This window comes from Lipophrys pholis (genome assembly GCF_963383615.2).
Source record: "Lipophrys pholis genome assembly, chromosome: 7".
NCBI classification, from domain to species: domain Eukaryota; kingdom Metazoa; phylum Chordata; class Actinopteri; order Blenniiformes; family Blenniidae; genus Lipophrys; species Lipophrys pholis.
In genome coordinates this window covers 2,676,315-2,729,120 of record NC_137638.1, presented here as the reverse complement: position 1 = coordinate 2,729,120, position 52,806 = coordinate 2,676,315, and the positions used below count along the sequence as shown (strand labels likewise).

The 52,806-nt window shown below is 43.7% G+C and overlaps 3 protein-coding genes across 4 annotated transcripts in view; all 3 read left to right on the top strand.

Moving 5' to 3' along the window:
• LOC308112638 (breakpoint cluster region protein-like) overlaps nt 1–811 on the top strand; it is a 48,473-nt gene extending 47,662 nt beyond the window's left edge. Inside the window, exons 22-23 of the mRNA XM_080468314.1 lie at nt 288–447; nt 530–811. Coding sequence (XP_080324440.1) covers nt 288–447; nt 530–619 — 250 coding nt within the window. The 3' untranslated portion in view covers nt 620–811. The remainder of the gene's footprint in view (nt 1–287; nt 448–529) is intronic.
• A 16,447-nt stretch (nt 812–17,258) lies between these two features.
• On the top strand, nt 17,259–32,451 carry specc1la (sperm antigen with calponin homology and coiled-coil domains 1-like a). Of its 2 annotated transcripts, XM_080468286.1 has the most exons (15): nt 17,259–17,403; nt 17,489–17,627; nt 18,517–20,165; nt 20,836–21,043; nt 21,156–21,229; nt 22,767–22,942; nt 24,180–24,343; nt 25,002–25,120; nt 26,198–26,288; nt 26,779–26,868; nt 26,959–27,118; nt 27,311–27,413; nt 29,427–29,543; nt 29,634–29,693; nt 31,888–32,451. In XM_080468286.1, exons 1-15 carry the CDS (start codon nt 17,290–17,292, stop codon nt 31,975–31,977), a joined length of 3,354 nt encoding a protein of 1,117 aa, XP_080324412.1. In that variant the 5' UTR covers nt 17,259–17,289; the 3' UTR covers nt 31,978–32,451. The 2 variants fall into 2 exon arrangements, with proteins under 2 accessions (XP_080324412.1, XP_080324411.1); XM_080468285.1 differs by lacking the exons at nt 17,259–17,403; nt 17,489–17,627 and having other exon boundaries at nt 18,523–20,165.
• Nucleotides 32,452–37,815: 5,364 nt separating this feature from the next.
• Nucleotides 37,816–51,812, top strand: LOC308111646 (adenosine receptor A2a-like). The gene is made up of 3 exons (XM_080466612.1): nt 37,816–38,126; nt 43,677–44,260; nt 48,911–51,812. The coding sequence occupies exons 2-3, from the start codon at nt 43,926–43,928 to the stop codon at nt 49,980–49,982; spliced, it is 1,407 nt and encodes a 468-aa protein (XP_080322738.1). The 5' UTR covers nt 37,816–38,126; nt 43,677–43,925; the 3' UTR covers nt 49,983–51,812.
• The last annotated feature ends 994 nt before the right edge of the window (nt 51,813–52,806 follow it).

Sequence of the window (52,806 nt, the reverse complement as noted above, 5' to 3'; positions counted from 1 at the left end):
TCTAAACTAATGATTTAAAATAAAAAATAAAAACACTCCCTGCAACAACTTCCAATTGGACACAGTCTGAATGAAAAGGAGCTTTAAAATTATCGTGACTTTCTCTTTTTTCAAACCTTTCTTGGATGTTCATTCAAATTATTGAATTATTAGACAAATTTGTGTCTATTGATGGAATTCCCTCTTGTGAAATATCTTGTCTTCAGGCTGTTTTTGTCGAAACGATCGAGTATCGAGACGTTTTCATTAAGAGTGATCGATGCTCCTCTCTCCTCCCGTTCCAACAGGGTGGCTGAAAACGAGAGCTTCAACAAGATGTCCTTGCACAACCTCGCCACCGTCTTTGGCCCCACTCTGCTCCGGCCCTCCGAGAAAGACAGCAAAATCTCCAGCAGCTCGCAGCCCATCTCCATGAACGACAGCTGGTCTCTGGAGGTCATGGCTCAGGTAAACACTGCCGGGGGAAACGTTTACGGCCGACGCTCAATCTTGCCTGCGCGGCTCTGATCGCTGATGTTTTCCCCCGCAGGTCCAGGTTCTTCTGTACTTCCTGCAGCTGGAGGGCATCCCCACACCCGACAGCAAGCGTCAAAGCCTTCTCTTCTCCACCGAAGTATAACTGGAACCTGGGTGGAGGGACCCTCGCTGGTTTGATCCGAGGATGCTCCGTTTGGCCACCAGGGGGAGCCAACAACCCACTGAAAGCTGGAAACAGCCCCTTCGACTAAAAGCCATCTCTGCGGGAGTCCTGTTTACACCCGGAAGCTCACCTGCTGTGTCAGTAATACACATCCCTTCATGATGTACGGGCAAAAAAAAAAAAAAGTATCATTCCCTTTTTTATTTAATTTAAACTTAAAGAAGCAATACCTTTGACATTTCCCTCTGTCACTGTGCACATTATCTCCACTTCCACAGAGGCAGACTCCTGCTGGACTTATTGTATGAATGGCTGCATGAATGGGATATATATTTTTCTTTTGTTCTTTTTTTCTGTTTTACTTGGTTTAAAGCTCATCTGTGCCAATGATGATCACCCCCCCCCCCCCCCCCCCCCTCCTGCGGATGACCAGTAGAACGTTTCAGTTGTCCCGATGTTTACACGTTTTGTTTTGTACAGAATTATGAGGACGAGACAGACAACTGTAGTTCACTCCCCACAACATGCAGGCATGTTGAAAGTAGCCGTCCGCCCCGTCGCAGACCCGCGGCCTCGTTCGGGTCACGTGTCGGTTTGAGCGTTTTTCAGAGGTGGTACAGATCAAAAGAAAGGAAATCCTTTCCTGTAATTCTTCCACCCATTGAATGTACACTGTGCTGTGTGTAATTTGGATTTCACACTTTTTTCTTTGTCCATATTTCATATTCCTTATGGTTTTTTTAAAAATAATAATAATAATTATTATTATTAGATTGTGTCCGGGCTGATTTATTCAGCTGCAGTTAATATATGTATTTATGTTGCTTTCTGCATTCCTTCTCTGTCGTCTCCTACCTTCGTGTAACGAAAACCCACACTGCTGTAGAGATGAGAGCACCTGGAGATAATCTGAAATACCAAATATTCCCTCCGCAGGGGCCTGGAAAGCGCAGCGATTCACTCGTATCCAAATATGCTGAGATATTAACAGGTTTATCATCCGCATGCCTGGTGTTGCTGTCGGAGCTCTGAGGAAACACGCCGCGCGGCTCTCGTTCAAAACTCTTCTGGGCGCCGACTCGCAAGAATAAGCAATAATGCTTAGAGATCCTTAGGATGACCAGGGCGTCGTGTATGTATGTATGATTTCTGTAAATAAACACTTGGTAACGTCACTCTGTGGTCGTCTTCTTCCTCGTCAGGATCGGTGAGATTTAAACTCTTTTTTTAAATTTGGAAAATGTGCTCAATTTAGCACACATACACATACACACACACACACACACACTTGCACTTATCCACATACAGCAGATATGTAAGACCAAATAAGTAGTGCCGGTCAGATCAGGGAAGATGAACCAGTGAGCAGCTGACGGCACTGAACGATGAAAATGCACTAAAATATGAGTGAAATTATTTTGTAGTAACATGAAGAGACGTCAGTACAAACACTCACTGTGGTATTTTATCATCTGCTTCTGAGCTCGTATTTGTTTTTGCACTACAGCCTTTTCTGTACATCGGTTGGCTTATGTTGAATTTGGATTTATTCATCTAAATACAGTCGTATTTGTATTTTTACTGGATTTTTTCTTCAGTATACAGTATGAATTGTATGAAACCAGGTGATAAATGTTAATGGATATTGTTAATGTTATTAATTTTTTACTGTAGGCTATATTTGTAATATGTTTTATGTGGGACTGCAGATGGAAAGTAACCACGGCTAAATCTGGTACAAAGCATCTTTTCTTTAAGATGAATGTTTTTTGTACATTGTCCCTGAAAAATAAATAAATAATACACATAGAGAATCAACCATTAAAAAACATTACATGTAAATCTTCACTACCACGTTTATCTAAAGTGAGGTTACAACCTGAAGCAGTCCAGTGGAGGTAAACAGAAAGACACTCGCACCTCAGGGCAAATTCCAATCAAACGCATGTTTTATAGAAAGGAGGAGGAGCCTGGAGGAGCCTGGAGGAGCCTGGAGGACATGCAAACCCCATCAAATATGGCCTCTAAGCTCAGAATCGGCGTTTGAACTCCTCTGGCAGGAGATTTAAGACAATCCAAACAAACACCGATTAAGAAGCAGTTTTTTTTTTTTATCTCCCCCCTGAAATAGACAACAAAAGCACATGAGCCTTTTCATGTGGAGATATCCACTCTGTTTCTGTTTTATTTTCATCCACTTTAATCATGAGTTGTTTTAATTGCACTAATTTTCCCTGCTGCGACAACTCTCGGGGTAATCCTTTCTTAGAAACTTTACACACACACACACACACACACACACACACACACACACACACACACACACACACACACACACACACACACACACACACACACACACACACACACACACACACACACAAAGAACCTTTCCTTCGTTTATGTTGTTTTCCAGAGAGAACAAAGCTTCATTGTTCTCTTGGTATTAATGACAATTTAAAAAAAAATAATTCATCCAACATGACAACGCTGTGTGGCCTAAACAAACAACAATAAAAATGCGCAAATAATTAAGGAGAGCGTAAGCTGCTGGTTATCAATCCCCGTCTTAAAGCCAGAAGGTTGTTGGTTCAAATCCGGGCCTTTCTGCGTGGAGTTTACGCGTCCTTCATCCTGGAATCGGAACAACAAAGACCTCTGAGTCTGGCTCAGCAGGTTTCCTCCTATTAAAAGGGATTTCTTTTTGCACATCTGGATATATTTTTTGGTTTGAATTGACTGTGTTCTGTTTGGTCCTATAGAAATAAAATATAGAACTGATTGGCTCCGGCATGCTGTGATCGCATGTTGGCTTTTTTCTCTGTAAAAGTGGCCGTGAATACGACTTTGTTGTATTCAGCGCTACATAAATAAAGTGGATGATAAAATGTTTCGAGATGGGAAACAGCTGAATAGTACTACAGTACTAATATGTACTAGGGGTATTACAGTACTAATATGTCTTTAAATGGGATTAACAAAAAACAAACCACTGGAGTTGTGTTTGTGTGTGAACAGGTGAGGTGGGGGGTGATTTTGTGTGTGGTTGTGTATGTGTATAATGGGGGGTGGTGGGGGGGGTCCAAATGTGTGCCCGGGGGGCCTGGAGTCCAACCCTCCGCCCATGGATGGCACAATAACCTGCCTCTAACTAATAAAGCTGGAACGTGTGAGAGGCTGAGCGGACTTCGGGACTAATTTGGGCATAGCAGCCGAGCGAACCTCGGGGGTATTTTAGCGGAGTCTGGAGGCGGCGGAGGAGCGGTCGAGTCCCCGCACGGAGGAGGCTGATGCTGAGGTGATGCAACCAGGGGAGGGGGCATAGGATCATCCGGCCGCTGCTGCCAGCACCGAGCGAGCTGACACCCGAAACCGATGCTCCCCTGCCGCCGTGTCCCAAGGGGCTGAGGGGCTGAGAGCCACCGCGGATGGACGGACCTCCACGGTGCCGCGGAGGACGCGCAGCAGCAGCAGGAGCAGCAGCAGCAGCCGAGGTTTGGACGTTTCCTCCGGGTTACCGCCGCTCCGCTGTCCGCCTGCCGGCGATGCTAACTCCGTTAGCTTCGTATAGCATTAGCCGCGTTAGCTCTCGCACCGCTTTCCACGGAGCTCGGATGAACTATGAAGCCCCGAACTAACGCGTGTTTTCACTGTAAAGTTACAGACACACGCCCCGGTTGGATTTGTTCACTCCGTTAGTTTTAATGAATCCTATAATTGTTGTTTTTAACGAGAGAGTAGGTTTTAGCTCAGCTGTCAAGCTAGCTGAAACACGGCGACGCTTCCTGTCCGGAGTTTCAAAGTAAGTCTCAAGAAATGACAGAACTCTGAATTAAAAACAGTTTTAAACTTATCTCTCAAAGGTATGTATAAGCAACATAGTTAGATGAGGGATAACGGTGTGAAATTGAGCGAACAAGAAACTAGTAGAGGGCTAATTATTAAATGGCTGAGTGGTATAAAAGTAATTTACACAAAACTAAACAGAAACTCAGAAAAATGCAAAAAAATGATCAACCATTTAAACGCACGTGACAGGGCCTGGAGCGACAGGGACCGTTTTAAATTGATGCAAATGCAATGCACACAATGTAAAAATGACCACCGAGATGCTAAACTATGTTATGAGTAGAAAATGCTTGTAAAATGATGCAATAATGTCCAAAAAAATCTAAAACCAACCTTAAATTATCAAAGTACAGGGTGATAACTGAACATATCAATAAAAATGCTTTAAAATGCAGAGAATGAGATATAAATGGACAAAACCCAGGGCCATCTCTACTCATTTTAATCACAATTAATGTTGTTTTGAGGTCTTTTCCACTATTAAAAAAACACTTTTGCTGATGGAAAACATTTGTATTCAAGAAACCTGTCTGTATAATCCAAGAATTGTGTGTAACACATCAAAATACTTTCTTATAAATATAATTTTCCTACAGGATCATTATGCTCAGAAATATTTATTCTACAAAAATATGTGTATGATCGTTTCAAGCACAAGTAGTTTTTGTTTTGTGGTAAATCAACAATTCAGCCGTTTTGAATCCTTCAGTTTTTGCCCTTTTGAAGCTGGTTTGCACGTGTTTTGTTGTTACATTTGGATTATTACAACCCCGATTGGAGTTGTTTATGCATGCATTTCTTTCAGTTTATGACTGGATGCAGTTCTGGTTGTTTCTCGGTTACCACTTTTCTGTCTTTTCAAACAAATTCTGAATCGAATTGACCATTTTCATAACGTTTGCGTTTGTATTGAAGACTTTGTCTCACATGTGTTTTATTCTACGTCTCTGAAGTCGTTTTTGATCTCCGGCACGATGTTTGTTTCATGTTTTTTGTCTCTTTGTTTGGTGACTTAGCAGCTGTTTTCATTCCGTCTGATTTCCTCTTGTCTATTTTAAGACTAATCTTCTTTTTTAGTCTCCTATAGATCGTTTTTGCATCTTTATGCAGTTGTTGTTGGTTATCTGTCATACTTGGGTTACTTTTTTATTCTTCCATCTCACTCTTTTGATTGTTTTACCAAATATCTTGATCTGATTTCAAGATTTCCACTGCTTTTTCGGTTATTTTCCATGCAGTCGCAGTCGTTTTTGTGTGCGAATCGGTCACGCGACACCATCGGCAGCTCCTCACGTTTTCTCCTTTTCATTGATCTCTCCAGGGTAGTTTATCTCGAAGGCCGACACGTCCGGCTGTGTGGTTTTATTTTGAAGCTTTGTTGCCACACAGGAGGTAAACTCATTGAAATTCTTCACATGCCTCACTCTCAAAGCTAACCAGTTTAGCCGGCGACTTGCTGGCTTGTAAAGTTGCTGTTTGGCGTCTCCCAGGAGAGGAGCGATCGGTCTCCGTCCCGTCGGAGGGCTTCCCTTTGTGTTCGGGGGGCTGAAGCAGCACCGGCTTGAGGGCCGAAGTCGTCCGCAGTTGCTGCGAATGGAGGCGCAGCCCGGAACAATGTAGATCCCCCCCGAGAAGAGTCTGCACTGATGGTGCAGCTGGACACTGTCCTCCGCTCACTTTGTCAGCTTCTCACTGCAGCTTCCCTTCTACTTTTTATTATAAGACACATTTAAAAAAATAAACAGTCCCCAGACAAACTTGAATTAGAAAACAAAACAAAACGCTGTCATCTTCATCTTCATCTTAAAGCTGGGGTCAGATATTGGTGATGTTGCTATTAAACTATCCTCAGAGCCATGCTGTCAGGCTGAGTGTGTAAAAACACCCACAATGCAACAGGAGAAGCGTTTTGGGATGTTTTATTGTATTTTGCACCAGAAGGTTCCATTAAAAACCCGGTTGTAGTCATTGTTCAAATTTGGAATGACATCGACATTTTCATCACGTAATACTCGGCGCCACAACAAACAGAAGCCTTCGAGTTTAATTTGAAGGTTACTATGGCCCTTATTTCACCGGTCCGGCCCCACTGGAGCTGTGAGATGTGCTCAATGTGCCCCCCCCCCATGTAGAACCAACGCAAATAAAATGGATTAAAATACACACAAGTGTTTTCACACAGACCCTCATGAATGTTAGTGTGTGCGTGTATACAAATATGGGATAAAAGAAGGAGGGAAAAAAAAAAAAGCCCCTGAGAAGTAAATTATACTAAAAACGGTGGATTGAAACGGAATAAAAATGAATTGGAGGGAGAATAGAAGTGGATTAACTGCGGCGCCTCGCCACCCTCGGCCGGATAAAGATGAGATGGATGGATAAATAGACATTTCTACGAGAAGATAGTCTCATGTAAATAGACAAACAATCAAGTGTATAATTATAAAATTGCAAGTTACAAGAGCAAGGCTAAGGAGGCGAGTTTAAAATGTTTAAACAGCGTCGCATGTTGTTTGTTCTTTCTTTATAAAAACTACTAAAAGTGAAGTGCAGGTTCACGAAGGACAAGCGAGGACGTTTCCGTTAATAACGTGGAATGAGGGGAATATTTCTCAGTCCCGTCTTTAAATTCGCTTTCCAGGGGATAACGTGTACAACATGTCATTGTTGGCTTTTGCTTTTGAGAGAAATATTTTGGAGGAAAAAGGGGAAACTTTGCCCAAAAAAGTGAAGGAAATACTTGTAGCTCATCTCACAAATGCATGGTCCAATATGGTAGCTTTTAAAATTGGAGTAAACCGGCGTATATTAGTTTTACCAGAGTAAATACAATTCTGTGTGGATGCTTTGAAGGTGCGAGTGTCTCATTTATATCACGTTTTCCCCCCCAAAAAAAGAAAGAGTTTGATGACTTTACCGCCTCGTGAGACAGATTTTGCAAAATAAAATTCAGGCTTTGACAGAGGCTGCTGTGTCTCCGGCTGACTGGTGCCTGCTTGTCCTTGTGCAAACAGTCACATCGCAGTAGCTTTTTTTTTTTTTTTTTTTTTTTAATGGGAGACGCCACCACAGGAAGCTGATGTTATGGCAAGGAAGTGCCTCCCCACAGTTAAAGCATGAATAAGGCAGGAGAGAGACGAGGGAAGCGGGTGGGGGTATTTACTAGACTGCTCCCTCCTCCTCCTCCTCCTCCTCCTGTCTTGCCCGGCTGTTTCTCCTCCTCACGCTTTTGTCCGGCCGCCTGCGAGCGGACACAGCGAGCGCTCTGTTTTCGGATCCGTGGCTTTCATTAACGCTGAAATCGAATCCCGTGGCCGTCCTCCTCCGAGGACTCGCACAAGTACCGAACCTCGCTGACGACACCCTCGTCAGAACGCTCGTTGCATATTTATATATTTTAACAGGCACATGTTTCCCTCAAATCCACTCAGGACAAAGCGGCACAACTCATTTGTTTGTCTAAATGGTCCTCGGTGCTGGAGGTTTGAAGTTTTGTGTTTGTATTTGATCTCTTCGACAACATTAGGCTTCTTGTTATGGGTTTATCTTCTAGTTTGACCGTTCTACAGTCGCTGGGGCCGTATTAGACTTTAACGTTTGTGTTTAGTCTACATGATGAAAAATATCTATATTTTCACAAAACCAAACAATTACTACTTCAAATGTCTACAGTCTCGGCATAAAGCTAATTTTAATAAAACCTTCTGGTGGAAAGTACAGTGAAATGTCCAACAAGCTTGACTTTGGTAGGAACCAGATACTCACTGGTTTTCTGAACCCTCCGGACCCCACATATGTAGTAAACCTATGTCCTTCCTTTTATTATGTTCAGCCTCAGGCCACGTTTACGTGTACCCGGGTTTGATGATATTTTCCCTTCTTTGTTTATAAAAAAAAAATAATAATAATAATAATAATTTACACAGACACGCATTAGCACCTGGTTCAGAGCTGCTAAGAGCATGCCAAGCCTGTAGGGGGCAGTGTAACGAGAAGCGTGAAGCCATGCTTAACCAATCAGATTCCTGAAAAAAAACAAAAAACACAGGCACGGTTCGTTTGTTCCAACCGATTTAAAGAAACGGAGCTCCCCCTAAATGTGGCGGTAGGATAAAACGGAAAATGTAAAAACAATTCTCATTATCAGACTTTGTCCGTTATCATCTCAGCAAACCGTGAACACGGGTCTCACACGTCGACGATGCTTCTGTTGCATATTGCGACGTAAATCTCCGCCTCCTTCCCTTTTTAGATGCAAACGGAGATGCAGAGTTTTTTCGAAACTGTGAGACAAATTTGTGAACAACATTTGAGGGAACTCGGCCTTTTGTGTACGTAGAACAAGTCTCCGATCTTTTCGTGAAAAATTGGTGCAAAAGTGTTTCTGGTTTTTTTTTTTTCTGTGTATTTCATCTCTATTACGTTCTTTCCATTTTAACTTATTTCACATTGTGTCGTTTCTTCGCCTCGTCCACGGTCATCACGACAGTGTTGCTTGTCTTTTTGCTGGTTTTGCACCTCCCCCGTTGGTTGTGGAGAATCTCTTCTCTTTTCCAGCCATTTTCTTTCGGTTTTAGTAGATTTGATCTTTTCGTCGTCTCTCGGTCATTTATGAGCTTTCAGTTTGGATCTTAACGTTGTGTTTTCGACTTGACATCTCAAGTTGGTGCTTTTGTTTTTCTGTTCACTTCCTTATGGTTTTTCTCTTTTTGATCTTCTCACCTTTTTGTGTTGTTTTTCTGACTTTTGACTCACTACTTACACTTTATTCCATCATTTCGTCTATTTTCTGTCCCTATCCTGCGTCTCCCACTGCCGTCGTTCACGTCCCTTTAAAGCAGTTTGCATGTGTTTTTGATGGGTTTCCTCTTTTCTCTCACCAGTTTTGTTTTTTTGTTGCTCATTTTTAGCTTCTGTTGTCGTCATCGTTGTTTTATGTTTAGACTCAGCCACGCCTCATTTCATTGTCATGTATAACATTTTTTATTCAGTGTGTTTTCACTTTACATGCTTTGTTTTGTTTTTTTCTTCCTGTGTCACATTTTGGTGGTTTCACGGCGCTGGCTGGTCGTTTCATGGTGGTTTTTCTCTTTTTCTGCTCATTTTGTCACATTTGTCCTCCTTAATCGTCTTTACGTCTTTCTCTGTTTTCCTTTATTTGTGTTGCTGTTTTGCATCTCTTGTAGATGTTTGAACATTTCGCACATCGTTGCTCTGTATATTTGTTGCTTTGTTGTTGTTTTGCCTGGCTTAATTTATGGCTTTATTTATGGATTTACTGGTTTTGTGTCTTTTTTATTTTGTTTTACACAACCTCACATTTTCATGTCCAGTTATACTGGTTTCACATTTTTATTGGAATTTTACTTCGTCATCTTTTCTTTGGCCTTTTGTTGGTTGTTTGGCAGTAGATTGTCGCAAAAGGAAACAAAACTGCTTAAAATAGTTTGATTTTTTTTTTGAGTGCCATTGCTTCACATGTCGTCACAGCGCGTCTTTAAAAGTCTCATAATCTTTCCACTCTTTTTCTCTTTGTGGTTATTTGCCATCTTTTTTATGGCTCTTTTACTGCCTTGTTGCCGTCACTTTACTCCTTCGTCGTAGTTTTATATAAACGTTCCTGATTAATTTATTTAGGGTTGTTTTTGTGTCTTGCAAGTGATGAGTTTTATGCTTGTTAATTTTAATGATCCTCTTGGTCATTTTCCAACTGTTTTGTCATTATTTTGCCTCCTGTTGGTCATTTTCCATTTATGTGCTTTAGTTTTGTGTCTCTCTGGTATTCTGAGATACTTTAGTTGCATCATCTGTGGTTGTTGTCTGCACTCTTTGTTGGTGGGTTTCTACTTCTATCATCTTTCATGTTTTCTGGTCTTTTTGTATCACTTTTTGACTAATTGGCATAATTTTGTTTGGTTGTTTTGCCTCTAAATTGTTTTGCATCTGCTGCTTTGTGGTCATTGTGTCATTCTATCCATTCAGCGGTTTGTGATTAAGCCTGCCGACCATGTGTCATGATTTGTTCATTTCATGTTGATTGTTGTTCGTGTCACTTTCTGTGTCTTTTTGCTGCAATTCTGTCTTTTTATGGTCATTCTAGATCTTATCATAGTCAAGTAGATAATCTAATTTGACACCAAGTCATTCAATTTGACTTTAGCGATAGTAGTTCATGTGTTTTTTGCCTTTTTGAATTACATCATTATCTCTTCTTGCAGCTTCACTCAGCCTACTCTAGTCCACAGTTTGTGGTTTGTAGTGAATCACCCGGCTAATGTTTAAGAAAATGTCTTCCAGATTCAGACAGGTTGGACTCTGTCCCCGTCTCCTCTGCGCCGTTCCGCCACACGTTCAAACACGAGCGCATCGTAACGTCATGAGCAGTCGGCCCGAGAATGTGAAGTCACTCAGGAGGGATGTTTGTTTTGTGTGTCACACAAACACTGTTGTTTGTAGTAAAGTAATGGATCACAGATGCTCCGGCTCACGGCAGCAGTGAGGGACAAACAGCAGGTCCTGGCTACGTGTGGAAAACTTAAGAAATTAAAAGTGTGTTTGTGTGAATGTATGAATTAGAGGCGTCCAAACAACATCCGTTTTTAATGAAATTCTGAGATCATAACTGAATGAGGCCTACATGTGATATGACACAGCATTGAAGGCGTTTCACGGACAAAATGAGACTAATTAAAGACATGAAATAAAGTAATACAAGACAGCAGGTGAGTGCAGAAAAATCCCCTTCTAGTTTTTTTTTTTTCTGTTTTAGATATAAATCAATGTCCAGTGGTTCCAATACAACTCACATGAGCTTTCTGAGCAACAGATAGTCGAGTCAAACCAGTGACGAGTGTGTTGTTTTTGGGGAGTGAAAGCAAAGCCTGCTGACTCTGCCCCATTTAGCAGCTCTGTCGGTCCCCAGCCGGCGCTCCCGGGTCTATTCAGACCCAATGAAAAGCGCTGCGCTCCCACTCGCAGCTCGACATCTGCTTTGACACACATACAGCTATTCGGAGAGCTGGCCGGTCGATGAGAGCACATGTCAGTACTCGGGGGGGGGGGGGGGGGGACGCCGCCCCGCGCTATCGAAACACATGTGTTTATGAATAATTGAATGCGCACAGATTTCTAACTGGGAACACATGCGGGACAATTGAATGTTGCACAAAGGCAGATTGATGGGATAATGGCTGTGATGAGTTGCACATTGTAAAGCCGGGACTTGGCTCCATTTTCCTAATTGGTGGTGTAATATTCGTGTGTATTCGCCTTCAAATAGTTGATCCTCCACCAGGATATTAAGGCGGCTCGCTTGGTGAAGTAACTGCAGTTGTGCTGCAACAGATTACGGGTCTCTTTGGTTTCTTTCTGCGCATAAGCTTTGTTTTTAGACTTCCAAGAACTACAATGCATTTAAATTTTTTTCCCCCTCATTTATTGCACCAACCATTATAATTTTGGAATATTAAGCCATTTATGTGAAGCTATAACTTTAATGAATGTGTGCAGTTGCTCCCCAAACAAGCAGACCCAGACTTTGTAACCTGCAGGTATCAATTTGTTCCCGAATGATCTTTGATGCTTTTCCATTGAAGTCTGAACACAAAACAAGCCTAAGTCTTATAAACAGACCAAACACAGGATGTGAGGGCGTCGGAGCGCTTGCTTGCAGCCGTTCTGTCTCCATTATACATATTTTAACAGATCATGGGTGTTGAAAGTAAAATTACCACCACAAAAAGCCCAGCAGTGTTTTGTTTAGTTTTTTTTAATCCCAAGTGTTCAGTCCATCCATCTTCTTTATCCAGTGTCAGGGTCACCAGTGTCAGGGTCACCAGTCTCAGCGAACACACAGAGGCATGCGACCCCACGTGAGGAAATCATGCAAACACTCCAGAAAACTGTTTGGATTCGGGTGTTTCTGTGGCGCTCACGACAAGCAAGGCCATCATCTTCCATGCATGATCGCTCTGTACCGAAAATCTGAAAAAAATCTTTTTCTTTTTATTGGAGCATTTTCACATCATGTATCATCCTGTAAAACTGTGTCAAATGTCCGATGACTCATTATGCATGTTGAGGGGCGTTCCTTCATTCTGCCTCGGATGTTTGGCTGGAATGTCTTGAAGGTGTGGTGCTTCTCTGCATGATTGACCGGTAATCTCAATCAAATCTACAACTTTCTCTCCTGCTCGTCCCACCAATCCATCTGCCGTAAAATGGAGGTTTAACAGACGAGTTCCTCACAGTTTAAGATTTATTGCTGAGAAACGTTGTTGGAGCAAAGAAACCCTCTACCAAAGGGAGGTCTCCTGACTTTTTGTGCGCACTTCACTTAACTTTCCATCCTTCATTCTGCTGCCTGAGCAGACGTCCTACAGCTTCTGTAATGGTTGCGGTGAAAGTTTCCCTCTTGTTTCAGCCAGTAAAAGCTTTCAGCTCATCCACAGAGAATCAAGCAGCTGACATTTATTTATCTGTGGCAACCCCCATAGGTGCAGTCTGGGATCTGGGTCAGGGCTCCGGGAGGGACTTTCTACGACTCTTGATATTCTCATGAGTGCAGAATTCTTTCGAAGGGCTGCTGGTGTGTTTCGGATCATCATTCTGCTGCGAAGAGCCGTTTCTGTCGCTTGAACGACTTTTGTTTTTGGCTCGTTTCTTTTCGGAAGTCATCCAGATTTCCTCGGTACACTTCAGACTTTCATGTTTTCATCAGTAAAAGCAAGTCAGCAGTGTTAGGAAAATTCTTTTTATTATTTTTTTTTTTATTGAACAGTAACGATCTGAACAGGAAAACCTTTTGGATTCAATTCTGATAAGCTGGCGACTTAAAAAAAAAACAATCTACCTTCGTAAAATGTTGAACTTATCAGAGCTGTTGTGCAAGCTGCTCTTCCGCGAGTGTGAGAATCTAGTGCCGTGATACTTGGGTACAAGAACAGGGAGAAATGGAGGCTCTCACTTTATGCTTTGATTTAATTTATTTGTGAGTAATTGCAGAAATGTAAATTGTGGACCCGAGGCAGCTGGGCAAAGCAGCTCTCACGAGTTCTGGCAGTGCTGTCGGGTGGAAAGTCCTGCAGCTCATCAGTAGATCGAAGCATGAAATGATCTAAAATCTCCTCGGCTGCTTTGTCGACTTTGATCAAACGGCGGTCCAAGTCCTCACAAACTGAACAGTCTCTCCACTCTTCCATTGCGCTGGAGGACACTGGCTTCCTCATGAAATGCAACTCTGTCTCTGATGGGGAACGATGGCTTTGGTTCACTGAGTCCAGTCCTTCTCTGACTCTCAGCATTCATGCTGGTACTGTTAATGTGCCACTAGTAGTCCACTTCCTTGATGCTCAGTCCACCTCACCTGAAGCTCTTTGAGCCTCCTGAATCAGCTCCTCTTTAATATTTGAATTTTACCAACACTTTGTCCCTCCGATCGACTTTTCGCAAATGTGCTTGAATCCAGCACTCGCTCGACAGTGAACCTTTGACCTCTCTTGTACTGCGGCTCGCTCTTCATGCCTCTGGACAACTGTCGAGTCGGCAGTCTTCTCTCACTTTGTGTCACAGTTAGAACACACTACTGCAAAGAGTCACAGGATTTATACTGCCTAAGAGGTGGCTTACTTAAACTAGACATTTGTCTGTCTGAAATAGATTCTTTATTCAGACGAGGGTAAAAGTTTACTCAGGTCAGGTCACAAGTGCTTCTCACCCCCGAACTTTATCCGTTTTCATGTTTGAGACAAGAACCTCCCTTTTTTGGGGGGGCTGGAAATTGTAGACTTCAAATGAAAGTAAGACTTTATTGAGATATTTCAATTCAAAAATTGTCACTTTCCAGCTAAACTGCTGATAAATATTGATCCGTGAAGCCGAGCTGCTGTCTTTCTCTGCCTGTTTCTTTTACTCATTTGGATTATTGCTCTACTCTTGAACTCCTCGCTGTTTTTTTTTTGTTGCCGTTCTCTCACCTCGCATCCAGACTGTTTGATCTTGTGTCCTCTGGTCCGTGAGGTGAAGCATGTCGGGTAATTCTGGTTGATCTCTGGAGCGAATGATGCTGCCGCTTCTTTTGAGGCTTTTTTCCATTGAAGCCACGTCTTTATTTATAGAGCAGCTCATCTTCCTATCCAAAAAAAAGTTGGTCGTTTGATGCCCAATCTCACCTTGTTCTTGTGTCTAAAGGCAATACGGTGAACTTTAAAGTGCTCCCAATGAAGTTTGACTGATAGGTGGGTACTTTATTAATCACGAGGGAAATTCAGGTTTTCTGCAACAACAGAATAAAAAGGACCTGAAACAGGCAGGGTAGTTGCCAGATTGACATTAACAAAAAATGGTTAATACACAAAACACTTCTAATTTTAAAATCTACAGAAATACTAAATGTATTAGAAGTCAATATTTACACATTTCAAGGCAGTAAGTGAACTACATAAGGTGGACAGACATTCCAGTCATGATGGATTGAACCAATTGCATTACAACCATAACTACTCAAGTAAATGTGCTTTTTTTAAAGGACTTTTACAATTTAGCATTTTTACTCAAAATGATGCTGATAATTGTACCATTTTCTGGTCTCATTATAAAGATAACATAATTGCTTTAACTGAGCACTTTTCCTGCTTTGCTGCCGTTTAGACTTGCAAAACACATTTTTTTACGTGACCCAAATACGAGCTCGTCTTTTTAGCTTCTTCATTTTTATGAAGTGATCTCATGAACTCCTTCAAATACTCATTTGGGACACTGTAGCCGCAGTGCATAAATAACACAACCTAATGTCTCGGCCTGGCCAAAAAACGTGGTGATAAGCATGTAGGCATGAGAAAACACATGTTCCTAAAATACGACCGTGACACAGAGCCTCCATACAAGGTCTGGTCAGCAGCGTTTTTATATGCTGCTGAGGAAAAACAAACTACCTGTTGGAAGTAGGACACTCAATGAGGAAATATGCTTCAGAACAGAATATGCTTTGGGGTGTTGTGTGAAAATGTAGTTTTGGCGAGTTCCAGTAAATAAAACACACCTCTGCACCACAGGAGCCTCCGAGCTGCTGAGTCCAGCCGTCCCAGACATATTATTTACAGAAAGATGCTTTCTTTCTCTTCTCCTGCAGCGCTTTGCCAACTGACAGATAGCTGACTTGTATTTTGTTTTTAAGAAAGCTTCCTAATTGTTGTTGTAAACATTTCAAGCTGTGCAAGATTATAAGACGCAAGAAAAACAGCTGAAATATATCAGGAAGTACAGTTGTGTGTTAGTGGCAGACTCTTTGGGCTTTTCAGTAAGCATGCAATGTAGTACAAGTTGACTCAAACCATCTAAATATTGATGATTGAGTATTTGTTCAGACTCAAAGAACGGCTTAGTCACATAATTATCAAAGTGTTTTGTGCTGCAGCTTCTTTTTCGATTTGAAGTCTGTTGTTTGAGTATATTCATTTCCTATCTAAACGGTAAACGCGGGAAGACAACGGCGCAGAGGACGATCTCTGCTGCGTTCAGTCACGTCGGCTCAATTTTTCCACCTGCAAGAAATCCAAGTGTTTGCTAAAGTACTTACTGGAGCCTCCAGCTGAGCTCCAAATCGCTGCTCTTATTCTATCGTGGCATCGAGTCAGATTCTGCTCAGACCGTAACTTATAAAGCGTTTTGTTTTGTAGTTACAGTAAGCCTCGACACGTCGCTCTCTGCCAAATGAACAGTTTTACTGGTGAAATTGCAACTCCATCAATAGCTCATAATGCTTCATTAGTTAGTTTTCTTGTGGGGCGGGAATATGTTTGTGTTAACTGTGAACTGTGTGAACTGGAGCTCGCCAAAGTATGTATGAATCTGTCCAGATTAAACGGTTATTGGGAATTTTCTTTTTTTTTTTCCCTGGCTTGTCGGGTCGTTTTAAACAAAGCTGTGATGATTGTAAGCTGCACAAGACTGGCACTAACTCACTCCTTGGCAGCTGGAGATGAAACGCGCAGACTAACGGACGCACATTTTTCTGCCTCTTAAAGTATGCCAACTTTCATTTTGATCTGGAATCTGGTTTTTCCTTTTTTGGTTCTGCCGTACATTTCCCCGAGATGATGGAGAGATGCCTTTTTTGCTGCCCCATCTTCCTTCGTCCTCGTTTTTTTGATGAGAAGTCCCACGTTTCACTCGCAGACCAACAGCAGCAGCAGCAGCCGCCTCCGCCGCCCTCACGACCTTCATCAGTGTCATCATTGCTGCAGCTGACAGACGCAGAGTGCCTGAGCTGAGCTGAGCTGAGCGAACCATCACAAACACATGAGAGCCATCTAGTGGAGGCATCCGCTGCCTTCTGGAAGCCTCCAGTGTTTACCCCGCATTCCTGTGCGTGGGGTGGTCTCCTGCAGCTGTCTGAACAGCCCCCGAACGCAACGGCAGCAAAGACAGAATAAGCGATAAGCGGTTTAAGCATGAACAAACCACATTTTTCACCTGTGATGTTTCCAGTAATTACTGCAGGGATTGAGAGGGGAAAAAAAAGAAGCAAAAGTGGAGCCAGTCTTCTCAAAACCTACTTTAGCGGGTTAAATTTAAACCTCAAGACGGAGCTCCTTCACGGTGCTCGGCTGTTTGATGTGGTCTCTGTGTTTTCTACCGTTTAGGGAATATCCTCTGTGGAAATAATTCCTCTTCCATGGAAAACTGGAGCTATCACTCTGCTGCACTGACGTACTTTACCTTTTCCCTCCCTCCCTTCTTCTTCTTTTTCTTCTTCTGTGAACAGATTGAGCTGTAAATGTATCGGCGTCAGAGGGCTCAGTATGAAGAAGTCGGCGCGGCCAGCGGTGAGTAAGGTGAGCGGAGATCGGGGGAAGTCGGAGGCCGCCGCCGGAAAACCCGCAACCAAAAGCGCCACCACGGCCCCTCTGTCGAAGGTGAAAATCAGCACAGCTAGGAACTCGTATATTTGGTTTTATTTTCCCATTGTTGGGCTAAAATGTTGACTTTTCGCTCTTTCAGGTGAAAAGTAACGATGACCTATTAGCAGCCATGGCCGGAGGGAATCCTGCATCAAGTAGCACCGTCACAAAAAGCAAAAGGACCGCCTCAATCGGCACTAATGCCAGCAACTTAGACAGCAAGCCAAAGACAACGTCGGGTAAATAAGGATGATCCAGTGTCGTCTCCTCTCGGCATGTTAATGTGATGAATTGGTGTTTCTGAAGAGAATCATAACGACCGAGGCCACTCGGGTCACGACTGGGTGTCTTTATGTGTTTTATTTGATTAAACGAGCTTCATAAAAAAGAAATTTTCTTCTTTTTTTTTCTTTTTCTTGGGGTTAGCTGAGTGAGGGTCATGGCTTTATTAAAATGAAACCTTTCAAGAATCCCAGTGACTCCTGAAGATCACTCAATTACTATTAATTTGATATCCAGGCCAAATGTTTCATAAATTAGGCCGTCATCTTCTAATTTTGTACTGCATTTGGCAAAGATCACTTTTTTTTCGATGCTTCTTCCCATAGACCGCCAAAAAATAAAGGCTCCCAAAGCCAGTGCTCACTCTAAATCTAAATGAATTGAATTTACTTTGGTAGACAGACATTCATGTAACTTTTGTGGGGTTTCCTCAGGTTTGGTACATATTTTGAGTTGTTGCTAAAAAAAAAACATGACATGACAGGGTTCTAGCGGTCGAAGGTCAAAGTCACTGTGACCTGACTTTGGTCGTAAAAACTATATCTTACCTTAGGAATGTCTGGTTTTCCACTGATGACGACTCGACGAAGTCAAAGGTCAAGTGGAGGGGGAATTTAAATTTGAATTGAGACCTGCCTTTGAGTCACGGGTGACCTAATGTGTTTTTTCTTGCCAGAGGTCAAATCAGTTTGATCGCACGAATGTCTCGCTTTTAAGAATTCTGAAAGTTTTTAATGGCATCGATTCTGAGTTCTGACAGACGAGGTCAAGTGTGAAAGTGCAGATTTTGAATTTGTAGTTCAGGATATAAAACTTAATTTTTAAAAATGTTTTTGTTCTCATCAGGTACTTCATCCAAGCGTACAACATCCTCAACTTCCAAGGAGCCAAATTCATCACGAGATCGTCTCCGGACGTCCAGGACCGCGGCTGCCAAGAAGCAGCAGGTATCGGGGACTGTAGCAGGAGACGCAGCCTCCGGAAAGCGCTCTCGGAGCCACATCCTCGCAGACACCGACAGCCGTATGAGCAAGTCCAAATCGGATGGTCAGATCAGCGATAAGGTGGCTCTGGAAGCAAAAGTTAAAGACCTGCTTGGTTTGGCGAAGAGCAAAGATGTGGAGATCCTCCACCTTCGCAGTGAGCTGCGAGACATGAGGGCCCAGCTCGGCATCGGAGGGAAGGAGACGCCGCCGCCGCAGCAGGAGGAGGAGGAGGAAGCCAGTGAGGAGGAGAAGCCGCAGGTTTCTGCCATCACGGCTGCCGACGTGGAGTCCACTCTGATTCTCCTGCAGGAGCAGAACCAGGCCATCAGAGAGGAACTCAACCTGCTGAAGAGCGAGAACCGCATGCTGAAGGACCGGCTCAACGCGCTGGGCTTCTCGCTGGAGCAGAGGCTGGACGCGTCCGACAAGCTGTTCAATTACGCCTCCCTGAGCCCCGACCTCGCGGCGGGCAGCGGGCACCACAGCGACGGCGGCGGCACGGGCACGCTCACCTCCTCGGTGGAAGGCTCCGCGCCCGGCTCGTTGGAGGATCTGCTCACGGGACACCAACATGGAGGATCGGCGGACAACCTCGACAGCGAGTCCAGCGAGGTCTATCAAGCCGTCACCTCCAGTGACGACGCTCTGGACGCTCCCTCTGGAGCTTCATCGTCGTCCGAGTCGGAGTGCGTGCCGAGCAGGGAGCGCTCGCGTAGAGGCAGCAGCGGTAACGCCAGCGAGGTGTCGGTGGCATGTCTGACGGAGCGCATCCACCAGATGGAGGAGAACCAGCACAGCACCGCCGAGGAGCTCCAGGCCACGCTGCAGGAGCTGGCCGACCTGCAGCAGATCACTCAGGAGCTGAACGGAGAGAACGAGCGGCTCGGCGAGGAGAAGGTCATCCTCATGGACTCATTGTGCCAGCAGAGCGACAAGCTGGAGCTGTACGGTCGCCAGATCGAGTATCTGCGCTCGCTGCTGGATGAGCATCACATCTCCTACGTCCTGGAGGAGGACATCAAGAGCGGCCGCTACATGGAGCTGGAGCAGCGCTACGCCGACCTGGCAGACAACGCGCGCTTCGAGAGGGAGCAGCTGCTGGGGGTGCAGCAACATCTGTCCAACACACTGAAGATGGCCGAGCAGGACAACGCCGAGGCCCAGGAGATGATCGGAGCGCTGAAGGAGAGGAACCACCAGATGGAGCGGATCATGGACTCGGAGAGACAAGATCGGAGCTCCATGGTAGCCGCGCTGGACGAGTACAAGGCGGCGGTGAGCAGCGACCAGGCGGAGCTGAACCGCTGCAGGACCCAGCTGGACCAGGAGAGGCAGCGGGTGGCCGAGCTGTACTCGCTGCACACGGCGGGGGACAAGAACGACATCTGCCAGCTGCTGGAAGCAGTCCGGCTGGGAAAGGAGGAGGCCGAGGCCAAAGCTGCGAAGATGCAGGAGAAGCTGGAGGAGGCGCGCAGTGATCTCAACCGCCTGCAGGACGCCTTCGGCAAGGTCAGTCACCGCCTCTAATCTGATCAGCCACAACATTAGAACCACTGACGGTTAAAGTGAATGATCATCTCTTCCCGCTGCAAATTAACGTTTTGTTCACAAAGGTCATGTGTTAGTCGCACAAAAAAAACCAAATGTGCATAAAGACTTGAATAAGTTTGACCCAAGTGGGTCAGAGTACCTCCAAAACTGCAGCTGTTCTGGGGTATTTCCAGTCTTCACTCGTCAGTATTTATCACAGTGGTCCAAGGAAGAGAAAGCAATGAATCAGCAACTTGGTCCTGAGCAGCCGAGGCTCATTGATGCACAGGAGGAGTGAAGTTTGAACTGTTTGGTCCGATTGATCAGAGCCACTATCGCTCACACTGCTGTAGAGAACTGAGAGGCCAAATTAAATAGCCTGACCTAAATGAAGCTTTAAATTAAAACTCCAGAGTTTCTGGGTCACTGAAATGACGGCAGCTTTTCTTGCCGCAGGATCAGTGACACACTTCGTCCGGCAAATGTCACTAATTCAGCGTGAGGAGGTCATACTTCACTAATGTGATCTTTTGAGAAATGCAGAGATAAGTTTAAGATATGAATCTGCCTGTGCTAAAGCTCTTGTATCCATTGCACCTCGGGATTGTCGGTGCTTATTTGAATTGTATGTCTCGCTGTGTGTGTGCAGCTGGACAGGGAATATCGGGGCTTCCAGGAGCAGGCGCAGCAGCAGATGGCGGATCAGGAGCGCATGCTGGAGAAGCGGCGCTTGGAGCTGCAGGAGAAGGAGACGGAGATCGCAGACATGAAGGAAACCATCTTCGAGCTGGAGGACGAGGTGGAGCAGCACCGGGCGCTCAAGCTCCACGACAACCTCATCATCACCGACCTGGAGAGTAAGTGGAAGCAACGTCGGTGTTGGTTCAGTGCATCTGGATCCACTCGGTGAGCATTTGCAGGCCCTGGCGTGAGACCTTGGTCTGATCTGACCTCTCCTTTCTGCTGCAGACTCTGTGAAGAAGCTGCAGGACCAGAAACACGACATGGAGAGAGAGATTAAGATTCTCCACCGCCGGCTCCGGGTAGGTGTACAGCAGGCGGCCACATTCTGGCGCTACAATGTGGTGAAATCCAGGGAAGTCTAGTCAGAGTCATGAAGTTAAAGACTTGTGAGATTGTAATTTACCTCAGTTTTATTTCAAGCCAATTACAAAACATTTGCATTCCAAAAATACGGCAAAAAACCCTCAAATACCACATGACCATTAATGTTGGTGAAGAAGAAACACACTTTTTAACAGACAGAATCATTTGGAAGGTTTCTGCTGCGCCTGTTGAGGTTCTGGAACAGTAAATAGTGATGCATCTCATTTGTATAGAATCTTTTTAAAGGCTCCCTTCCATGAAAGCAGAATAATTCATATGATTGTATGTTTAAGAGATGTGGTTCTTCTTTTTTCTTCCTCCAGACCTCAAATATAACGGTGATCCCTCATTCTCACTTTACGCATATGATGTGATGCTGGTTATGTTCCCTCAAACACTGAGGACATGTCAGGACAAACAGGGCAGCAGTTCCCAAACTCTGTTCCCTGTAGCCCTTCTTTAAACTAAACACGACAACAATGTGCTTCACTAGAAGAATCTTTGTCGCCTCCCAGATGTTAGATATCAGAAGTTTTGTGTTGAAGTTTGTTCTAAGAAATTGAGTTTATCAATCCTCATTAATGCTCTTATGTCAGTTTTTTTTAATCTATTTTTAGTTAGAGACATCCAGTTATTATTTACTGGTTTATTATTTTAGGAACAGAAAGATTTAGGGCAACAACATTCAGCAGAGGCAGAAAGCATCTCATGGCAAAACTATATAGACGTATACACCTTTCAGTACGTTCACCTGTGTGTGTGTGTATATAACAAAAAATTTGTAATAACAATGAATTAGAATTTAAATTATTTGGCAACTTGTCGAATAGCATCTTTGGTCTTACAATTGTTGAGCGGATCTGAAAATATACTTTAAAATATTACTTGTCTTATAGAAAACCGGGCGTTAAAGTTGACACAGGGGTAAGTCGTCTTGACCAGTTTTCCTCCAATGTGTCAAATTGGTTTCTGAATTTAAATGTGATTCTTTCCATTCTGTATATTTTGTAAATCAGGTCGTTTGAATTTATACAAATGGAGCAAAAATGAGTTTTTACAGGAGAAATACACCAAAAACCTGATCAGCAAAATGTCAGTGAGACAAACTAACAACTATCTAGTTCACATAGTGGAGCCTTTAGCAGCTCCAGATGTTTTCCTCTGGGCTTAATAGAGACTGAAAATAGAGCAAACAGGAGAGTAAATATTGAATTTACGTTCATCAAACCCAAACACGTCTCCTAATGAGCGCTGATGTTTCTCTGTGTCCCTTTTAATGTGTTTACTCGAGGCCGCGATGTAATTGTAAACAAATCAGTTGTGTTGTAGGCCTCCTCGTATCAATTGCGAAGGACAAGCTGCCCCCAAGTGGCGAAAACGATTAATCGGCACCGCTCTAATCAGCTTATTTACTCCACGGCCTCGAGCTCAGCTATCTGTTGTGTGTGTGTGTGTGTGTGTGTGTGTGTGTAGGAGGAGTCGATGGAGTGGCGTCAGTTCCAGGCAGATCTGCAGACGGCCGTTGTCATTGCTAATGATATCAAGTCGGAAGCGCAGGAGGAGATTGGAGACCTGCGGCGACGGCTGCAGGAAGCCCAGGAGAAGAATGAGAAGCTGAGCAAGGAGCTGGACGAGGTCAAGAGCCGCAAGTATGGAAATGTGCTCCAACTCCAGCGGTCACGCCGACATCGTCCCTCCTCCGTCCGTAAACAGACGTTTGATATGCTGATTGGATTGCCCCGCTCTGCAGATGCTCAGTATCACAGCTGAAGTAATTTGGCTGTGATGAATACCAGTCGAGGGGAATCCAGTTAACGGGCATAGAAACGCAACAATCAAAATACGTTATTTATAATTCAGCGTTTTTATGCGTCGATGCAGCGGTAATTCGCTGTTTCGCCCGGTTTCGATCCATAACAATAGAAAATGACGGCGCGGGAGCGAGTGAGTGTTTAGCTACAGAGCTGAGCAGAGGTTTTAGGCCGGTGAGGTGGAGGGAATAAAGCAACGGTGCTTTAACAATAACTGCACACAAGAAATATGGTAATCATGAATGTTTTACCTCCCATAAGCATGATTACTTCCCATTTTTCAAAAGACATTCATGTCTTCCACATGTTACTGAGGCTCCCGTCTGTTAAATTAACTCATTAAGTTGTTTACTCAGATATAAATCATCCATTCCACAGTGAAGAGCCGTAAGCAAAGAAAAGCTGTCTGACAAAATCTGGACAAAGTCTTCATTTGCAGAACATACATACTCATTTTGGCAGCTCATCCCACAAATGCATGTTCTTTACGAATATGAAATACTTAAAATGGAAGTAAAACTGCTATCAAACACAGATATTCATACTTTCTGTGTATAGATCAGTTTGTTTCTATCTCCTAATACAGATTCCAGTAATCCAGAAACTGGAATACTATATCTCCAGTTATCCGTTGTTGATCGACTGATTAACAACCAGACTTGTGCTCATTAGGACAATCATGCACTTTAAAATATATCTATATTTTTTTAAATGGCACTTTACCTGTGTCAGACTGCTGAGTAAGCACTTTGATATTTGCACATTATGGTAGGTTTTTAGGAAGAATTATTTTATCGTCTTTGTATTACCATATAGTTTGCATATGTTGTTATTGTTTTTATACGTTTGTAACCTTGTATGGTTTTATGTGGGACAACAACTTGTGCTAAATCTGAAATATTCACAGTAAGCTCATGAAGAGATGGCCTGTTCATTAATATGCACTGTCCCGTCCAAATAAACAAAATTTTAGAGTGATTTAGCAGTCCGCTCTTTTCAGTACATTTGCACACAGATTTTGAAGGAACTTACTGAATGAAGTGTGTTTTTTGTATTTTTTATTTTTTTTTTCCAGGCAGGAGGAGGAGAGAGGCAGAGTGTACAACTACATGAATGCCGTGGAGAGGGACCTGGCAGCTCTGCGACAGGGGATGGGCCTCAGCAGGAGGTCGTCCACCTCCTCGGAGCCCTCGCCCACCGTCAAGACGCTCATCAAGAGCTTCGACAGCGCCTCACAAGGTACCGCGCTTTCATTTTCTCCATTATTTTTTTCAAACAATTATGCTGCATAGGGTTCATTTTTATTTTAATCACAATATTGGAGGGTTACATTATCGTGGGTGAGATTTATTTGGACAGCAAGTGGAGATTTTTTTTCACCCACTTTATCACACGTGGATTTTTAGGACAAAATGTGCAATTTCAGACAATTCGAGTGAGTTTGACAACAACTGGGTCAAATCCTCATCATAACTGTAGCTCTTGTTGGGGCTTCCCAGTCGGCTGTGGTCGGTATCCATCAGAAAGTGGTTCAGTGGAAGAGGAGGAGGTGAACTGGCGACAGGGTGGTTGATGTGAAAGACGTCAGAGAGAACATAGACAGTGAAGACTGTCCTTGTGTGGACGGACGAGCAGCGACAGCTCAAACTTAGATTTTGCATATGAACCTGGAAACTGAGAGCATGCATACAAATGATCGGGTGGTCATAATCTAATGGCTTATAGCAGCATATATCTACCACAGTGATCATATGGTCTTTTGAAAATGCACAATTTAAATGAGCTTCTGTCGTCAGTTGAAACGCAGCTTCAGCGGAGCCTCGCGGTTCTGTAGATTCTCCTGTTGAGTTGGATTTCATGTTTCAGCTGAGTCACTGTTTGTGAACTGTCGACTCAGGTCCACCCTCGAACGGTGCCGCCGTGACTCCGACTGTCTCTGCCGCCCCACTTCCACGGACCCCCCTCAGCCCCAGTCCCATGAAGACGCCGCCAGCAGCCGCAGTCTCGCCGATACAGGTACCCCACACACACACACACACACACACACACACACACATTACAGTGATTCACATCCAGGAGTTCCCATTTACAGAAAAAAAACCAACAATGTGGCTCACGTCGAGACATTTATTAATTTTTTTGTTCGGCCCACTATTGATTTTAATTTTATCGACTCTTTTAAAGTCTTTATAAAAAGATATATAATATATTGGTCCAAATGAAAGACAGACTTTTCTTTCTGTGACGAGCACGAGAGCCACGATAACGAGAAGATCAGACTGAAAACTGTATAGAAAACTTCAGTTGTTGTGAAAACAAGATTGGCTCTGCGTAAATAATGGGCGTCGTCCCACGTTCAGACCAGTATTTCAGAACATAAACAGTTTACTTTCATCTTGCCTCTGAAACTTATTTATATCATTTATTAATAATAACATATCTTTCAGATTTATGGCATTAAATAACCCGGACGCTCAGTTTGTTTAATCTGATGCTTTTGGCCTACAGCTCTGGAAAAAGAGACGAAGCAACCCTGTAACAACAAAGACAAGTGGCTGCTGGAGATATGACGTATCTCTTTGTCTGTACAGTAATATTGTTATTAACTGGTGCAACGAGTTAAGTCTTCACCTTGAGTGTGTGATACCTGGGTTCAAATCCCGGTTGAGGAAGAGCATCCAGCATGCAAGTTGCAATGAGTTATAGAAAAGGAAACACACACTCACCGGATTTTAGATTCACCAATTAACCTTGCATGTATGTTGTTGGACTGTGGGAGCACACACACACACACACACACACACACACACACACACACACACACACACACACACACACACACACACACACACACACACACACACACACACACACACACGATAAACGTGCAGACTCCACACAGAAAGGCCCGGCCGGTATTTGAACCTTCTCGCTGTGAGGCGAGTGCGCGAACCACTGCTCCACCACGCGGGCCCCAATTTATGTGGTTTATTGCAATAATATACACCAGCATCCACACAGTTTGTCCTGAACAAGCTGTAAATCTGAGAGCACAAACATTTTCACATTCTCTGGCGTTTTTTCTTTTTTCAGAGACACTCCATCAGCGGCTCCATGTCGGCAGCCAAACCGCTCTCCTCCTTGAACGACAAGAGGCCCAGCTACGCGGACATCACCATGCCAGGTAAACACACTTCCTGTCTGAACGCTTTGTCCGCAGCAGAACTGGATCTCACGCAGACGCGGCGTAGCTCTGTCATGATGGTCGGCAGCGAGTACTGTCCCCTCTCTCATGACATATAGAGCGAACAGCTCCCCCCCCTTCTCCCCCGGAGGCCTGACGTCGGGACTTAGCAGGTTTCCTGTAGGCCAAGTGGACGATAAGAGGGAACTAATGAGCCCCTCGGTTCCCTCGGTTCGCTCTCCACAGTAACGAGTTCAAGTGCTCTGTGTGAACGTGCAGATTCGGTCGTCGCCTCCCCGGGCTCCGTTTACTTTTCTCAGATTTATTGTTTTCTTGGTGAGCGGGTCCACGTCGTGCGTCGGTATTCCCTGAACTCTGAGGGGCTGGAATGTGGCTCCTCGCCGACCTCGCGTTACATCCAGCTTCAGAGGAAGTGGCTCACAGAGTCGCTCGCACTGTATGTAATGTAAATACTGCCGTGTATCCACAGCTGAGCACCTTCTCAGGGGAGCCTCGGCCAGCCGGCCCTCGTCTGCCCTCCAGAGGGTCTCCAACATGGACTCCACCAAGGCCATCTCAGGTTGGACTTATGTCACACAAACCCGCCGTTCACCAGTTTAGTTCTTAAAGAAACAAAACAGAACCTGACGAGCCCTCCTGTCTCCAGCAGTGTCGCGTCGGAGCAGCGAGGAGATCAAGAGAGACATGACGGCCACAGACGGCGCCTCCTCAACCTCCCTGATGGCGATGAGCGCCGCCTCCTCCCCCCTCTCCCTGTCCTCCTCCTCCCCCACCGCCTCCATCACCCCCACAGCGCGCAGCCGCCTGAGGTACACCTGCGACTCCCCGTTTCCTGCCGTCCGTTTCAATCCGTCGGCTTCCCCACTGGCCGATGCGATGGAAAACAACGCGGCTGCTTTTGTTCTCGCTCTCTAAGAAAACGAGCTCAACATATAATCTGTTTGCTTACACGTCTCTCCTGTGTGTGTTTGTGTGTGTGTGTTTGTGTGTGTGTGTCGCAGGGAGGAGAGAAAAGATCCGCTGTCCGCTCTGGCCCGAGAGTACGGCGGCTCCAAGAGAAATGCTCTGCTGAAGTGGTGCCAGAAGAAGACGGAGGGTTACCAGGTACGATCCTCCCAGCCGATGCACACCGGCGGCCCTCGTCCCCACGCGCCGTTAATTTTGAGTCATTTCAGCTGATGTGCCATGAAAAAAAATCTTGAAACACATCCAAGCTAATTAAAATCAGTACTTTGCATTTAATCAGCTGCCTCGCTTCTCTTCAGTCTTTTGGTTGTTCTCTCTCCTCTGCGTTTCCCTTTACTTTAAGACATGCATGGCTCAAGCAGAAATGATGATTCATAATAATATACAGCTATATTACACATGCACTTTTAATCAGGCGCTCACAAAAATAAGTATAAAATGAATATCCTAACCCTCTGGTGTTATTGAAAGTTATTTGTATACTTATAAATAAACATACACCAATCGATATTGATTATATAATAAAATCTCTTACATACTCGTGTAAAAAAAACAGAAATAAACTGGAAAGATTTTCCAGGCAAAGCAGAAGGAATTTTGGTAAAAATGGGAGAACATAAAGAACAAGGCACATGAAAACATGCAGAATAATTCGGGAATAGTGTGCTATGGTGTTTGTTAACAGTTTGACAAACCCTCTCCGTAAAAAACTTTGAGAAACTGGCCGATCGAAGCGGACGGGATTTTAGTGAAAAACACGAAATGGAGGGGATACTCGTCGACTCGTTTAAAGAAAAGTGCAGTGCATCTGTGAGGCTTTAACACGCCAGAGAAACATTAGTTTCCTTTCCCAAGAGCTGCCTGCACGCCGGTAGTCTGCTATTCTTGCTGCCATTAATTTCTGTGCTGTTGTAGCTTCAGATGAACTTCATGAGGGAGTCCCTAATGAGACTGACTCGGTTCAATCTGTATCACTGTTGATGTGACAAATTATCTGAGGACGACAATCTAAAGTCACGTCGACATAGGTTATTTAGTTTTCTATTAAGTGCTTTATCATTTTAATGATTTGTTTGTTCTATACTGCACTTACTTTCCTTGAAGGTACTTGTTAACTGCAATTATTATTAGAGTGAGTGTAAGGATGAGGATAACGCTAATGCTACCAGCTCAGTGAGGACAGCGAGAGAAACTAACGTAATGTCATAGACATTTCTCTGACGTGTTCGACCTGATGAAATCAGGATTATTTGTTTCTTTTGTTGTTTTTAGCGTGTCATTAGAGTCCGATGTGTCGAAGCGGGCGCAAAGATTTCAAAAACAATCCAGGGTCTTTATCCGTCTGTAATGAAGAGGTGTTTACCTCATTTACCTGATGTGGGTCATGGTTGCCAAGGCACTTCAGCTCTTCTCCAGGAAGTGAGCAACATTTAGCCCATCCTGCCAGATACCTGCCTGACGAAAACAGGCTCCTCGCCGCGAACGACGCGGATTAGCGTTATGACACGGAGCAGGGCCGAGCGTCCGGGGTTCATATAACTCCGGCGTTTGTTTGCAGGCGGCTGTAAATCTGCAGTTCTTAAAGGTCAGATGAGCGCTGATAGTGGAAAAGATGATCGATGTGATGCGCGCTGACGCTTCATATAAAATCTGAGGCGCGTCACGAGATCGCGCCGCCGTAATCTGCGGATAAATCAAGTTTAAATGGTGGCCTGACAGCAGAATTTATTGCGACTGTAACGGTCTGAAGCTGCACGGTGGCCCGACTCTCAGGGTGAAATATTATACCGCCGGGAAATTGGTTTCACAACGATCCTTTTCTCTCCGACTGCAAATGTTCTGTGGAGTTAAATCAAAGATTGAATGGGTGATCACTCCGTGTGTGTGTGTGTGTGTGTGTGTGTGTGTGTGTGTGTGTGTGTGTGTGTGTGTGTGTGTGTGTGTGTGTGTGTGTGTGTGTGTGTGTGTGTGTGTGTGTGTGTGTGTGTGTGTGTGTGTGTGTGTGTGTGTGTGTGTGTGTGTGTGTGTGTGTGTGTGTGTGTGTGTGTGTGTGTGTGTGTGTGTGTGTGTGTGTGTGTGTGTGTGTGTGTGTGTGTGTGTGTGTGTGTGTGTGTGTGTGTGTGTGTGTGTGTGTGTGTGTTCTTCCTCCAGAACATCGATATTACAAACTTCAGCAGCAGCTGGAACGACGGCCTGGCGTTCTGCGCCGTGCTGCACACCTACCTGCCCGCTCACATCCCGTACCAGGAGCTCACCAGCCAGGAGAAGGTGAGGGAGGCGTCGCCATTCAAACTCCGTTTACTTTTTCTTATTATTATTCTTTCACATGTGACTTTTAACTGGCCTCCTGCTCCTCAGAGGAGGAACTTCACGCTGGCCTTCCAGGCTGCGGAGAGCGTGGGCATCAAATGCACTTTGGTAAGTTTTGACGCGTCCCTGATTTCCTCTTAAGCGTCCAGCTGCTTCTGTGGCTTGTTGTAATCATTACCCAGATATGAGCTGCCGTGGAGACCTCTGTGTTTTTTTTATACTTCTGCTTTTATCCTCATAAACCGTTGCACATACGATGCAGCCGTCAGAGAAGTGTCACCTGGCTCAGACACACTTTTACACACAAACAACCAGGATACCAGTTTAGTGGAGGGGATCTGATGCCCCGTCGTTGAATCAACAGGCCCACCTCCAGTCCCACACACTGCCGGGGTCCTTTCATCCAAGCTTTTGCAGAATCTTAGGTCCATATAAAAACCTAAAAAAAATGAACTATTAAACAGCAAACAGACAACAACAATGAAATAGAATATTAAAACCCATATAAACACAGATGTGTACTCCAAACTACTTTCCTTTGGTCTGATTCAAACCTTCATAATTTCATTGATGTAAAACTCCAGTCTGTTCATACATTATAAACACAAAATGTCTGATAGCATTAAGAGTGGACAAGTTATTTATCACAAACAACTGACTGAAGCGAAATAATTTGATCTCTAAAGCACAATTAAAGCCTAAAAGCGATGTGTAAAATGGAAAAACAAGAGGATGTAGTCATTTATCTGTCTCATTTTCAATATGTGACGCGTGTGAGAAGAAAAAATATTCAGATTTCATGAAAAATATAACAAACGTCATTTATATTTGTTGACTCTGTTCCAACTTTCCTGAGATCTGTATACTTTCTACTTTAAATTAAATATTTGTATCTGAGAATTGGAGATGATTTGGCCTGCATTAATACGCTAGTTAGAGCATCTCCTAGCACTTCAATGATGGAACAAAACCAACGATCCCACATGAGAGAGCAAGATGAGGCTGGATAGAAGAACCTCAAACTCTCAGAAGTGGAGGCATTCTGCGGTTCCAGTTCGCTTTCAGGCAGGAGTGTGAAACATGAGGGTCAAAGCCGGCCTGCAAGACGCTCCAATGCCAAACCACGAAGAAAAAAAACAAGTGATTAAATTTTGTCTTTGAAATGTTTTTCAACTAATTTCTTAAGGGTAGCAATGCAACACCACACTGGGACCCAAGCTGAGATATCAGAGATACTGGAATGAAAGCTACAGAAACTAGCATTAGCCTCAAAACCATGCTGTCAGGGAGAGATTGTAAAAACACCCATAATGCAACAGTGATGGGAGGACATTTCACTGTATTTTGCACCGGAAAGTTTCAATAAAATTTGCTTAAAGGAGTCATATTATTCAGCTTTTCAACACTTTCACATGGTCCAAAGCTTAAAATTCAAAGTTTCTATCTCCTCCTTGATTTCTCTCCATTTGAATATTGGATCATAGGAGCTGCATTCAGAATCTGCTGTGTCTGTGTGAGCTGGACTGGCTCCGCCCACACATGCCCATCTTGGGAAGAGGAGGAAGTACTTCCTCTCGTGCTGCCATGTGCCAGAGCAGGGCTGCCTAATTGTGGGAGGAGTCAAAGGGAGGAGCCTACCTTGATTGTGATTGGCTAAACCCCCGATGACACTATATAGGGTTTGATTTCTGATTGGCTGGTTGGAGCAACACACTTTTTAAAACCTGAAACAAGCCATGGAGAGAGAGGACAGACTGTCTTCACTTCTGGGACGTCAGTCCAGGAATGAGGACGATTAGTACTGCTGGAAAACCTTTAGAAAGTGGATTTTGCATCATTTGAGCCCTTTCTTGTTGAGATTGTTGTCATTTTCGGAACTAATTGTTTGTTTTTGCAAATATATATAAATTTTCATGCCTTACACTCTGCGGCACAACAAAGATTAAGTTTAAATTTAAAGGTTATTATGGAACTATTTTACCGGTCGGATCCACTCGGCATGAAATTGGCGTGAACTAAAATGAGTTCGACACCCCTGCTTTAAGGAATAATTAGACAGGAAAAGACGGAGAGCAACAAATAAGTTTACGTCAGATGGGAAGTTAAACGACTCACTTGATGGTGGCATATCACAAACTTCCAGAGTCCGAGATCCTTGCAGGGAGGTACAGAGAAAAGAGAGCACAGACTACCTCAGGTAGGATTCAATCAGTCTTCCTGCAGTCCAAACCTACAGCAGCTTCTCTAGAAAACACTCCAAAGTGGAACCTGTAAAACTGACTTGCCTCCGTCTCCGTTGCAGGACATCAACGAGATGGTGCACACCGAGCGGCCCGACTGGCAAAGCGTCATGACGTACGTCACCGCCATCTACAAATACTTTGAGACCTGACTGCGCCGACTCGCCCGCCGCCCACCTTCCGTTCTCGCAGCACAATCAGAGCCACGCCCCTCCCCCCCCCCCTCCCCCTTACACTACATCATCCACGCTGCTTGTGTAGATCTGTTACCAGGAGCTTACAAGTGAACCACAACAAGCCTGCTGAAGCAAACGAAGGTCTGTAGGCCGTCTTCAGTGTTCAGGTCACGTCTGACGGAGCCTTGTGGAGGAAAAAAAAAAACTGCTCAGTGCCTTTTTTTCTTGGCTTTTCCTCTCATTTCACTTCGTTCCAGACGTCACCCAGTCTGTGGACAGCAGTTACACACAGGTTTGTTTCCCTCGAAATGTTTTTGTTTGTTTTTTTGTTTACAAGTATCAAACCTGAACATTGTTGTATTTCCTCATCGCCACTGAAGAATCCTTCTTTTGTTGCACCAAGTCTTCCAGATGTTCTGGTATGTTACAGATGCCTCAAAGGAAAAACTGAAAAAAAAAAAAAAAGTGCCTGTGTGTTTGGATGCAGGACGCAAGGAAGTCACTTTCTTTCACTACTTTGTTTTTTTTTTTTTGTTTTTCTCCGCAAAGCAGAAGATTGAAGGAGTTTTGCCAAATAACCTCATCTGCGCCTTTTTTTTTTTCTAATTTCCTTCCTTCTCGCTCAACCGGACGAACGATAAATTCCGAGCGGCCGCATTTGAAGCACAGACGTCTTAATCGCCGACTCTCTCACGCGTTGTCGTGCTGCACTAATAACACGCTCCATGAAGGCGGACTCATAATCATTTGACTGTGTGGATTTCTAAACGCTCCAGCTAGTCGACAATGTGAGTGTCTGTTTATCGTAGGCCTGTATTCGCCATCGTTATTATTATTTTCTTTTTTTCTTTTCATGCACACGGCATCACAAATACACAATCTGGACTTTTGAAGGTTTTTTTTACCGAGTTCTTAGATGATAAGAAGTCGCTTCGATCTAATCCAGCGTGTTGCGTTTGTCTCGTCCCAGCGTTATGGTAGAAGTTAACGTTTCATCTGAGAGCATCTGAAGTCTTGTCACATCCCAGGTTTGATCCTCGAGCAGCTCGTCCGTCACGCCGAGACTCGCTCACGTCGGAGCTCAGACGGGAGAGCGCCAACTTTCCCAGCAGCCGAACTGGAGTTTAGATAAAACCGACAAAAGGAATCAGTGAAAACAGGGCGCTAAAACCAATCGAGGCCACGTTAGAAAACTATGTAAAGCCGCTTAGACCCCCCCCCCCCAAAGAAAAAAACCATCTACTAGAAATCTACTCTAAAAACAGTCCCAGAACAAGGCCGGACAAGCAGCGTCTTGTTTCTAGCAGCTGAGATCCTGGAAGATGTGAAAAGGAGTCCGAACAGGAACGCCTTTATTGTGAAATCAGAAGAATTTTACTTCATTTAACTTCTAACCCGGGATGGTCTAAAGTTCATAAAGCATGAAGTCATGTGTGACCTTTATGTGCTTCTGCCTTTCCACCTGCACAAGCTGTTTATTTTACCATCGAAAAGTTTTTTTTTTTTTTTTTTTTTTTTCATTCATCACAAGGTCTGGAAGTCCCAATTGTACCATTTCATTAATTCCTCCTATTTTCCGGGTTTTCACACATGGAAACGTGAGCGTTCCAGGATTTCGTCCGTTTCAGACGACACTGACGTTTGTTTTTCCCGCGACGGCCGTTAACAAAAAGGGCAAATAACTACATTTGTTTAGAGTTTATATCAGGAAACCGTGAATCCTCCATTGTTGTGTGTGTGTGTGTGTGTGTGTGTGTGTGTGTGTGTGTGTGTGTGTGTGTCTGTGTTTGCTCGACTCTCTGGGTTGTTTCTGAATTTCCCAGAGTCGCCGAGCAGCGGCCGGAGCTCCTCCCACGTGATGCTGCGCGTTAACTGTGCCTGCACATATCAAGGTCACTGTATTTATTTTTTTGTGTCCGTTTTCTTTTTTTTTTACATTTCTGTGAGGTTGTTGCTTTATTCGTGTGTCTCCCGTGTAAATAGGTTTATTAAACACACGCACACAGTCAGTAGCTGCACTGAAATAAGCTTTCTGTAACATTTCCTGCCTTAACAGCTTCGCCGAGGCTCCCGCTGCTGAAACTGTGACGGTTTTGAACGGCGGTTGTTGTTTGTCTTTTCTGTTTGTGCCTGTTGAGAAGCGGCGAGCGAGGATGACGGGGAGGTTTCTGTCTCGGTTCAAAAAGACTTTCACTGATTTAACGTGAGCACAAGAGTCCAGCGCGCCGGCTGGCTGGTTTAACGAGGTTTGAAAGCCAGATGATGAGTTTTGATGACCCCTCTCTCCACCCCCTCCACCCCCCTCCGGCTCGCTTCCACCTGAAGCCTTCGCCGGCCTTCCCTGGCGCTGGAATGTGTTTTGCCGGCGACTTTTTACGAGGTCCAGCGTGTGCCGCTGGGCAGTGATTGATGAGCTGGAGCTCCGGCCTGCCGACGAGGCCAGACGGAGGAGAGAAGACGTCGTCGGGGAGCACATTCCTCCTCCACGTGTTGACGGACGCATCGCATTGTTTTGGGACCCGGAGGCCCAACGCTGTTTGTCGTTGGTGGGTCCTCTTCATCACTTCTTCTTCTTTTGTTTACTTGAAAAAGCTCTGAGAATTCCACTGAAACCTGCTTTAGTTTGTCTCCATGTTGCCTTCCTTTTTTTTATTTTTTTTTTTAAACCATCACATTTTCCAGTCTGGTAAAGATTCTTGTTGGTGGGAAATGTTTTTAATTTTTTAATTTTTTTTTCTTCTTGTGGTTACACTACATGCAGTTCTGAAAATGTCCCTCATTGAAGCTGGATGAATAAGTGTGTGTGTATATTTTTGAAGCGTGTGTGTAAAGGGACTAAGCTACAGTATTAAGTGCACACTATGATGATAATCAGTTGTAAGAAGAAAAGAAAAAAAAGCTGTTTCTCCGTTGCTTTATTTTTTTCTGGCAATACCTGTAGTTATAAAAGAACCGTTGAACAGCTGCTTTTCTCTTTGTCTCTTTATCAACTGTGCTCTTCACTTCGCAGCGATATACAAGCTGAAAATATTCTTGTAGTTTTTGATATTTACGGTTGGAAAATGTTTGATTTTCAAGTGAAAACACAAAAAACTTGTGTTTTTCGGGGTCTGTTTACATGACAACGGTGCTCAGAACCACTGAAAACGCAACTTTTCTAAAACGCTCAAACTCCGTCTCCATAGAAACGGAGGAAAATGCAACTTTTCTGAAACACTGCTACTGTGAATGCATTAGTCATAAAAAAGTCAAAGTTTACTTCAAAAAGAACGAGTATAAAGTGAGTGGGAGATAACATGTTAACGAACCAGGAACTGGTTTAAAAACTGTTGGAAACCAGTTTGTCTCTGGTTCATGAAATCAGATGGAAACTGAAACAATCATCTGAAAACTAGTCCGAACAACTATCATGAACCCGCTTATTAGTCACGAAAAATACCAGTTAAACTAGTAAAGCCCACTTTAAAACACTTGGCTATAAGCCAAACATTATACTTGATATTCAAGGTCAGAAAATGTCCTGAAATGTTGGAAAATGCAGCTGGAAATGAACCGAAACCTCCTGAAATAATGAAAAAGACATTGAAATGGATACTGCAACAAGTTCAGTCAAATAACATAGAATGAAAGACTTCAGTAGTTTAAAAGAGGTGTTTTTTTTTAATGTCTTCATTTTTAGTCATCTTCTCACAGAAGACACACAAAACTACATTACTGTATTTAAATAAAGATCTAGTTTCTCTTAATGGTAGAGAAGCCGAGTTGGAAGGGGGGGGGCACTGACGGCTGGCATGGATCTAAATCAATGACAATATGATGGAAAACCCTTCACTGTGTCATGTCAGAAACCCCCCTCATGGAGCCCCTCTACTGGATCGACTCCAGCAGGAGGCTGAGGTTGATCCTTATCAACGACACAATCTGAACATTCCATCAATGTGTCTGGAGCCCCCCTGATGCCCCCCCCTGAGCTGAGACACTGAGCTGAAGGCTAATTTGCACCCAAAACAAACAAAGTTCAGATAATAAGATCTGATAAGTCAAACACACTTTAGCTCAGGGGTCACATGCAGCCCGATAACATCTGGGGTGGGCCAGACCGGTAAAATAGACCCATGATAACCTTAAAAATTTAAACTTTAAAGTTTTACTTGTGTTGTGGTGCAGAGTATACCTGAGGATTATGTCTATATTTTCACAAAACAAAACAATTGCTATGGAGAATTTAATACAATCTCAACATAGCCAATTTTAATGAAACGTTCTGGTGGAACGTAGTGAAATGTCTAGAAAACAAACTTCTCTTATAGCTCTTGCATTATACAGGCTTTTACGAACTCACCATGACAGAATGGTTTTGAGGTTAATGCTGGAAAAATTGTTATCAAATCGATATTTTCTTTGAAATGTTGATAATCTCCTTGGTGGTCTGGCCCAATTTGGGCCCACAGGCCTCATGTTTTACACCCCTGAGGCAGTGAACACACAACTCATTTGAAGTAATAAAAACTATTTGAACTATTTCTTGATCTTTCTGGTCAATATGATGAAATAAAACCCTAAAAAAAAAAAACTGAAAATTCTGCTTCTAAAATTTTTGGTTTTTACTTCAGGTGAGTATTGGTATATCTTTTTATTTTAAACATTTTTATACAAGTTAAAGACAATTAAAACAATGATGATCGTACTAATAATGAAAAAAAATTTATTATTGATAATCTACGGAAGAATTGTAGGACCACTGAAGAAAAAACAACCTTCATGCACTTTAGAAAAAGTCGAAAACCAAAGTCGAGATTTTTTTTTTTCAAGGTGGAAAAATACTTTTTTTTTTACAAAGTCCGTCCTTCCACATGCCAGCGCGTGTGACTGCTTCCTCAAACTGCACATCAGGAGGTTTAATGAAGTGATGAAAAGATGCTTCAGGACAGAATGGAGCTCATAAACACGGTCCAGTTATCATCAGAATCAGGACCAGAAGAGACGGAGCAGGCCTGCTGCCTGGTTCCGTCGCGGAAGTTCGTCTAAAACGAAGGACAAAGACACGAATCCCGGGCTGCTTATTTAAATGTTCTTATTAATTAAGGAAATCCTGTGTAAAATCACATGTCCATAAGCAGTAAGCAACCCGATATAGTCAGAATTAAGTGATTTAATGTGGTTTCACATCTATGGGCAGATGATGAGGGATTAATAGACGTCTCTCTCTGAAAAAAAATAATAATATCAATCATCAATCCTCAATATTCAGTAATAATGTATGTTTGCAGCCAAAGGGTTGGTGTTCAACATGTAAAAGAAAGACATCATAATTTGAATAAAATAATTTGAATACAATACATATGTTTAAAAGGTTTTCTTTTTTACATCTTTACTATGTTGGGCAGATTTACTACACGTCTGAAGAATATCTAAAGCCTGAGCCGGGAGACAAGGTGATGTTTAGATTCCTTCGGCCAAAATACCTGCAAAAAACTAAAAATACCTGCAACAAGCCAAAAATACCTGCAAGCAGCCAAAAATACCTGCAAGCAGCTGGTGGAGAAAAAAAAAACACAAAATCATATGAGTAGTAGAAGTGAACAAAGTTTCCACGTTGTTATGTTTTGTGATTAATTCATTAATATAATTTAAGACAAAACTGCTCTTCTTGTTCACGATCATCAAAGATTTGATTGGTTGATCAACAGTTAGTGAAGGAATATTTATATATTACATATTTTACTTCATTTAAAGTGAATCCACCCGTTTTAACGTCATGATGAGAAGCCCCGCCCCCTTCCGAGTAACCGCGGCGCGTGTTTCCTGCAGGGAGGAGTGTGTGCGGGTGTGTGTGCGTGTGTCTGTGTGTGTGTGTGTGCGTGTGCGTGTGTGTTCAGTCAGAAGTCATTCACTGCAGCAGACTTCTCTCCTCCACATCGACCCGCAGACTCTCTGATCACATCTGATCACATCTGATCGATACTCCACAGGAACCCTCGGTTCGTCTATTGATCGAAACCTCGTGGTGAAGTTTCTCAAAGTTTTTTTTGTTTGTTTTTCTCTCACTTGCGTCTCGGGAAGTGAAAACCAACAAACTGCGTTTGGATTTAACACTTTAATTTTTTTAAACTTTCACACTGAAGGTAAGTCTCTCTCTCTCTCTCTCTCTCTGTATATATATATCTATATATATATAGATATATATATATAATTTCTCTTATATTTGTTGTGCAGCGTGTTCTGAAGATTAAAACTATTGCAATCAAAGATATACGTGGTGCATCGTGAACCAATGCTGCACAAACATCACGATACACATAGAAACACCGTGTTCACGTAACAGTGCTCTTTCTCTTTTCACACCAGCTGCTGCTTTCCCTGCTGATTTTATTACATGGTCGTCACATATTCCCGCCAGCAGCTTTCACAATAGAAGCACTTTGTTGTTTTTAAATCATTGCTTTATTCGCTCTGCGTCTGTTTTCTCTTCTCTGGCTTCCAGACTTCAAATAAGTAGAAGTTGCAAATGAAGTAAAGTGTTTTAAATGTATTTATTTGTGAATCTATCGTGATAAATCTCACTTTTCTTACTGTGACCAGCGCCGACATCTCATAACATCAACTGGATAGATTAATATAGAAGATAGTTTACTGTAAACAATCGTCAATGTTAAGCTTTCATTTCACCTAAATGACTCCATTGTGTTGAAACTCTGATGCAAAAAGGAAATAAGAAAACTACCAGTCATTTATCAAAATAAAGTGTATTGACGTAGCGCTCATCAATGACAGCTTTATAAAAACTGCAAATACCAAAATAAATGTTAAAAACTACAATAAAAAGCATCTTAATGCATAAATCTAAAAAGTCGTGTGTGATATAGAAAATAAAGCTTTAAAAGTCACTAAACTTGATAATTGAGCATTTCCTTTGACATATAGTGTAAATAATGTACGTTTTAAGGTCAAATGTGTTGAAACATGTCACTACTTTATATAACTGGTCAGTTTAAAGAATCGGCTGTTTTCTGACCTCCGGGTGTTTTTCTTCTTGTTAAATGCGACACCGAGTGAATTGCAGCAGTTTATTTTATACCGTTTGTGTTTTAACGATTTATTCATCTGTCTGAGCCGTTCACTTCAATATTCACTGTTTATTAACAACTTCAGTCATTTCCCTTCTACATTTAGATCATCTATTCCTTTTAATGGAATGTTTCTAGCCGCTGTTGTTGGTCAGGATGACCACCGACTGTTTGACCGTACCTTTTCTTCAAGAAAACAACTAAAACACAAATAGCTGTCATTGTTCCGAGGCTGTCGGTAACTCTGGATCAGCCTTGTTTAACTTTCGCTAAAACTTTTCTTCTTTTTGCGACCAACGAATTGTCTTTATATTTTAGCTTGGCGATGTTTAACCTATATTAACCCTTTAAAGACATAAGCACTTTAATTATATTTATTAATTCAAGATGTTGGTGTTTAATATCCATGTTTTAATTCTATCAATGATTCATCAATATATTGTTTTTACCTTAACTTTAGTATTTGTCATTTACCGTAATTTCCGGACTGTTGAGCAAAATTTTTATTTAAAAAGGAAAAAAAAAAAAAAAAAAAAAGTTCGGAGTTACGTGATGCACCTGAACACATCACCCATGTGCGTGAAGCTCGTTAACGCGTGAAAATCCATAAATAAGATGCGCCATTGTTTAACGGTTCAGAGCGTCTAAAAAGAGTCGTGGCTTATAGTCCAGAAATTACGGTACTCAGGCAGATCGCCTTGATTATATTTATATTTCATGCATTTCAACAATTTATCTATTACATTCACACAACAGAGTCTCAAGTGAAATCGCTTGAGTTTTGCGTTTTATTTTCAGTGAAGTTTTGCTTTTTGAAAGCAACATCTGTTCACACGGCAATGGCAGAAATGCAGAAAATGACGTCGTTCACACGTTGGGCCTTATGGCCCAATGTGCAAACTACGTCATTGGCGTTTCTGGTGGTGTTCTTGCTTGTTTTAGTAATGAAACCACACACACACACACACACACACACACACACACACACACACACACACACACACACACACACACACACACACACACACACAGCAGAGAACAATAAACATTAACAACGGGAGAACAGGGACATTCTGGTGGAGAGACCACCAAGTTATTACGCTGACTGTCAAAATAAAAGTACCAAGTTGGATTGTTATTACGCTGACTGTCAAAATAAAAGTACCAAGCTGCATTGTTATTACGGTGACTGTCAAAATAAAAGTGCCAGGAGACTATGGAGTCACGACACTCTGGAGGAAACGTTGTTCTGATTGTCTCTACTGAGCATGTGCAGAACTATTTACCACGGCCGTGGTGCAGATGACCAGTAGTGGTCCTGGTCCTGGTATTAACGTGCATTTCGGGTGATCTGCTCACGTGTGGCGAGTCCTGACGGCTCACTCACCACTTGAGATGGGATTGTGTCACTACCTCTACGTCACTTCCGCTAAATGGCCCTGTTGCGATACGAGTCGTGCAGCTCGTGGTCGAGAGGACTCGACCACGAGCCCAGGCCGCCGCCGGGCTCCGTCTCTCTGCAGACCTCCAGGCGAGGCGGCCATCTTGTTAGCCATAGCATCTTTGGGAAGTTTTAAAGATTGTATAACACACATTCACTTTAGCGGAAAGCACGGCATTTTATCGTGTTTGGTTTCTGAACTTATCTTCATCTCTTTTGGCTTCGTGTTGCTTTGAATCGGAGCGTTGTCGTTTAATTTTTCTGCCGAGTCATCTGTGTAAATCCACGTGTGTGTGTGTTTGGCTGTGCCTGCCGGCTGAGGACGTCGGACGTGTTCAGCTCCTGCGTCTCGCGTTGGACAGACTCTCGTCAACTCGGCTGCTTTTGTTTGAACACGTTGCTCTTTATCGCTGCGTCTTTCCTGTTTCATGTTGTGACGTCCGGTGATTGTTCGTTTCCACTGACAATGAAATAAGACGACGTGAAGAAGTCGGACCCATCGTCACCGCGATGCTATTCTTTCTTCTTCTTCTTCTTCTTCTTCTTCTTCTTCTTCACTTGGGCCGTTTTCCAGTTCTTAGAACGCCAGTGCGTACTCGCATACATCATGAGTAACTACTTGCAGGGCGTCCTCGGAAGTGCCCATCTCCTCCGCCATCTCTTGCCAAATGCATTATGGGTAATTTGTCTTCCCGGTGTCGATGCATCCTCGATTAAGTGGGCGGAGCGAGGACACAGCCGGGTACTCCATGTGTACTCTGTGAGAAACGGCTTAAGAATTGGGTCAGTACTTGGTCTAACACTGATGACGTGTCATGGGTACACGAGAACACAAGTATGGACAAGTATGGGTTTTGGAAAACGGCCTTGGATTCAAGGGCAGTTGGCATCCGTGAAGTGGCACTACCGCCACCTGCTGGTTCCAGCTAGTCCCTGCCATTCCCGCGCGCTCAAACAAAAAAAGAAAGAAGAAGTTACTCCTTCGTCTTTAAGAGATTTTGTATCTGAACTCAGAGAAAAGTCATGGACGTCCTGAAGGAGCTGATCTGAACAGAGACCTCACTCTCCCTCGTCTGAACCTCATTCCCTCGAGATCCCCTCATGTGTTTCACAATTTCTGTCTCAGGACATCTTGTTGTTGTAGGAATACGTAGCTAGCATGGGAGAATCGCTGCTGCACTTCATGATTTCCTTCCAGCCTCCTCTGGGATTGTTGTTGTTTTACACGCCGGCTGAATAAAACATGGCAGACCTTTGCAATTTGACACGGAGCCTCTCTGACATCAAGAGCAACAAAGGCTTCATTTGTAAATCCAATAGAAAGAACAGAAAGACTTTCTGATGACTATCAGCTGAGAAATAACAAGTCTGAAGTTTTGCTATGAAGGTTGTTTTTATTTTTTTTTTTTCCCGACCCAGAAGGGAGAAGTGGGACTGGGAGAGCAAAGACCTTTGTCTTCTTGTGCAGCTGCTTACTTCAAAAACTCCACGTAACCCCGAGAAAACCTTCCCTCCCAGGGAATTCTGCCGCGTACAAACAGCGGCTATCCGCTAGTGAAGCCCCGTGTCGAGGAATCCCACTGCCGTCCCCCGTTATCAGAACTTTGTGATGATAAGATGTCCCGAAGAGCGAGCGTGAGAAACATGTGGCGGCGAGTTCAGAGCTGAATCGAGACGCCGTCGCTCTCGCCTGTCGGTTGTTCCTCGGTCAGTGAAGGGAGACGACACCGGGCCGAAAAATAACACCGTACCAGAAATTATGACGAATTAGTACTTTACACCAACAAGGCTGACGTTTGATCACATCCATCCATCCATCCATCCATCCATCCATCCATCCATTCATGGAGCTGTACTGAAAAGTCAACATGACCAGCAGAACAGCTTCTTCCATCCATCCATTCGTCCAAACATCCATTCATTCATCCATGCATGCATGCATCCATCCATCCATCCATCCATCCATCCATCCATCCATCCATCCATCCATCCATCCATTCGCCCATTCATCCATTCATCCATTCGCCCATTCATCCATTCGTCCAACCATCCATTCATCCATCATCCATCCATCCATCTGCTCATCCACATATCGGTCTGTCTGTCCATGCATCCGTCCTTCCATCCATCCATCCATCCATCCATCCATCCATCCATCCATCCATCCATCCATCCATCCATCCATCCACGTTTCGATCATCATAATTCAGTTTTTTTGATCGAATCCATTTTGAACATGAAAATAAAGTTCTAATCAGCTCAGCGTTTATCAGAGATGCTCTTATAGTACTGAGAGACATTTCCTCAGCTGGCCCGCCACGACTTTTATTTGCTGATTTCATGATAATATTTTTCATTGTTGAACAAAACTCTTATGTCTTTTGATCTTTTCCGACTCTATTTTGTTTTTTTGTTTTTCCCCCACAGCCTTGAAGTCGTCACCGATCGTCTCCAATACGACTGATATATAATTTTTTTCTAATATTTTCTGCCAAATTCTCATTTATTTTGCACAATAAATTCCTTTGCCATCCAACGCGATGGTTTTACATTTTATTTTCGTCTAACACAAATCACAGTGAAATCGAGCAAACAAACACGGAGACATTTTCCAGAAGATCTTTCTCATTTGAACCGGCTCATCTGAAAGCTGCTCTTCCTGTTTGATATTAATCTATTAGTGTGACTGGCCGAGCCTCAAACCATCTCACTGTGAGATGACGGTGCACACCACTGCACCAGTGTCTGTCTGTCTGTCTGTTCTCTCTCTCTCTCTCTCTCTCTCTCTCTCTCTCTCTCTCTCTCTCAGAGCTGTTTATAGAAACTGAAAAGTCTCACAAACAGGCTCCTGTGTGCAGAATATTCTGCATTTTTCAACTATTTTAATCCAAACATTTAAACCGATGATGCCTCTGGGATCATTCCTGGTTATTTTAGATTTTTTTTTTTCTTTCCAGATGTGCTCCCTTTTCAGATTAAACTAACGCGTATCGGGAGTAAATGAAAGATTTTCTTTCAGTTTAGAGTAAATGAAGAAGAATCTGTTTGACTTCCTCACTTCATTGAGAAACGTATCAGATGTGGGTTTCTCACTTCACTTCCTTTACACTCACGGCGTTTCCTCTTTCTCACTTCTGCTCTCCGTCTTCCTGCTGCCACCTAAACAGCTGCACGATTCTGGCGTCAACCTCTGGGAAGTCTGTGAGCAAAGAGGACCGCCGCCGCCGTCGCCGCTTCATCTTGGAGGAGTCCGTGGCGATGACGTGTCGTCGAGGAGCTCGGTCCGCCTCTTCTCGGCCCGTCTGAGCTGTTGGAGCGACTCTGGTGGATGTTTCAGGGGCTGAGGAGGCTGCAGCTATGGACGTTGTGGCGAGGTTTCCTCCCTCCTCATTAGTGACCCCGCCGCTCGCCTCACCATGCTGGATGACCCCGCCGAAGTCCCCTACATCGTCCTGGAGCTGCTGATCGCCGTCTTCTCCGTGCTGGGCAATGTGCTGGTGTGCTGGGCCGTGTGCCTCAACAGCAACCTGCAGAGCATCACCAACTTCTTCGTGGTGTCGCTGGCGGTGGCCGACATCGCCGTGGGCGTCCTGGCCATCCCCTTCGCCATCGCCATCAGCACCGGCTTCTGCTCCAACTTCTACGGCTGCCTCTTCATCGCCTGCTTCGTGCTCATCCTCACGCAGAGCTCCATCTTCAGCCTGCTGGCCATCGCCATCGACCGCTACATCGCCATCAAAATACCGCTCAGGTCAGTGACCTCGAGGTTTCGTCGACGTCAGAAACAATAAGTGGAGTTCAAATCTAATGTAAATTAAATGTAATACATACAGTATATTTATCAAAGTTAGAGTAAAGTGACTTTGAACACCGAATAGATTTTAACTCTCTCTGAAGCAAATTTCACCCAGTTTAAATTTAAGGAGATTTATAAGGCGCTTTGACAGGAAAACCGCAAAAACTATTAGTAACAAATCAATAAAGTCACAAAAGCAGCATGAAATGGAAATAATTACCTGAACTGCAACGTTAGGAACAAAATATTCAATGTAAAATTTTGACAATAAAGAATAGAATTAAATGCAAAAGAAAGACGATGTCACTTGTTTCCACTGAGAACCAGGAATGAAAATACAGTATTTTTGCGTTTTCGTTGGGGAAAATGTTCATATTTACTCTGAAAATGATGTAGTGCTCATATAGGGCCACTAGTGGGTGCTGTTGTTTGTTAATGAAACTACACATACGTGTACGCAGTGACCAATCAGCTCTAAACATAAACAATAGGAGAACACGGTGGGATTGTTATTACGGTGACTTGTCAAAATAAAAGTACCAAGTCCCAGGAGAATATGGCGTGGGAGTCATGACGCTCTGGAGGAAACATGTATAAATCCATGGATTCAATATAACTTAGAATATTTCAGAGTTTTCCTGGTGCATAAACACACAGCAGAAAGTAATTAAAAATACCTCTTTGAAGTCGTAAATGCTTTCAAACTAAAATATTCAAATCACGGATGAAATAATTCATCGTTTTTTCTCTATCTTTGTAAATCTCACTGTAATGTGTTCAAATGAAGTTAAGTAAAGAGTTTAATCTAAAAGTTGAACTTGACCAGATTGGAGCCCAGAACACAGAAAAGAAGCTTGATTGGAAAAACAACTAAAGTCAATAAATGTTGAAATATTGAGAAAATCTGAAAAAAAAAAAAAAAATCTGTCTTCCCATCTGTCTGTGAGTCCCAGGCAGCCGGGGTCTCACAATCGCGCTTCATAATTCATACAGGGACGATCAGTGAAGACGTGACCTTTAACCGTCAAGTCTTGGCCGAATAAGTGCGTCCAGAAATGGCGTCTCTCTGGAGGACGCTCCCGTCCCGGCAGAGCAATCAAATAAATATTTCTTTAATTGCTTATACAGACGTGGTAACCTCCACGTGACCTTCCTGTGTCATTTCACTGTGAAAACAGTGGGACGTCACTCGGCCCGGCGCTCCGGTTGACTCGCCGTCGGTCCGGGAGTGTTTCCACCTCAGGATTCCCGTTTTCCGGCTGAAGATACGTGAGGCTTCCTCTGCCTCGTTTTTTTTTGGGGGGGGGGGGGGTATTTTTTTTTTTGTGCGTGTCCGTGACGGAGGGTGGCCTTGTTTTCGCAGCATTAACCTTTGCACTTTTAACATTTGAAGAATGTGATAGAAACAAGCCAAATGTCTCAGCTGCTCTCCCACACTGCGCCGCGGGCCCACCAGAAATAGACTGCGCCCTTTGAGGAGTCCTGAAGCTGCTTTGTTTGTTTGTTTGTTTATCCTTGTTTCTCTTCTGGTTCCGGGATGAGAAGTGCTTCCTCAGAAAAAAAAAAAAAAACGACACACTATCACAGACAACTGTTCTTATTATCTTTAAAGATTCTTTAAAATTTTTCAAAATAAGAGCTGCGTGCATTTCTTTTTCCACATATTTCTTTGGGGGGGATATTGTGACGGAAAAAAGGGTCAAAGCTTTGTATTTTTAATTTCTACAAATCTTTTCTGGCTCTATATCAGACGTATGATTGGACACACTGCAGCAAGTTGCCAAACAAAAGATGCTTTTCAAAGTAAAATCCATAATGTAGAACCCAGAGCACCTTTTTCTTGCACTGAAGAGGCTCTATATTTAGCAGCTTTTTCTTGAGTGTAGTAATCTATTATTACATTTTCACACGTTTCAGGCATCCCTCCTGTTTTAGATTGTGTTTCTTTGTGTGTTTTTGTTTCTTGCTCTGAGCACACAATTTCCTGTGAGAGATTAAAATGGCATCTGTCAGTTGCATCGGTCTGGGTGTAGCGGTCGGACGTCTCTCACGTTGATGTTTATCATTCACTACATTAGATAAACATTAGATCTTCAACACTATCTCACGCATGATTATTGAAGTGCTTATTCCTCCTTTAAACGGGAGTTTATTGGATTTGTAACGGAGCTGGATGACGCTCTTGTTAAAGCTGGTGAGCATGAGAGAGGAAATGGTTTGTTGGAATCATAAATCAAGAGCTGTTTTTTTTTTTTTTTTTTCACATTTGAAGCAACTTTACATAAAGCGTTATCTCAGTGAGCAGGAAAGAGACAGAGACTAAGAATTATTTCAAGAGACAGGAGTTTAGTGAACTAGAAACAGACCTGTTCTTCACATAGAAACAACGGCTAGAAATAAGGCTGAACAGTAGAGAGAATAGCCAATTTATAGGAACGGGGCTTTAGTTAAAATCATAAACACTCGTAACCAGACATGAAGTAGGCATGGATAGAGAAAACTTATTAGCATTTTTTTTTTTAAATACTTTATTTATTACTTTTTGTGTAAAACGAAACAGAACATTGAGGCGACAAAGAAAAACATGATCTGCCGACCACTCTTTTCACATATGGGGGTGTGATCGAAACATGTACATGAACATACATATATTCATACATATACAGATACCTCATGTACACTAATATTATAAGGAAAGGGGGGGGGGGGTGTTCTTGGAAACAAAACGCTCGTTATCATTTAAAGGTACAGGCACAGAAACTGCCTGTTCTCAGTTGAGTCACCAGAAGGACTTTTAGACTTGACATTCAGGACCCAGGTACTGAATAAAATGTTGTTGGACCTTTTGTGGACGATGTGAAATTTTTGATAAACTGTATAATATGGGACCTTTAATAGTACAAGTTAACTGGGTAAGCAGCAAACAGAGAGACGGCAGCTCTGCAGCTCTGCAACTCTACACTTGGCTGTGCCTTCAACAGACGGATTAAGTAGCCTAGTGAGTAACTGTAACTATAGTAATAGTAACCAGTTACACTTTGCTATCAGAGGTGGTGGTCTTATGGAAATGTATTATTTAATATTGTGTAATTCAGAACTTAAAATACACAAATTTATCATTAACCACTGCCACTCTAGATTTAAACATTGTGGACATCAGCTATTGTGCCGACCACAGTTAAAGCAAAGTGAAATACATATTTAAAGTCATCCATATCATTATAGGTGCATATTTATACTCGTAGAACAGTTCAGAGCAGCACAGCCGCCCGTTTCTTTATGTTTTATTTCAGCTCACGTGCTTCCAGGGTCTGATCTTCAGTACGAACACTGAAGACGACGCTCTGCTGCCTAAAGGCTCGTCTGTGACTGATAACATGTTCGTATATATCGAAAGGAGAAATTATGAGGCTAAATGATTCTATAATAATTGAATCATATTACAGAAAGATTCTTGACTGGTTTGTGTGTTTGTTTTCTATCACCGCAGTTTGGGGTAACTGGAGGCGACTCCAGAGAGGAATGATCAGTGTGTTGGTGAATGTCTCATCTGGTTTTTCTCTCTAATCTCATTTTGACTCCCGTCTGATACTCACTTTGAGTGAGGCTCCAGGTTTTCAAGTGAAGAAAGGTAAACTTTTGTTTGTGTTTTGGCTGTTTTGGATCACATGCAGCGGTGCAACTTTTACCCTCACCAGATACCGAGTGGCCCGACATGATGAATGAGGGTCTGACTCCCTCAAGACAATCTGTCTGTCTTGTCTCTTTCTCTCTTTCTGTCCCCTCACCTCAACGGAACGACAGGAACTTTCCTCCTCTGAGTCTGGTTCTTCCGGTTTCTTCCTGTTGAAAGGAAGTTTTTTTTTTTCCCTTTCTACCATTCTCCTCTACTTGTGATTTGAAAGGACTGTTGTTTTTGGCGCTATGCACATATCAAGTCCTACCCCTTCTCCAATATTTAGTAGGTGTATTTTATAATTATATTTTCTGTTTTAAGAATAGCTAGAAGTGGGAAATGGGAATTCCTGAATAGATTGCTTACCTTAATAGAAACCTAATTTTCTTGCATTTCATTATATGTAGTGAAATGCAGGCAAAGGCATTAAAATTGTATTTTGTGGGATATCTTGACTGAAGAATGTGTATAATTACTGATATTGATTGATTGATTGTTTTACTATGGTTATATAAATACATATATATTTTTCTATCTTTGAATTGCACAGTACTTGTTTGTAAAATAAAAGTTAATTGAGACGTGCATTTATTTTTATTAAAATGTTCAAAAAGAGAATAGTTAGTATTATGCATGTAAATATAACAGTAAGAATGTTAAAAAGCTTCTAGCAACAGATGATTGCTGGAAAACGTTGAGCCTTCAACGTTGATCTGTTACTGGACCGCCCACAAAAACCCTCAGGAAACTTTTCTTTCTCTTTCCCGCGAAACAATGACCTGAAATTACTGCCGTGTCAGCGGGTGATGTCTGTGTGTTTTCAGCGTCTGAACGGTCGTCTCTCTCTGCGGGGGACGGGCGACCTTTGAAGCTGCCTTTGACCTTTTGACCCTCGCCACATGCGGCTGATGTTTCTCTCTCCTCTCCAGGTACAACAGCTTGGTGACGGGCGAGCGGGCTCGGGGCATCATCGCCATCTGCTGGGTGCTGTCCATCGCCATCGGTCTGACCCCCATGATGGGCTGGCACAAGTTCTCCCTGAGCGGTAACGCCACGGCGTGCCCGCCCGGCCTGATGGAGTGCCTGTTCGAGCAGGTGGTGGTCATGGACTACATGGTCTACTTCAACTTCTTCGCCTGCGTGCTGATCCCGCTGCTGCTGATGCTGGCCATCTACCTGTGCATCTTCATGGCCGCCCGCCACCAGCTCAAGCTGATCGAGGTGAAGGCGGCTCACGGGGAGAAGACGCGCTCCACGCTGCAGAAGGAGGTCCAGGCCGCCAAGTCCCTGGCCATCATCGTGGGGCTGTTCGCCGTCTGCTGGCTGCCGCTGCACATCATCAACTGCTTCACGCTCTTCTGCCCGGAGTGCCAGCGCCCGCCGCTTTGGGTCCTGAACGTGGCCATAATCCTCTCCCACGCCAACTCCGTGGTCAACCCCTTCATCTACGCCTACCGCATCCGCGAGTTCAGGCAGACCTTCCGCAGGATTATCCGGCGCCACATCCTGGGCCGGCAGGAGGTGTTTCGCACCGGGGGCAGCAAGCGGAACTCCACCCACAACAGCATCACGGACTCCGTCCGGCTGAAAGCCAACGGCCTCAGTCTGGACGTCTTCACGGAGCACAGCAGCAGCAGTGGCGGCAGCAGCGGCGGCTGCGAGAGCGCCCCCCGCTGTCCCGCCCCCCACTGTCCCTCCCCCCACTGTCCCACCCCCCACTGTCCCACCCACATGTCTCCTGTAGGGGGCGGTCTGGTGGCGGTGTCCCACCTCCCTCTGTCGGTTGTCATCTCCCACTGTCCCAAGATGGGGCCGTGTCCGCTGCAAGCCCTCGGACGCACCCCGAACCCGAAGGACCGCCACGTCCAGCGCCTGGACGGCGCCGAGGCTGAGGAGCCGGAGGAGAAGAGCAGCCGGAGCCTCGGCTCGGCCCGTCTCGCCTCGCTTTTCAACAAACAGAAGAAGAAGAGTTGCATAAGCGAACTGACGAAGGCGTCCTGACAAATCCGCAGGAGAGACGCCCAGAATAATCCGGGCGTTAGGAGAACTCACTCTGAATGAACAACAGACGATGAAGCTTCCATCTGTTCAACCTGAAGAAAACCCCCACTATTTAAATACTGTGACTTTTTTAATTTAAGACAATTAAACTAAAGTCTAAAGGCACTGCTGGTGGTCCACAAAGGACAAACTGCTTCTTAACGATGGAATTTAGACACTCTTATGACAAAACTCAGTGGTTCTTAATAGAACTGCAGGATATAGTTATTTTTGGGATATCTACATTATTACAGAAAGAAAACTAACTGATTGAGCTCTGACAAATTAGTTTTGTCTCCGTACGTGTTACATTCATGCTCTGCTAATCCCAAATGACAGAACTTTATATGAGAAAGAAATACGTGATTGATTCAACAACAATTCTACCATTAAGGATTCAAGGACTTTAATTGTCTTTTTTTAATGTACTGGTGCAAAATTCTGATCCCGAGGCCCCGTCGACACCAAAAAGAGAAATAGTAAAGACTGAAATAGAATAAGATAGAAGTAAAATGTGAAATACAACACAAAATAACAATATAACTAATCCAAGCCTTCATATTTCGTATCTGGTCACCACAGAATAAAAGTCAGAGTAGAAACAACAACGCGATCAAGCTGCTCCACTTCTGACAGAAACTGCAGACTCTGAGGAGTAAAACAGTTCAGAACCACCACCATCACCTTCCTCTTCTTCCTCCTCGCTCCTCTTTCAATCCTCCATTTTAAGTACGAAAGAGATCTATCACGACTAAAACACAAAAAAGTTGTACGGTTAACTAATTGACTGGGCGCCTTAGTTATTTCATAACTGGCGATCGCAGGTCAAAGGTCAGAAGCTGCATTCACCAAACTGCTGTGCAGCTCCTTCACAGCTGGTGTAGCTTAGAGGCAAGAGAAAGAGCACTGTTATTTGGAACCACTCGGCCTTTTATCAAGCATTCATTGAAAGATTCAAACGGTCAAAATTTCAAGACTTGTGACGTTCTTAAAAAAAAAAAAAACACACAACCAAACACAACCGTTTTGAAGACGTTTGTCTTCAACAAGCAGTGATGTCCTCCTGATGTCCTCATGAGACGATCGTCCAGCCAAGCATGTGTTTTCTTCATGAAGGTGATGTCCTGTCACTGTTCTCACGACGTGATCACCACAAGGTTGTTTGCCCTTTTTTAATGGTTAACAAGTTCAAGTGTCACTTTTGTCTCCGTCCGATCTGACGCGTAAGACTCTGGAGACGGAACTCCTCGTTTGAATCTGGAATAACTTTTCACTTCACCGCGGACGCGCCTGCATTGTGACTGTAAACGGATTGAGTTTTGTCTTGCGCCTCGGCGCTTCCTGCCGTTTTGGAATTTCGGGCCAAGTTTGCGTCGCGAACTGGAGCCGACGCGTCACGCTTTCTCCAAACAAACCCCCAGGAATCTGTTGATATAATCGCCGAAACGCGCCGTTTCCCAGTCGACGCTTTTATGTGCTTCCTTCAGTTAATTTATTGCAAATGTTGACACGGTTTAGTAAATTGTTGGAAAAGAATTTGAGGCGGATTATTAATGATTATGTGTCATAGCAAACTCTGCGGGCAGCTGCTGCCTCCTGGGTCCGGTCTGAAAGGAATCCCTTCTGTATTTTCTGCTGTTATTTAGTGTTTTTTTAATCAGTGGAGGCCACTGAAGCGTCATTATTCAGGGGGAGGCCGTCACATCGGCCTTTCACCGCCGTCATGTTGTGGAGGTCTGCAGGACTGAGTCACTCATTCTGGGAAATGGTTCATTAAACTGTCAAACTATGTTTGGACTTATTTATTTTTTCAGCTTTCATCGCAAGTCCCCCAGTGAGTTCAGGTCGCAGTGCGCAGGCTCGACTCCTTTGTGAATGCTCTGTTATTAAGGATTCACCACAGAAAATTCTGCTTCTTGTCTCCTCACACTATTACTCCTCCACTGGAGATCACATGCAAAAATCGAACGATAAATATGTATTTATTTCTAGTGTTTTGTCTTAAAGGCGTCATATTATTCAGCTTCTCAACACTTTCAGGGTCTCGTTGGTCTCGAGCTGCATTCAGAATCTGCTGTGTCTGTGTGAGCTGGACTGGCTCCGCCCACACATGCCCATCTCGGGAAGAGGAGGAAGTACTTCCTCTCGTGGTGCCATGTGCCAGAGCAGAGCTGCCTAATTGTGGGAGGAGTCAAAGGGAGGGTCTACCTTGATTGTGATTGGCTAAACCCCCCGATGACACTATATAGGGTTTGATTTCTGATTGGCTGGTTGGAGCAACACACTTTTTAAAACCTGAAACAAGTCAGGGAGAGAGAGGACAGACTGTCTTCACTTCTCGGGCATCATTTTGGGTGTGGGGACGATTAGTACCGTTAGAAAACCATTGGAAAGTGAATTTTGCATAATATGACCTTTTTAAGTAAAAGGAAACACCAGCATCCATCTCCAGCCGAAGCACCCGGATGTAACCGTGACCGCACTAACAGGGGAAAGTCAAAACATGCAGATCATGACCACTTTTAAAACAAGATAAAAGAAAGAGTTTCATCGTAAAGCCTCACAAACGGCAGGTTAAAGAAGGGAGTGTCTTCAGTCCGGGGTCATGATCTAGTCATTAAGAAACACGTTGAGCTTCCTTACCATGATGGTGATCTCTCTCTTGTACACATTCAGGTCGGGAACATTATTGACGTACATCCGTTTGAGTGCACAGCGAACCCCGCTGTGTGTACGGGCCAGGAAGACCACCGAGAAGCCCCCTGAGAACAAAGGACCACAAACA

Excerpts from the sequence above, each read along its gene's own strand:
- specc1la (XM_080468286.1), top strand. The coding sequence starts at position 17,290 with ATGAAGAAGTCGGCGCGGCCAGCGGTGAGTAAGGTGAGCGGAGATCGG. Across the intron at positions 26,869-26,958 it reads CTCCACCAAGGCCATCTCAG|TGTCGCGTCGGAGCAGCGAG; the intron begins GTTGGACTTATG and ends TGTCTCCAGCAG. Across the intron at positions 27,414-29,426 it reads AGAAGACGGAGGGTTACCAG|AACATCGATATTACAAACTT; the intron begins GTACGATCCTCC and ends TTCTTCCTCCAG.
- LOC308111646 (XM_080466612.1), top strand. The coding sequence starts at position 43,926 with ATGCTGGATGACCCCGCCGAAGTCCCCTACATCGTCCTGGAGCTGCTG. Across the intron at positions 44,261-48,910 it reads GCCATCAAAATACCGCTCAG|GTACAACAGCTTGGTGACGG; the intron begins GTCAGTGACCTC and ends TCTCCTCTCCAG.